At 39.7% G+C, this 72,089-nt stretch overlaps 3 protein-coding genes across 3 annotated transcripts; 1 reads left to right on the forward strand and 2 right to left on the reverse strand.

Moving 5' to 3' along the window:
* Positions 1–968: 968 nt before the first annotated feature.
* EMB975 (Tetratricopeptide repeat (TPR)-like superfamily protein) lies at positions 969–2,968 on the reverse strand. The gene has a single exon (XM_077364313.1). The coding sequence runs from the start codon at positions 2,599–2,601 to the stop codon at positions 1,072–1,074; it is 1,530 nt and encodes a 509-aa protein (XP_077220428.1). The 5' UTR covers positions 2,602–2,968; the 3' UTR covers positions 969–1,071.
* A 6,887-nt stretch (positions 2,969–9,855) lies between these two features.
* Positions 9,856–29,163, forward strand: LOC143854704 (uncharacterized). The gene is made up of 9 exons (XM_077364801.1): positions 9,856–10,397; positions 11,299–11,344; positions 11,434–11,512; positions 11,622–11,667; positions 11,809–11,907; positions 26,991–27,059; positions 27,157–27,517; positions 27,652–27,806; positions 27,942–29,163. The coding sequence occupies exons 1-9, from the start codon at positions 9,900–9,902 to the stop codon at positions 28,875–28,877; spliced, it is 2,289 nt and encodes a 762-aa protein (XP_077220916.1). The 5' UTR covers positions 9,856–9,899; the 3' UTR covers positions 28,878–29,163.
* Positions 29,164–38,412: 9,249 nt separating this feature from the next.
* Positions 38,413–40,601, reverse strand: LOC143855014 (glycosyltransferase family protein (DUF23)). Its single transcript, XM_077365173.1, has one exon. The coding sequence runs from the start codon at positions 40,515–40,517 to the stop codon at positions 38,733–38,735; it is 1,785 nt and encodes a 594-aa protein (XP_077221288.1). The 5' UTR covers positions 40,518–40,601; the 3' UTR covers positions 38,413–38,732.
* Positions 40,602–72,089: the final 31,488 nt, after the last annotated feature.

The raw sequence follows: 72,089 nt of genomic DNA on the forward strand, positions 1-72,089 counted from the left end.
GATCTCATGGTCCTAAAAGTTAAGTTTTCTCAACAATTAAGAACATAATAGCAAACATCAAATTATCACCTTCGAACTAATCATGTAAATGAGTTTAGTTGGAATGTCTAAGATTTTTTATAATTGAATTTGGCAATTAATCTCTAGAGAAAGATGCTAAGGTGCAGTAGATCTCATGGCAAACTCTGAACTGTAAATGTAATGTAGAACAATCCAGTGGAAGAGGTTACCTTTCCGCAGTCCGCCTCAGACTTTTGGCCTGAAGATATGGAGCTGGAACTAGATTTTGGAATCCTTTCAGTGGAGTTGAGCGACTGTGTGTGAAAGCTTTCGGCCATAGGTATTTTGGTTTTCTGTTTAAAAGGTCTCAATAGACATTTTTTTGGGGTTGAATTTGGTTATGACTGGATCGAAAATTGTGAAGATGGCAAAGGAGTAGGATGGAATTCTTTGGAAAATTGCTGATGGAAAAGAAGCGATTGATGGGATGACTTGGATAGTGATGGACTACTGTATTAAATTTGGATATTGTTTAGTTTATCTTGTCTGGACTAGTGCCGGCATGTCGGTCTAGTTCACCTTAATATTTTGTATTGCAGGATGGGACTACTGGTCCCAATTGCTATCTTAATATTAATAAAATATGTCAATTTTCAAAAAAAAAAAAAAACCAATTACTCCAAAAGCTTAAGCTGTTAGAGTTGGTGTAATTTAATCATTTATACTTCAGCACTCCCCCTCACGTGTGGCCCCTTTTCTTCTTTTTTTGGGTTGGACGTACACTTAGCACATGTGGACCCTCTTTTGGGTTGGCCGTACAAGTGGATTTTTAATATCAAGGAGTTGTTGGGTTTTGAACCCATGACCTGCCGTGAGGCAAAAGCTTTGATACCATGTAAAATAACCAATTACTCCAAAAGCTTAAGTTGACAGAGTTGGTGTTATTTAATCATTTAAACTTCAACAGGTAAGCATCACCAGATATTGCACTTTATTGAAATCAAACAAGAACATTGAATACAAGTCGGTGTACTGATATTTGGAATATAGCAAAACAACATATTAAAAAACTTAAGAGACTGACCCTACTTCTTCTATCTGTAACAGTAGAGACCCCATCTGTTTATCCAACTTAAATCCCGCCATTTCCACTTCCTTGCAGATCTCTTTAACCTTTGCTAACCTCCCCGAAACTGCATAAACCTTGATAAGATCACGGTAAATATCATAAGTGGGAGAGAACCCAGCTTCTTTAAGCTTTTTAAAATATCTAACAGCCCTTGAGAGATCACTCAAAGCAACACATAGTCTTATTACAACCCGATAAGCCGGAAGATCCAAAAGAAATTCAGCTTCCTCCATTTCCCAAACAACAGCCAATGCATCTCTATACTTTTTCTCATGGTACCTACTGTAAATCAAAGTTGTGTACATTACAATACTTGGGTTCTGTCCAGATTCCTTAAACCAGTTAAATAGACTCTCCACAGCTTCAAATTTCCCAAACCTTATACAGACTTTCATTATAGCAGTACAATCTTGCTGTTTCAAATTCAAATCCTCTCTCTCTCCAAGCTCATCCAACAATGCCAATACAAGCTTGTACTTGTCTGGGTTTTTATTGAGCTCCAATATCAACTTGGCATGGATGCTTGGATCTAGTGTTCTTTTGTTGTCCTTCGCGACCAAGAGAAGCTTTCGAGCAAGATTGAAACTTCTAGCCTTTATAAATCCCCTTGCCAGCGCTTCAATTACACTCCTACTGGCAGAGTTTGTAAATTTCTCCACATCAAATGGCTTTTTCAATCCTCTAGTCCTCGCTAAGATTTCGACTGTCGAACCAAGGATTCTATCATCTGGAAATAACTGTGGGTGCTTCTGAGCCCAACAAAAGGTTTGTAAAGCTCTTTCTGGGAGCTCCATGTGACCCAATTCTCTGATAGTTAACGATAACGACCCTTTTCGGATGAATCTAAGCCATTGATCAAGAACTTCAGACGCATCTTTCTCCGAAGGAAGGCTTCTGATCTCTCTAGCTAGACCGATAAGGAACTCTGGATTCTTGTACACTTGATCACATAGCGATGATCGTGGTGAGAGCCCGATTGGCAATGCTGATCTTATATGTTTTTTGGGTGTGGGAAGTCCCAAAGGTCGAGTTTTGTAAGGCAATGGCAGAGGCAGAGGCCTCTCTCGCGACAATTTCCCGGGTTTCTGAGGGATTCTTCCTTGGAAAAGAGAAGAAATTGTGTCTATCTCATCTTGGCTCCATGACAAGTCCTCCTTGTCATCCCCCACACCATCCTCATTATCTTCAGATAATCCAAATTTCTCGTTAGAATATGTTGTTGGCCTTTTCTGAGTGTTCTTTTTCTTCATAATTCTGTTGGGTCCGGGCTCTGGCGGAAGCTTTGCGCGACGTGGGTATCGCAGATTTTTGGGTATTTTTCTATGAGGATCGGTTTTCGGTCGTGTTTGGGCTGTAATCCTTATTGGGTTCAATGAATTCTTGCTGAATTTGGATCTTTGAGATGGTTTGAACTGCTGAATTCCCATTCCAAACATTGAACAAGTATGAGAGGATGTGATTATGTAGTTCATCTTTCCAATTGAATGCTAGGGAGGCATTTGAGAAGGAGACAAGAAATGGGTCATGTTTTAAATGCCTAATGAATGAAAGTCCTCATTGAGGAATTTAATCAAACAGTTGGTATGCAAGTGTTTCGGAAGATTATAAGCTTTCCCAGCTTGAACCAGAAATTTCACCCAACAAATGGCATGCGGTTTTCTCAGAAAATGCAGATGAGAATAAAAAAAGTTTAAGTTTTTCAAATTGAACTACAAATTTCTGCAAAGTATGCTGCAGAAAAGGAGAATCTCTATGATAATAGCTTACCTTAAAACTGGTTTTATAGTTTTTGTTTGTTGGCCCTTTTCTATCTATGAATTATTATTATTTTCCGTCTATGTCGTACTAATTAAAGGATAAATTATTTAGAGAGATGTTAAAGTGAAGGGCGACCTTACAAGAGACCAATGCGAGGCAAAGGTGATCTATTGGACTAGTTGCAAAGTCAAATTAGTCAACATGCCCTTATCTCATGAAAAATAATATCTCAAGGCAAATAACCAAAATCTCCTCCCATATGGTAAGAAGGGATTTGCTAGGGCCACGGCTGAAAGCATTTTGCGGACCAGCTCTTTCATGAGAGAACAACCACCTAGGCTCACTTTTCAACAGATTTTGTCTTATTGTCTGAGGTGGCTCCTCTCTCATGCAACAGCTGGTCTGCAAAATGCCTTCTGCGATGGTCCTTGGTAAATTCCTTGTAAGAAACTACCAAACTACCCTGACTCCTTGAAATAACCTTAATACCCCTAATCCCTATAAGCTATGAGTGAACGAAAGATGAGGGTATTTTTTATACTTTTTAAAGGATAGTGGTATTTTTATATTTTTATATGAAATAGGGTGTATCTTTTTCAGTTTGATATTTTACTAGTTACTACCCGTCTCTTACCGCCTGGGTAAACTAATTTATCATGGAAAATTTTTTTTTTATGGTTGCCAAACATGGCCTTAGTTGTAGTTTTACCCCCAGGATACGAACTCTAGAAGAAATTGAGTCATCCTCGATGGTGAGCATTTCCTTTTAGTTTCTATTCTATATCACCTCACTTGCGCTTGTTTGTGTTTTATGTTATGATTGACCGAATGTCTTTTTGCTATACGGATTCTGCGTGCATTCCCCATTCCTCTGGGGCCGTTTGGATACGCGGATTTTAGAATCCGGGATTTCTTTAAAATTGTAGCTACGCGACAAGAGAAGAAGCGGACCAGCCGTCATTTTGACTTCTCGCCCTTCTTTCTGTCAGCAAGAGAGTAGCAGATCCTTCCATATTTCCTTGTTTCTTTATGGGCAGTGATAAATAGACCCCATCTCTCTCTCTCTCTAAACACTGCCCCTGTATGGGGTCGATTTAAGATATACGGGGGTCGATTTATCACTGCCCTTCTTTACAAGGCATTAAGAGACGATGGAAGAAGTGAGTTCTCATCTTATTCCTAATCGTTTGAAATCTAACCCCCTCACATTGAATTTTGAGAATCTAACATAACTCTTTGACATTTTTCACTACACAAGACGGTTGTTTTTTGTGGGTTGTGCCGTTAAATAGGGTGAATGGGGAGATTTTGGGGGCGAATTTATCATCGTCCTTTCAAGTTGGTGAAGTCATCACAATCAAGAGATACACGTGAGGTATAGGAAAAAATTGTTGCAGAATGCACATTGACCAGCCCACACAACTTGGTTGGCATAGCTGGTGGGGACCCATGTGCGTGTTAGGGTTCTTCGCACCGGTCCCACTGACTGAGCCAATAAGGATGCCACATGTGAGGCTATCAGTCAGAAATATACACCATTTTCTACAAAAGTTGGGCCGATCTAACTATACTTTTAGGTACACCAACAAAACCTAGTTGTTCTTAGACCACCAAAGTTTGATAACCCACTCCAATCTATATTTGTCCTGCTTATATTCCCACAACAACGGTTCAAACAATAATGGAAAATTATTCCTATCTAATCGACAAAGATTTATTTTAGGGCAGTCATAAATCTACCCCTGATATCTTAAATCCCCATCTCTCTCTCTCTCTCTGCACTGCCCTATATGGGGGTTGATTTAGATTAGGAGGCCGGGATTTGGTAGGAAATTTTGCGGCTGACTTTTGCATCAGAGGGTTCGGATCATCCTATGTAGATTATTTACGGGGTATGATGACCTATTTACGTTATGTCCTACAAATGAATGGTTTGGATCAACCTATGAAGCGGGCCCATATCAGTTTTTGAAAAATACTGGAAAATATGTGTTTAATATAATACCCATAAAGGAATTTATCGTGACATAAAATGTTCCTATATATTCCAATCTTTTTGGTGACAATAAGTTAAGTGAATAAAAAAAGTAAGCTGGGTCAAATCCAACAAATTGGGTAACCGTTTGTAGCAACCAAAGATTGGTTTGGTTAGCTTAGTTGCTAGTCAGGGTAAGTTTGGTTAGCTTAGTTTCTATTAGGGGTGCAACTCAGGTCATTTTTTTGGAGTTGGGATCGAGCTTTTACCATAAAATCAGGTCGGGTTTGTGTGATGCCCCTTATTAAGTAAATACAAGCACACTTCCTATAGAGGAAAGCTTCATTAGGGCGCAACCTCATTGTAATACAGTGTGGCATTGCTTGAAATTTTATAATTTCTACCTCTGGTTGATCTAGACTGTTCATTTGATAGGCCTTATGTTGGATCCCTAATGACCCAAAAATCACGCCAACAGAACAATTCTAACATCTAATTAATGTATTTTTGGTTATCGAATGTGACTGATAAAAAACTACGAATAGACAACAATTAGATTCAACTCGACCGCCAAGCAAACACATTATTGGATAATAGGATTCTCCAATTGGCATGATTGAAAGTCTAATCTAGGGCCTATTAGATGGACTGTCTAGATCAACTAAAATTAAACACAATCTCGAGCCCAATAATCAGTTTTCGACTCAAAATCAATTCTCAAAATCCATTATGAACAGGGCCTTAGGGTTCTGCCAACAAAAGATAGTCTGCTGATTTTTTTATTTTTATCTGAGTTCCTTGTGGGGACCACTTGAGCCGCCTAATGATGTGCAGACAGAGGGATTCACAACTTTTTTAAAACTTGGGACAGCCACATCGAGTGTATTAGTGACTGCTCTTCACTAGAGTGGGTTGTCCCGAGTAAAAAAAATACGGGCAGAATCTATCCTCACCGGTCCACGGATCATGACGGCACTACCTGCTTAGTCGTTCTCAATTAGTGTTGGGTAGTAAACCAGCGAAAACAGGGGAGTCAAAAAATTCCCCGGAGAGTAGACTTGGCGGGGATGGGATGGCCATGGTCCCTCCCCGCCCCCACCCTATAATCCCCGCCTATACTTTAAATAAATTTTCCTTTGTATTTTTTTTATAAAGTGTTATATTTTAGTTTGGAACTATGGAATCTTATTTAATAATTGTTTGAGTAGATTACAAAATTAGAAATTATTATTACAACAGGGCAGGGAGGGGAATTTTTTCCCATATTGTGCGGGGTGGGGATGGAGAATGCAACATCTGACCCCGTCCTGCCCTGTAGCCACCCCTATTATCAATGTAAAGTAAAGAGCCGTTTGGAAACGCGGATTTTAGAATCCACATTTTTGGTTTGAAAACAGTGTAAAAGAGGGTTCATGATCAAGCTGTTGCTGCTGTCTTGGCAGCGTTTCTTCGATCTTAAATGAGAAAACCAAGTTTTAGAGATCTTTCCTACATCCTGAGATTTCCAAAACTTGGAAAAATGGGTGGATCTTCTACTCTCTTGCTACTGGAAATAAGGGCGAGAAGTAAAAAACGACGGCTGGTTCGCTTCTTCTCTTGTCTCTTAGCTACAATTTTGAAGAAATCCTGGATTCTAAAATCCGCCTATCCAAACGGCCCCTTAAGTGTGCACTTCCCATCTATTGGCTTTCAATAAATAAAAGAATCAAAGTACTAGTCATTTAGTAAGGGCAATTTAGTCATTTCAGATAGACTTACCAACTCGAAAACAAAAGGAGAACATGATAGACTCTCGCAACATCCCAGACTGCCCTCTTAGCAATGCCAAGCGTACCAAAACGGGAGTATTTTCGATCCGGTGGTTCGCTTGCCTTAACTTTTGCTTGAACGGGTTTTCAGTTCAGCAGGCTAATACCTAATTTTTGCCTAAGTCGCCCTTGCATATTTTCGGCTTAGCGGGTGAATGACCCTAACTTTTGCCTAGACTGCTCTTTTGAGTTTTCATCCTAGTGGGTCTTCAGACTCCATCTTTTTTGTCTTGAACCTCTGCCTATCCTCCAAGAAGGACGTGGCAATCAGCCCCATTGACTCCTAACATGGAGTACATCAGTCCCTCTGCAGTCATTGATACACTGCTGATGGGTGTCCCTAGTAATCAAAAGGCGTGGATATATCACTTCCCATTAAAAAAACAGGGATGTTAAAAGGTCAGCTCGACGCACATGCCACTCCACTCGTATCTGCCTGATCACGTGCGATCCACCCATAGACGCAACCTATTTATTGTGGCCCAACAAATGGACGGTTTGGATCATCCTATGGTCTGGGTGTACTTTTTGAAAATATATGGGTTCATAACGCCCCACATCATATAAAATCTAGGGGTGCAACTCGGATTGGGTTGAGGCCAACCCTAACCCAACCCGAGATAGCATTCCCTCAACCCTAACCCAATCTGCCTCTAAATTTCTCAACCCTAACCCAACCCATCTAGCCCGGAATCGGGTCGGGTTGTCGGGTTGGGTCGGATTTACTGAAATACAAGTGTGACAACCCAAGAGGGGGGTGAATTGGTCAATTAAAAAATTTGAGCTTAATTAAATGGAATATTAAAATTAATTTACTAATTAAGCACTTAATAATCTAACCCTTGTTCAAATATTAAAGATAATGAAATTTAGGGTTTAGATATTACTTTAAGCCTATTTGCCTTAACCCTTGTTTTAATAAAACATAAATACAATAAGGGGTAGAGTTTACCAATCACCACAAAGTGCAAGAGATGAAGGAGAAAAGAAGCAACCACAAAGAACACACGATTTATAGTAGTTCGGTTTATCACAAGACCTACTCCACTCTTCCAAGTTTACCTCTTTGGGATCTCCACTAAAATATGAGATTCTTCAACGGGCAAATCTCAAAGCCGTACACCAACTCCTTCAACTCCAAAGGGGACACACCCTCTTATAATGTCTTCTCCTTTCTTAATGGCCCGAAGAGGAGACACTCATAACGTCTTCACCTTTGTTACCGGGCTGAAGAGAAGACCTTCAAATACAAATGAAGAAAATAAAAGAAAAACTCTCTTGCCTCTTAGATAGGCGGATTACAAACTTTTATAGCTCACCAATACTCCAAGGAAAGATAAAATGTAAAGCCTATGGAGTTCCTCTTGATAAAATGTGCAAATGCAAGATCAAAGAGGTTTTGCTTTTGATAGAAGGTTTTAGCTCAAAGAAAATGAGATTTGATCTTTCTAAAATGTTCAAAAGCTTGTAGAGATAGGTTTTAATCATGTATATATAGTGTATTTGAAAATTGACCGTTTTGGGTAAAATTGTAAATAACTGGCTTGAAAAAGTTAAGCAGAAAACGCCCCAACGGCTAGTTTGCCTGACCGTCGCTGTCGACCGAGCCACTGCGGTCGCCCGCCCCTATCGGGTGCCCTTTTATATTTTTAAATTTCTTACCGTCGCGGTCGACTGACCCCATGGCGGTCGTCCGGCGAGGTCAATCTATTTGCTAAAAAAATCGGCTCAAAAACCTATCTCGGTCGACCAACCCACGACGGTCGCCCGCCCAAACCCATGACGGATTGTTCTGTCACAAACAGAACATATTCCGCGGTCGCCCGGATTAACCCGGTCGACCGGCCCGATAAATTTTGGAGATGTCCTGGAATTTCAGGTACCATCCCGCGGTCGCCTGGCATAGCCCGGTCGACCGGCCCTGTGTAGAATTCTATTTTTAACTTTAAAATTCAGGGGCTTTGGGCCATGGTCTTTGGGCTTTAGTCCTAGGTTTTCAAAACATATTTTTTGGGTGTGTTGATGGCTTTCAAAGATGTAAATGGTTAAGTATGAAAACCATTTAAAAACCTATTGAAAGTGCAATTTTACATAAAATCAAGATGACTCTAAATACATTCTAAAAAGGATACCGTTGAGTCTTCTTGGAATGTATTCGCTCATTTGCACTTCCTCAGACTTCTTTAACTCGAGGTGAACATCTTCAACTTGTCTTGCTCTTGTGACATCATCCAATCTTCACTGCATGTTGTGAGGTGCATGAGGTGTCCCATGGCATGTTCAACTTCAATCTCCTTTTTAACACTTGTTGGGAACAGGTGGAATCTTCATGATGAGCTTCTTGATTTGAACATCTTCAAATGAGGATGTCTTTACTGTAGGTGCAAGCTCTTGGTTCCTTTGCTCCTTGATCCACAAGTCATGTGTTGAGAAGAGTTGTGTAATGGCGATTATGACATGAAAATCCTGTAAACAACATAACACCTCAAAGCAACGCATCGGTCCATAAATGCTAATCAATTTAATTTGCCAACATCAAAACAAGAAGGTAAGGTGGATGATTGAACCCATGGGAACCCTTGGTCTTACATTTATCAAGGGCCAAACAGAAAATACAATGACCTAAAGAAAATCAAGATAAAAATTAGAGGACGGTCGTCGGGATTAGGTCGGGTCAGGTTCCCAAGGCCTCAACCTTAACCCAACTCGAAATTAAATCGGGTTGGCTTTTCCCAACTCTAACTCAACCCAACCTAAGGAAATGCCAACCCAACCCGAGCCAAAATTGGGTTGAACCCATCGGGTTAGGGTTGAGCCTGACCCAAGTTGCACCCCGAATAAAATCTCCTCTTATAATATTGCCAAGCTCACCAAAAATGGGAGTATACTTGTCATTTTTCAGTTATAAAGGGTATTTTTGTCATAAAACTCTGATAAATAGTAAGCACGTATACGTGGGATACTCAGAATAGCTGTCAGGAATCTCCTACGGGTATATATGTTTTCATGCCCGACCTGATGTAAAAAAAACGGAAGTTAATAAAAGCTCAGCGCCTCAGCTAGGTAAGACGACGTAATACACACGTGCCACTCCACTCCTACGTGCGAGATCACGTGCAATGCACCCCGCAAAAAGTCATAAACGAAAAAAAAAACAAATCCCGAAAAATTGTCCCTGTTTAGAGAGAGAGAGAGGAGAGAGAGAGAGAGAGAGAGAGAGAGAAGGGAAATGGGTAAGAAGGTAGCGGAGAAGAAGAAGAAGAAGAAAGGACGACCCTCTCTTTTAGATCTCCAAAAAAGAAACCTCCGTGAACAACAACAACAAGAAAAACACCAATCAAAACATCACCAAAAACGTAACTTTAACCCTAACCCTAACCCTAACTCTAGCCTGAATTCTCACCGTCGATTGACTCGCCGGAACCCTAACCCCGACGGGAACTCTGAGAGGAACGAAGGAGAAGAGGAGGACGACGATGATTCGAGTGGGAAGAGGAGGGAGAAAAAACTGAAGCTCGTCCTACGATTGCCTCCACGGCCGGAAAATTCGCCGCCGGGATCTTCTCCGGCACACCATCACCAGTTGAGAAGCTCTCGTGGAGGATCTGATTTCGGTTCGTACGGATCAGATTCGAATGGAGAGGACGAGGAGACTCCTCTCAAGAAGCGGAAGATTGATGGATCTGCCCTTAGCGATTCGGATTTCGCTTCCAAGGCTCTCGAAAAGGTGATCTTTTTTATCTCTCTGTCTCTCTCGATGCGTGTATTTATCTTTTTTTTGTTTTTGTTTTTTTTCTGGATTTGAAGATTTGTGGATTTTTTACAGATCGTGACTTTTTTGGTTGTAAGTGTGTTTGATTTTTGAATTTTCTTCTTCTTTCGTGGAATTTGCTGTTTCCATAAGGAGAATCTTTGCCTATTTGGTTATAAGTTTCCTTGGATTTACTTTTTACTTTATAGTTTCTCCTAAATTTCTAGAATTGGAAGTTCGTTGGTTTGAATTTGTCAGATTTTCTATTTTTTGTTGAAATTTAGGTCAAAGATATGTCAGATTTTCGATTTTTCGTTGAAATTTAGGTCAAAGGCATTGTTTTATCATACTTATTTATTTCCTTACATTTTTTTTTGTATTGTGGGTTGGCTTTTAATTTATCGATAGTTGTAAAGGTGCTTGATTTTTGAATTCTCTTTTTCTTTCGTGGAAATTGCAGTTTCCGGAATGAGAATCTTTGCCTATTTGGTTATAAGTTTCCTTGGATTTACTTTTTGGTTTGTAGTTTCGCCTAAATTTCTAGAATTGGAAGGTCGTGGAGTTTAATTTGTCAGATTTTAGATTTTTTGTTGAAATTTAGGTCAATTATATCTTTTTTTTAAAATCTTTATTACTTATTTATTTCATTATATTTGCCTTATCTGTTTTGTCTAATTTTTCTGCTTCCTGTTGATTCTTGCGAAAACTCGGGGCTAAGTGTACTTTTGTCTACATTGCTTTGAATTTAAGAGTTTTCATATTTGAATTCTTTATCTTAATTCAGTTATTACTCAACAAATATCTGTCATCCGTTGATCCTTTTTTTTAAAAATGATCTCTGCTCGCATCTGATTATTGAGAACTAAATTTTTCACAGGCAGAAAGACACAATTCCGCTAAGAAAGCAACGAATACGCCACCAGGTTTAGTTTCGATTGTTGTTCTTCTATAAAACACTTTATGGCACATTTATGTACATAGTTGTTTACTTATTTCTTTCGTTTGTTAACAGGGGTGCCATCGGATTCTGGTCCCTTGACTCCTTTACCAGATGAAAAGTTGCTTGTTTTTATCCTCGACCAGCTTCAAAAGTATGAGTTATAGATTCTCTGGCTGTTCCTTATTCTTTTGATTATTTTTCCTTGCTTGCTAGACTTCATTGTGCTTGTGGGTTTGATGTGATTTTTTTATGTACGATAGGAAAGACACTTATGGTGTGTTCTCGGAGCCAGTGGATCCAAAAGAGGTTTCTTTTTGAAGTTATTCGCTTATTTCTATCATTCATGGATTTATTTTTTAATTTGATATTAAACTTTTGAAATATGATTGCAACTGCCATGGTAAGTGTATTTTCCATCCTTAGCTGAATATTGCGTGTTTGTTGCAGCTTCCAGACTATCATGAAGTGATAGAGCATCCGATGGATTTCAGCACTCTGAGGAAGAAGCTATCAAGTGGAGCTTATGCGAACTTGGAGCAATTTGAGGTTAGTTATACACGTATACCATCCCAGTCATCTGGATCTTAAAATTACATTTTTGTACCTACTCATCTGGTAATATGTTTTTGGTTTGGTTATGGATTGATCACAAACTGTATGAAAATATCAGTAAATTGTCTGGCTGCAAAAATTATTTTCATGAGCATGGCTTTTATTAGTTTGTGGTGGAGTATCATCATGCAACTCCAATAAATTACAGGTTTTGAGGACATCACTTATTTTCTGCTCTAAAATGTTTCTTTAACCTTTATAAGATGAGTTTTCTCCATGGAGCATAGTTATAAAATCCGTTTTGTTTTATATAGAATGGACAAAGTGTTTGATTTCGTTTCATAAAATGGAACAAAACATAGAGGGAAAGATTCCAAAAATATGGTCTTTAATGATCCCATGCCCTCCGTTTCGTCCATTCCAGATGAAACATGCCAAAATTACTAGTTCCAGACAAATTCGTGAAAGTTATGCCAAATTCCAGGTTTCTATTATTTGTGGCATTTTTTGTGGTTTCCCTTTGTTTGGTGTATGCCAGAGGAATGAAGTTTCCAATTTAATGAAGAAGCAATGACTGATGCACCCACATTAGCTTTTCTCAACATTTGAGAAGATATTCGAAAAGGACAGTAGATATGCTTTGCATGTGGGGATTGGGGTAACCATATACATCAAGGACGCCCTATAGCTTTCTTTAGTGAAAAATTGCATGAAGCAAAAAAAAGATAATTCAACATATACTGGAATTCTATTCCATAATGCAAGCTTTGGTGCATTGGAGGTACTACCTTATACACTAGGAGTTTGCTGTTTATTTTGACCTTGAAACACTAAGACACATGACTAATTAACAAAAATTCAATAGTTGCGATGACAAGTGGAGCGCCTTTCTTCATGAGTACACTTCTTTCCACTAATGAACTTGGGAAGGGACAAACACAATGTAGGATTTATACACTGTTTCCAATGCATGCTTCACCTATGGGCCTGAGCTTTCTTGTTTTGATGGTTGAAAACTTGGAAGTTGGAACTTAGAACTTAATTATTTTTGTGCATGCAAGTTAGAAGCATATAGTTATTTATAGTTTTGGCCTAGTGCTTCATCTATGTGCTATTGGGTTATATTATGTTTAAGGGAAGCCAAGGGTGTAGCTGATTGTTTGGCAGAAGACGAAGATAGTATGGATGTTTTAGTGGAGGGGATATCTCTGCCCCTCATGTAATATTTATTTTTGTTTGTTTTTACCTCTTAAAAAATGCAAACATTTCTTCTACTCGCTTAGGCTAAAGAAACTTAAGTAGGTGATTTGTAACCGAGGGATTCATGAGCAAGATGGGGGAGGGGATGTGGCAAAGGATGCGGAGTTGGCCTCTAATATCATCACTTTTCAACATATGGAGACTCAGGGATGAATGGACTTGAAATTCCCAAAGTGGGAGTATAAAATACAAAGATGAAACACTCATGTCTTTGAAATTAGAGAGAGATTTACTTCCTTACCGGACATTGCTTCTCTGACATTATACAGTTCTACTGCATTCAGTTTTCATGAGAATATTTAATGTCCCTTGTGAGCCCTTGTCATCACTTGGTATCTCATTATTAAGTATGGAAGCCAAATTTTGATGGCATATAAGGGAGAATTTTAGTCATCAGATTTGCCAGTCTTTCTTGTTATGCTCATTTTATCATTTGCTATTCTGACTGGTTATAAAGTTTGATAGCTGAAGTTCTTATGCTGACAGTTGCTAAAGCAGTAGCCATTAGAGTGGGGGCATGTGAGGATATTTTTTGTATGAACTTCCAACTTTTGCAATGGCTTGGAGGGAGAGGGACTCACTGTTTTAAAGTGAGAAATTAAGTCTCCTCAGCTTCTCACCCATCTATTTTGACAAAATCAGTGGCTGTTTTGCTCAGTATGAGTATTACCAAGATATCCCATGTGGAAATTTCAGCCTTTTGGTGTGGAGTTGATTTGTTGACACAGGATTCCGTGCCGATGTTTCTGTGTCTATTTATTTGTCTTTGCTTTTTCTTAGAGAAAGAGAATAACTTTTAGTTCCTTGGCGTTTCTGGTCATCATTTGGGTTACTTATCCTGCCATTTCTTTCTTTCCAAAAATATTGAAGGATGAAGTGGCTGTGCCCTCGAAAACCCCGCCATTTCTTTCTTTCCAGACCGACCACCGTAGAGCTAAAAGGCAAATCCTCCACAGCACCTTCCCTTTCTTTTTCCTAGGGACAAAGTCCCAGCCGTCCAAAAGCATAGGTACTGATTGAGGAAAAACCCATTGGATACCAAATCGTGCTAAAACTAAACCCCATATCACCTTTACTACTTTACAATGTATGAACAAGTGATCAATAGATTTGCCATCCTCCAGACATAACGGACAATGATCAATCAAGCATAAACCCCTTCTTCTCAGAAACTCAATGGTTTGGATCCGCCATCTACTTACAGACCAAAAAAAAAAAGACACTCTAGGGGGGCAATGAAAGGACCAAACCTTAGCCACAAAAGAATCCTCAAGGTCCGGAACAAACTTAGCATATGCAGATTTCACGGAGAAGATTCCGGATGAATTCCAAATCCATATTCTTTTATCCTCACCGGATTTCTTAATATAACATTTCTCAAGTAGCTCAAACAAGGAAGATAAATCCTCTAGTTCTCTTTCAAAAAAATTCCTTCTAAACCGTGGACACCAAATCACTTTCTGATCCACTCTTTCAAAACAGTCGCACACGAAAACATTTTTATCTGCAGCCACTCTTAGTAAATCTGGAAATAGCGATCCCAAGGTCTCATTTGCGCACCATACATCAAGCTAGAACCTAATACGCCTACAAGAATACACTGTGAACTTACAGCCCTGATTAAAACATTTGAAAAACGAAGCACATCCCTCCAGATCGAAACTCCTCTTCTCTCAAAAGCATCGGCCAACTCCCATTTACCATCAAGCACCCCGTATTTACTCCAAATTACTCTAGCCCACAGAGCTTGATCCTCCTCACCAAATCGCCATAATCACTTACACAACAATGCAGAATTGAAACCCTTAATTTTTCTAATTCCCAAACCACCTTTTTTAATTGGAGCACAAGCCTTCTCCCATTTAACCAATGGAATACCCTTCTTTTCATTCGACCCCTTCAAAGGAATCTTCTTTGTATCTTCTCTATCCTCAACCCCACACTTACCGGGCATATAAATAACGATAGGAAATAAACTGGAATATTTGCCATAATTGCTTTAACTAGGGTCACTCGACCCCCTTTTGAGACTAATCTTCTTTTCCAAGTCTCCAACCTTCTCTCAATTCGAGCAATTCTCGGATCCCAAAGAGCTTTATTAGGCCTCTCCACTCCCAATGGAAGACAGAGATAAGAAGAAGGAGGCTTTTCAACCTTACAGCCCAAAATAGCAGCACAACTGCTAGCTTCAAAAGGGGGTAAATTGATTGCGAACATGCTTGATTTCGCAAAATTAGATCGCTGACCTGTAATCATCTCGTAGCATCGAAGGATTGCCTTGAGGCTCATCACTTTAACTTGATCCGGCTCACCGAAAAGTAAAGTATCATCCGCAAATTGAACGATTGTAAATTGTTTTGAGTCCAAAACTGAGATCTTGATTGAAGACAAGGATCAGATCAAAACCTGCATCATTTAGTTCTTCTCAAGCGAATATGAATGGAGGGCGAACCTTGACGGACTGAACTTCAAAAAGATTTTAGATGAGCAAAATGTGTCTGCTTGGAAAAAAGGTTCACGGAAGAGTTAGTTTAGAGTGCCTTATTCTCCATGAAGAAAGACAAAGCTCCTGGGCTGGATGGTTTCCCCGTGTCTTTATATTTTTGATACTGGGAGGTAATTAAAGAAGATGTTCATGCATTCATGCATGAATTTCACGAAAGAGGTAGGCTGAAAAGGAAAGCTAAAACAAACTTCATTACACTCATCCCCAAGAAAGGAGCCATTGAGCTCAAAGATTTTAGGCCAATAAGCCTTGTTCGCAACATCTACAAATTACTAGCTAAGGTATTAGCTAGAAGATTGAAAGATGTAATGGTAGGTATAATATCAAAATTCCAAGGGGCATTTGTTAGCGGCCAACAGATCCTAAATGGTATACTCTTTTCAAACGAGATTATCGGCGGTAGGAAAAGTAGAGTAAATGGAATTATTTGTAAAATTGATTTGGAAAAAGCTTATGATAATGTGAATTGGAAATTCCTTGACTACATTCAAGAGAAAATGGGCTTTGAGCTTATGGAGGTGGATAAAAACATGTATCTCATCAACATCTTTCTCCTTTTTATTAAATGGATCTCTATCTGATTACTTTGGAAGTTCATTAAAGCAGCTCTAACTCGAAGTCAAGAGGCTCTACTAGCTCTTTGGATCGCAAGCTACCCTCGAGTCTCTCTTCCATACTAAGACACGAAAGCTAATCCGTTTGATCTCGAACTAATCTATCAATAGAACTGTAACGACCCGGATTTGGGGCAAATTTGTAGACATGAATTTTTTTTTTCAAATTCCAAAATCCCAAAACCCGAATCGCTACGCCAAAAGGGAAACAAGCGGACTCAAAGAGAAACCCAATACAACTCACAAAGTAAAGGCACTTTGCCCGACAAGGCCACATGGATTTTCTATCCCTTTAGCTCCCTTGTTTGTGTTCATGTTATCATGTCATTATCTGTACCTACAAAATCTGGGAGAGGCATCGGGGTCAAAAAAAATGAACAAGATCCTGTAACAGATTCATAAAATAATTAGCAATTTAATGAGATTGTATTATAAGGTTTCATACAGGATACATAAAAGAATCGATGCAAAACAAGTATACAAAGATCTCAACAAGAGGTATGTAGACAATCAGTAAAGATATGGAAAACATGAGAAACAAAGTGGTCACTAAATCATGCCAACGAATATGGTAGTTGAAACAATATCGAATAGATGAAAGAAACATCGAATCATAAGACTAACAATTTCTTAATTACTTGCATCATATGTATACACAGTGTTATATATAATCCATTTTTTTCTAACCTCACATGCTTTTGCACGCGGTAAGTTTACTATATATATATACATAGAATATATATAGGCCATAGTGTTACTAAAGTAACACTGAAACACACTAGTGTATACATACGGCAACAATCTTAATTAATTTTCTTTTAAAATGCTCTCCTAGAAACAACATAAGGAACAGAAAGATGCATGAACACGATTATAATAGCAATTCATTAAAATGGTCTTATAAAATAAGTCAACTATCACTTGCATTGATTTTCTTGGTGAGTGTAAAGGATGGTGCGAAAGCTCTATAAATCAACCGGGTAAGAACCTGTAAATATTTCATGACATAAGGTGCGTCGATTAATTATCCTAATATTATTCATTCTTCTTTAGTTTTATTTGGTAAATGTGCTTGTTTAAAAGGGGAGTATTATTATAATGTGGCTTATGGGTCCTTCAAGTGAACAAATGGAGTGGAGTTATCAAAGTGGTCTGTGTTTGTCAAAGTGACGGTTTTAAAGTGTATCCTCAACTCTTTAACCCCTTTTAGCCGTTAGGTGCCGATTTTAATGAAAATCAGCCCTTTAAGGCTTATATAATACATACTTATACCATATATTTCATGCAAAACCATATAGGTACATTTTATAATAATTTTATCGAAGATGTTTATACAAAACAACCCATTTAAACACCCAGACTTGTTGATTTTCTTGGAAATCAGCACCATAAGACCTAGATACATTATTTATTTATCACATACGTTATATAACACTTGCACGAGTTATATAATTTATATTCGATAAAATCTTTACAAAACAACCCTTAAACACACTTTTTTTGTGCTGAATTTGTTGAAAAACATATCTTTTATGAAAAACATCTTACATAATTTATATGACAAGTACTTGATGAAATCTCGGAAAAACAATCACTGTTAAGTGCTGATTTTTAAGGAAAACAGTGACAAATCCTCTAGAAAATCACACTTATTGGTTTAGACATAAAAAAATAATTCCTACTATACTCTAGATTTCTCTAATTAGGGTTTTTCGTAAGTAGAATACAATACATAAATTTTTAAAAAGAAAATTTAAAATAAGTTTCTTGATTCAAAAGAAAGTAAAGAAATCAATAAAACATTGTTAAAAACCCAAATTAGGTTGAAACAAGATCAACAAAATCAAAAACTTAGAAAAACAAGAAATTACGAAAAACATAGTTTTCGGGCACTTACTCGAAGACGAAAAACCAATCGATGAAAAATTGTAGCTTTTCTTTTTCCTTGCTGCTTCTTTTCCTCTTTTCCTTTCCTTCAATTATTAAGTGATTAAAAATAACCCTAGATGGGTTTATTTATAAACTTAGCCTAGAGTTTTATTTCAAGAAGGATTCCAATTATTAGATTCCTAATTATAATCTAATACTAACTTAAGAGGGTAAAATTATTAATATTGGATTTCTTAACTTATTCTAATATATTATTAGTATTTAGGTTATATAAGGTTACTTTTAAATTTTAATTTTTTCAAATAAAACAACCTAAAAGTTGCCTAATAAGACAAAACTCGTAATTATGCCTAATCCTAACAGAAAAAGAGTCATAACTTGCTCAAATCGTGTCCGAATCGCTAAATATTGGGTCCGTTGGATAGGTATTCGAAATACTCATCTACCGGGACCAAAATCATGTCGAACGGAAAAGATTTGATGCCCCAAAGATAGGTTATACTAAAAGTGAAGAAAATACATTATGACCGTTGATTTTTAAGATCGTTTAATCTAATGCAGGATATGCAATATACACGAATCTTAAAGATTGGGGATTGATCCAATATCTAATTTAGATATCCTACGGTCCGAAAACTCAAAATTGAAGATCTAGCTGTTAATATTTGATCGAAAGATCTACGATCTAGATTTAATTAGGACTTGTATCTTTATAGGCCCTTGGTGGGACCGGTTCATTACAGGAACAAGCCATAAGGGCTCTGCAGATCACGAGAATGCAGAGACGGATGTGAGGCCTAGACCATAAGCTAAGGTCAATCGAGTGCGTCCGGAACAACGAGTTCAAAAGCCAGGTTTAGTAGACCGATCAACTAACGCTTCTATTGGATGTTGGGAAGCCCCGCTGGTTAAGTTAACGAACATATACAAAGATGATAGATATGTTTTCTTATCTTATATGAAGATATGGATATGGCTTAAGGGGTTTAAGGCAAGGTGACCCACTATCGCCGTATCTGTTCATTATGGTGGCGGAGGTATTAAGCCTTCTCATATCAAAGGCGGAGCAAAAGGGTTATATCAATGGCCTCCAACCTAGCAGGAACTCACAAAGTATCTCTCATCTATAATTCACCGATGATAGCTTGATTTTTATGGAAAAATGGAGCGGAATTCGTGATTAATCTAAGAAGGGTATTCAGGTGGTTTGCGATTACATTAGGCCTAAAGATAAACTTCTCAAAAAGAGCTCGATAGTCAGCATCAATTTGGAGTTGAAAATAGTGTTGAAACATGACTAAATTTTAGGTTGTAGGGAAGAAAAACTCCCAATAACCTACTTATGCTTACCATTGGGCTATGGTGTATTAAAAACAACTTTGTGGGACCCTGTAGTTGAGAGAATTGAGAGAAAGCTTGCCTCATGGAGGAAGAAATATCTCTCATTCGGTGGTAGAGTCGTCCTAATCAAGGCGGCATTAGCAAATATGCTGTTTTACTTTATGTTGCTCTATAAAGTACCGGCATAGATGGCGGAGCGAATAGAGACATTGCAAAGAAACTTTCTTTGGGAAGGTTATGAGTACAATAAGAGAATAAGAGTCTTATGAAATGGCAAAAAATGTATGTAAATTGAAGAAGCAATGTGGATTAGGAATTGGAAAATTCAGATTGCGAAACAAGGCCTTGTTGAGAAAGTGGCTGTGGAGATATATGGGCGGGGGTGAGAGGATTGGAAGAGTAGGAACCCTGTCGCAGGAAAAGGTTTGGGTGCATGGAAGTCTGTCTGTGTCCTTAGAGTCTAGTTTGAGTCTCTTGTTAGGTATAGAGTGGGGAAGGGGGATGAGACAAGGTTTTGGGTAGATCTATGGCTAGGTGAGTCCCGTTTGTGCCATGCATTTCCGAGCCTATACTCATTAGCAACCAATAGAGTCCAGAGTGTGTGACTATTTGGATTGGGGAGGGGAGATGGTAATGTGTCATGGGATATTAGGCTTAGAAGGAACCTCAAAGACGATGAGATTGCCAGCTTTTCATTCTTGCTTGGCCTTGTTAGTTGTTGCTGTTCCCCCCATGAGTCTGACCCTAGAGTGTGGATTCCGGATTCCCAGGGTGGCTTTTCTGTGAGATCTTTTTACTGCACGTTGAATGAGGAGAACGGGGAAGAATCTAAGTCAATTGACCCCCCCCCCCCCCCACCCCCACCACAAGAGAATCAACACCTGTAAACGTCTCAAGCAAAGAAAATTCCATTTAGCGAGTTGGTGCAGGTTCTGCACAAGGGAGGAGGAATCTTTAGATCATTTATTGCTGTATTGCTAAATTTCCTACGGACTTTGGCAGGCTATTATTAAGCCACTTGGTGTATCATGGTCGTTTCAGAGATCCATCAAGAAAGTCTTGCTTCAGTGGGTGGGGGGACCATTTGGCAGTGCGGGGTTGATTATGTGGAAATCAGCTCCATATGCACTGATTTGACACATACGAAAGGAAAGAAACAATAGAATCTTCAAAGAAAAGAAAGGGTGGGAAAAATTAGCTCTAGAAATCAAAATAGACATTAATAGCTTGGGGAAGAGAACACATGGATCCTAGCTATAGTCTAGGAGACATATTAAGGAATTTGCATACGGCTATGCCAAAAGAGAAGAAAAATGGAGAATGTTACACCAAAGTGGTCTCCTCCACTGTTGTTTGGCTCAAATTGAACTTTGATGGCAGCTCTATAAGGAAACCCAGGTCGAGCTGGTGTTGGAGGTTTGATTTGTGATTCTAGTGGAAGAATACTGATGTCCTTTTCGGGCCCTGCGGGTATCTTCGATGCAAATGATCCAGAAGCAAGAGCGTTACTTTGGGGACTAAGATGGTTCGTGACTCATAGGCTGGGCCCTTTAATCGTCGAAGGCGAGTCCACAAATGCATTGGCTTGGGCCACAAACAAAGTCAGGACAGTGGGACTGTGGGAGCTTGAAGATATGACTGCAGATATTAGAGATCTTGTGCACAAAATTGGACCCGAAATTCGGCATAAGAGGAGATCAGCCAATGAAAAAGCTGATCAATTGGTGAAGGTGTGGAGAAGGAGATCATAGAGGTAGTCCAAGGATCTCTAGAAGATGGTGGCTTGTAAATTGATCTGTTACCATAACCAAATTTGGTCTCTAGTCGCTGATTAATGTTACAATCAGCTTGTTGGGTTGCAGTTCCTGTACATGTAGATTTGTGTGCCAGTAAGGGTAATGGGATACTGGAATTCACGGATGACAGGTTTGGTAAGGGTGTTAATTGTAGCAGCTTGGGGACATCCTGTCCCCTTCGATGTATCGTTGTTTCAGGTGTTTCAATAAAATTGTCCCTTTTCAACAAAAAATTCACATTTAATTTGTGCCAAATAATCAGTTTTGGCCTCAAAAGTCAAACTAACAAGGCCTACGTTTTGGATAATACCCAAACAATACCTAACTTATTGAAACTATTATCTCTCCTCTTTTAAATGTCATTTCTTTCACCATTTCAAAAAAAAAAATGTCATTTCTTTCAATTTTGCCCTTAGACAAGGCAATTTATTTAAACACTATCTACTTTTGTAGGTTTTGAGGATGGCAAAACCCACTTGCCTACTGTAGGCATCGAATGTCCATGTGGTGATTGGATCTGTTAATTTATTGGGCCACCACTCAAGGTGATTGGATATGTTGATTTAATGGGCCACTAATAAACTGTTCGGGTAAAACCAGCCTCACGCCTGCGCTAACCACCCAATTTAAGGTGGTCTATACTTTTGAGATTTTCTAAAAGAAATTATTTGTTGATATTTTACCGGTGCTGGTCCTGCCATCAAGAGGATTTGGTGCAAACCTCGGAGGTTTGCGGGCTATTCCGGAGAACTTTTAGGAGGTTGATAGGTCAAACTTCAAATAAAGTAGCTCAACCAGTCCCAAAATTTAGTGTAAGCGACCAAGAAGTTAATCAAAATTGTATTATGGTGGTTATAGAATTTGTATTCACAACAGTCTGTGATAGGTAGAGGAACTAAATAGGAAGATGATGGTCGGAGGACTGGCAATGTTCCTTTTGCTGTTACCAAAATTTCAGATGGGGAAAAAGATGTAGAATCTGTAACCAAGATAAAAGGAAATTGGCCTTGCTGCTTAAGGGAGGAGTCACGTCTAAAGGGTGATTGAAATCAGATGTAGGTTTATCCATGGAAACTGGCTTTGCTCTCCTTATAGGTACACTAACTTCAAATGGAGGGATAACTGAAACTGGTGTCGCCGGCCTAAGACATCTTCCTCTTGGTTACTCCGTGCTTGCCCCTTACCTCGATGGGAGGGGGATCTTGATGAGAGCAATTGTTGGCCTGATACTGGTACAATCACCTCACAAGAGATTGGAGGTAACCCGACTTTAAACATCTCGGGTAGGGAAGTAGGAATCCGGATGGATTCTCTTAGAGCGTGTTTGATAGGGAAAAAGAAAGCCAATAAAGGATCTTTAGAGGACATCTGGATTTGGGCACAAAAGCTTTGGGACATTCCATCCTTACAGTGCCGCTGTACCTTGGCGGAGGATGAATTCTTGTTTATGTTCGAATCAGAACTGCAGGCCTCGCTGGTCCTCTCCAAAGGCCCGGAAGCTCTGGGGAATCATTTGGGCTCCCCTCTTACCATGGAATAAGGAAGGTATTTATGGTGAGGAACCTTTGTGCGTTAACTTTTATGGTATCCCATTACACGTTTGGGCTGTATCTACAGTGGAGGCCTTAGGGAATATTTTCCGTAAGGTCCTGGAAATAAAGATGGAAGGTAGTCAGTAGTCACCAACATTGTATGAGCTTTGTCTCGGCCAAACTTTTAGCCTCCCGATGGAATTTTTTTTTGTCATCCGTTAAAATTAAGGTTCTTGATCATGTCTATTCCATTGGGATCGAAATTCCGGAAAAAGTAGACGGCTATTTTCCGTCTAAATCCCCATTTGGCTCTGTGAGTTTGGACTTTCCGCTATTGCCGCCGACAAAAGTTTATCTGAATCCTTCCGGTGAACATTCGTCCCCTATTTTGAATTCAAATTTTGAATCGGTCCTGGGCGCGCTGCCCAAGGTCGGATCTGACATTGATTTTGGGACCTCTCTACCTGAAAGTGAGTCTTCCCAGCCTTTCCTTAGTAGGTTCCGGGTCAATTGACATTCCTGCCCCTAGGGGGAAAGTATCGTGGCTGGATCTTTCTACCAAGTTGAGCAAAAAAGGTGCCTATCAAGTTAAAGCAAGGAATATTGCCCCTTGCGAGATCACCCCTGGTATTAATCTCAAGGCGAAGGTGGCAAGATCAAAACCGTGTTCAACCTATTTGGCGAAGTCCGTGGGTGCTATAAGGGGGCTCAGTACCTATCGGCTTTCAAAGCCTATCAAATTAGCTTCCCATCTTCCTAGGGTTGGATTCGCTTTCAGATAATTCACTTTTAAGCCTTTGCCACTTGCTGATTTTGGCGGTTTTGTTCGGGGGGCCCACCTCTTAGTGTTTTCTAGGCGCTGTGAGGCCTTTAGGTGCATTCGTAGAGCACAAGCTTCCTTATAGTTATCTCTTTTTGGTAAATGGAAATAGGCTATAAATTTCCCCTATCACGCTATCCTAAGCGTCGTGTCTTCATGACCTGTGGACACCTCTCTTTTCCCTTACCAGTTGTCATTATTATACAAGGGGCGGGTTTTGTAACACCTGGGGTCTGGGCCTATAGGGCATTTGAGGTATAGAGATTGAAGAACAGTAAGACTAGTAAAAGAAAGTATTTGGAGTCACTAGATTTGTGGGTAGTTTTATCTTCAACCAACAGGTATGGATAATGAATCTTCTTCGTCCTCTGGAGGTAGGAATAGGAGGTATCTCATGGAGATTATGGTACTAGAAAACATTCTCACGACTCACGAGAATGAGGACGATGATCTTTGATGAAGAGAAGGCCTTTATCAGTGATCCGACCCACAAAGAGTTATCGGGGGATCTTCTCCGAAAGCAGTGGGATTTATTTAACCTAGAGGCTGCAGACTGACCTTTCACCATGTTTAGGCTCTGTGGGACGGATTCCGTCAAGGATACCCATTCGCGGAGTTGGAGAAGTGCTCGGCATAGTAGAGCTGGTTATAGATCTAACAGGGTGTCCTGAAGGGACTAACGAAGATGGAAGAAGGATTGTGGGGAAGTCTGCAAAGAAATTGTACATGTTAACGGAAAATTCGAAGGAAGGAAAAGATGCATGAGTGGTTATGCTTCTCTCTGGTTGGGTATGCCCAATCCAGTGCTCATTGATATTTTGTAATGCAGGGGGGTTACTCGTCCCTCTTGCTTCTCTAACTTCAATGAAATATGTCACTTTTCAAAAAAAATTGTATTATGGTGTTTACCTTAGTTTGCCTTTGAGATAAATCATCAATAGATGTAACTCACTTCAAGCATCATTAACAAAAATAATCCACACCAAAATGGCAATTATATAAATAAGAGCGGCAACAAATAATGGGTCCGGTTACAATATGAAAATAGAGAAAATGAGAACTGTAGGGCCGAAAATAACCACATGTCTAGTGAAGAAAGTCTCAAGGTTAAAATAGGTACAAAGATGGTAAGCCAAAAAGGTGGTATCGGTGAACCAAATCAGGGCTGGAAATGAAAATGGTTAGTTCTCACCTAGAAAGTAAGCACATCACCCCGAATCTCGTATGCCGGAGGTCCAAGAGGGTGGTGGAGAAGCTAGGAAGCTTAAACAGTCCAAGAAGCCACAATCGCTACGACTCATAAGGGCCAAAGAGGGGAAAATATGACATCGATAGGCTCGTGCTAACCCGCTCGTGCTAACCCCCTAACAACACGATGAAGAATAAGTGAAATAGGTGCAGAAAACAGAAGGAAAAGGGATAAAAGTGGAGGTTGGGACTGTAACCAGCAATGTTACAGTCAGTAGACAGAAAATAGATGACGGGGAAGTTAAGGGGAGGCAAAGAGGCAAGAGACAGACAGAAGTAGGGGACTGCTATGCCGAACAGTCCCTGAAACACTCTTATGGACTCTTGCATCAATATAAAAAGGAGATGATAGCGCAAGGGTTAGGGGGGGAGAAAGTGAGGAGAAAAAGGACTATTGTAGTCAAGATTGTGAAAACAGTCAAGGGACTGTCTTATAAGGAGAAAACAGTAATGATCGGAGGGGAAAGGAGGAGAAAGAAAGGAAGAAGGGAGAGAGGAGGAAACAATAGGTAGAAATAGAGGAAATAGGAAAAAAGGGAGGGGATAAGGCCACCTTGCTCAAAGGAAGGGACATTTTTCTCCATTTTGTGTCAAAGGGAGTGGAGAGACTCCATTTGTGGCCTGCTAATTCAGTGTTGTACGAAAATCACTTCAAAATTAGAGTCTCTCTCCGGGAAGTGATATCCCTCCCCCCCCCCCCCCCCCCCCCCCAACACACACACCACCCACTCACGCACAAAAAAAAAGAGAGGATAAAATCCCCCCCTTTAACGGTTCCTGTGAAAATGGTTCACTGCTTGAGGATAAATTCACCCTCTTTAAAGTTTTTCTTTGGCTTTAAAACTTGACGAATAACGTTAGAGGGGGGATTTTATTCGCCGCGGGGGGATATCATTTCCCTTTCTCTCCTCCTGAGGTCTCATTTTTATTAGAATGGTGGACCCTCCTTACTAGCCAATAGGATATAACATATCTTGAGTGGGTCTATCATATGGACAAATAGACTATAAGATAACTTAAGTCATTGGTGGATGGCTTAAATGCCCCCATTTAATGGACAAAAGAATAAACACACTTAAAGTTAATAAGGTAAGGTATCAGATGGGGTGTTGTGGTCCGTAGGTGATGTGGACAACCCCCACATTCACGATCCAAAAAATAGCAACAACTAAAATAGAAAGTGCATAAAATTGAAAACTAGCCTAAATAACGATGATGGAAACAAATCAAAATATAGTCTCTCTAAAAGTAGCCGGTGATCAAAGATGGATTACATCATGATCCCATTGTGGATGGGTCACTCTTAAAATGACTCTAATGACATGATTCTAATCGTCATAACATGGTTCACAAATAGTTCAAGACAAGAGAGAGAGAGAGAGAGAGAGAGAGAGAGAGAGAGAGAGAGAGAAGAACACACATTGTGAAGCCAAGGAATGGATAGTTAAGATTACCTAATCAATGTTACTTCTCATGAGGCGCTTACACAGTGGTTGAGAGTCTTGAGACTAATGGTTTATTCACATCATCGACACCATAATATGATGCAAGAAATCATTTCTCTTGCCAACAACTTATATTAAGCAACTATTACTTAGAAATATAATTGATCTGGGTAAATATTGCAAGCAGAAAATTGGAAGGGACTATAAGTTAGATTTTTGATAGAGAGGTGATTATGGTTATTTGAAAATTAAGGGGATTTTTGTTTCAGAAAGTATGGTAAATTGTGTATTTGGTTGTTTTCACTCCGTTCTTGTAGTGCTTCTGTTTTCCTGTATGTATTGTCAATATTGAAAAACTATGTTTAATTTTTTGATCCTGACAAATATCAGAACCAGTGGAACAAGGAGTAATTCTATATATGATTATTATTTATTAATGATCTGAGATACATAACCCGACTTTGAGTTTTTTCATATCTCTATATTAGTTCTGTGAGAAAAAAATTGTTCGTTTGTCTACCTTAGTTCTGTGAGAAAAACCTGTATGTACCATGGAGATATTTGCTGAGAACCTTACAGGCTTCTGTTTGCTTCATGACTTTGACACTTATTTATAAATATGCAGAAAGATGTCTTCTTGATATCTTCAAATGCAATGCGCTATAATGCACCAGATACTATCTACTTTCGACAGGTACCATTGGATTTTAGTCATTGCATTTTTAGTTTCCAGACTTTCTATTCACTAACTTATGGTCTTGAAAGTTTAAACACATGGTTACCTTTTCCAGGCACGGTCGATACATGAGTTGGCTAGAAAGAATTTTGATAATTTAAGGCAGGATAGTGAAGATAACGAACCCGAATTGAAATCTGCACGGAGAGGTAGGCCACCAGGCAAGAGCTCCATCAAACGACCGTTGGGAAGGCCTCCCCTCGAGCGTGCGAGTTCTGACTTTTCATCAGATGCCACCCTCGCTACACCTGGAGACAATCATCTCTGGTCTAACTCAACTCAAGATCACTTGAGAAAAGCACATGATAAGGTTGGGATTTCCGATATTTCCACAAGGAATTCCCATGGACCCCGCAATGGTGAGACTTTTGGCTGGTTGGCGGAGCATAAATCTGATATAAATGATGATTTTCCAGGTTTGTAATCTGATGCAATTTCCTTCATCCGATTGCTCTGTTCTCCTGTTATTGTTTTCCCTCGCTCGCTTCTCTATATTCAACTTACGTCTGCCAAATTGGATGTCTTTTCAAGCATTTCTCGTTGTTTTCAGGTTCTGTATTGAAGGGTCTGTCCAAATTTGGGAAGAAACAGTTTGTATTTGATGAAAATCGCCGCAGCACTTACAAGCAGCCCCATCCGTCTGTCTCTGGCCGTGAGCAGACAGTATTAACCGCCTTTGATGGACCGAATAAGCAACTGATATCTGTAAGCATTGAGTAAAAATTACATAACTTCTAGTATATATTGTAATGATTTTTAAGCTCATCGTAATGAGTAAAAAATTACATAACTTTAAGCTCATCTTAATGGTTTTTAGCTCACGAGTTTTATCCGAATCAGGTAGGACTTCATATGGAGCATTCATATGCAAGGAGCCTTGCACGATTCGCTGCAAAACTTGGACCAGTTGCTTGGAAAATTGCCTCGAAAAAGATTGAGAAAGCGTTACCTCCCGGAACGAAATTTGGGCCTGGTTGGGTGGGAGAAAATGAAATGCCACGACTACAACCACCGCTACTATCATCCTCTCCACCGCCGCTGCCACCTTTACCACCTTCACAATCCTCCTCTCAGCCTAGAATCTCTCCATCTACTACAATCCCTCGCGCATTAGAGTCAAAAGGTGATAAATTATCAGAGAAGCAAGAACCCTCAAACAACTCAACCTTGGAAAATTCTAGCAGAAATCCTCCTCCGCCCTTTACTGCCACGTCTTCAGTTGCTGACAGATCTTCTGATACTACGCATGGGTTTGAAACCATCAGGGGAACAAATTGCAATAGCGGGTTTAGTTTCCCAACTAAGCCTCACTTTCAGCTTAATCAGAACCCTTCAATTCACTCTACTCTCAATGGGTTCAACAATGGATTCGGGTTTAATCTGGCATCTCAAGTTGCGAAGCTGATCCAACCATCCATGGCAGCAGGGAACTTCAGTTCAGAGGCATCCACACCTTCTCGAATGATCGAAATGGGTCCTAGAAGAAACAACACTATTCATTCAATGACCACAAATGGTTTAGAACCTGAAGGCGCTAAGTTATTGGGCTGTTCAAATTCAATACATTCTGGCAGTTCATTTCCGGATTCCGGTCACGGGAGTCAGATGGGCTCTGGCCCAGGACTAAATTCTCAGCCATCTTGGCGGGGTTTGTCGCTGAATCCGAAGTCAGATTCAGTTCCGCCTGACCTGAATGTGAGATTCCAGTCGCCGGGGTCACCGGTTTCCGGTGGGTTGGTTGATTCTCAGCAGCCGGATTTAGCATTGCAACTCTGATGGGATGAGAGAACAAATCATTCTTTGTTAATTTGGTTGACTAAGATTGTTGGTGTATTGGAACATGCAGGGGAGGGAAGGAGCATCAGCAGCAGCTGATTTTTCTTTGAATAGGGAATTACACCCATTTATGTTGTATAAGAGTTAGGGAAGTTTGTACAGATTAATTTATCCAAATTTTCTGGTGGAGACCAACAAAATCCCATTTGTACCAATTAAAATCCACGATATGATTTTAGTAGAAGAAAGTTTTTGGCTCTGTTATCTAATAATTTAATTTGGGCTCTCTCTCTCTCTCTCTCTCTCTCTCTCTCTCTCTCTCTCTCTCTCTCTCTCTCTCTGTGTTTGAATATTTTTGACCTTTGAATGTGGAACGCTACTCTGTCTCTGTCTTGCTTTCAAGTTCTTTTTTTTTTGGTTGTCTAGCATAGAACAAAGATCGTATGTGTGGGCCGAGGATGTAAGATTAAGGCCTACGGGTGATTTGCTAGGGACTTTTGCGAATTAAATGATTTAAATGATTAAGGCCCGAGATGAATTAAATGATTTAAGACAAAATTCTGCTGAAAAGTGAGTCTGTCTGCCTGCTCTCTCATTCATATGATGATATTCCACCCCCCGTGCGTGCTCCCCTTATAACGTGCAACTTTATGTCAAATCACGTTATAAAGGGAGCGTGCAAGTAATGTACTGGGTGAAAATATCGTTTATCGGCAATATTATGCGGCTGCTCTCTCATGCAACAGCTACCCCACAAAATGCCTTCTGCTATGGTCCCTAGCAAATCCTTTTGATAATGTCGCTACTTTTCATTTTACATTAGACTAAAGGGCACTCTTGCAAAAGCCAGCTACAAGATGCCCCTATTGGTCCTCTTTTCAAAGAACGTGTATTTATGATTCCTGTTTGGTTGCCACATGCTGGGCATCCTCAAGGATAATCCCAACAAGAAAATGGAAGTGATATATCCTCCCCGTTTTATTACTTGGGACACAGCAGCAGTGTATCAATGACTGCAGAGGGGCTGATGTACTTCATGTCGGAAAGATTCAATGGGGCTGATTGCCACGTACGCTGCTGCTGGAAGTCCCAAGTACTCATAAGGGGCTGATATACTTCACGTCGGAACTGATTGCCACGTACGCTGCTGCTGGATGTCCCAAGTACTCATAAGGGGCGGATATATCATTTCCCAAAAAAATGAACTTAATGGTGTTTGATCATAGCAAACACGAGAGAGCAGACCAAGCAAATTGTTTGTTTGGGGACTAGAAGCTGATCGTCTAGCAAAATTAGAGGGCATCTAGTGCCTCATTTTATTTGGGAGTCTTTACCGACTGTAGTGCACTTGTAATCATTTCTATATTTCTTAATAAAATTGGTATGTTTTCAATATAAAAAAAAAAAAAAAATTCTTTGGCGACTGATATCCTCACTACAGTATTTTCATAATGGCAATCTCTCGCAACAATATAAAATAAGAGGAATGATAGCATGAAGGGTGCCCTTGCAAAAACCAGTTACAAGGGCACCCCCATTGTTTCTTTTCAACATAGAGCTTTTATGATGGCACAGAAAAAATATGAAAACGGCCTTGTCAAATATAAAACTAAGGCTTCTGTTTGGATGCAGATAGTTACCGTGTAGATTAGTGGTATAAGTAGTCAATAAGGAGGAGACAAACATTTGTAATGTTTGATCTGCCTAAGATTTACATGGTAGAATAGTGATAAGTGGTGTTTGGTTGCCAATCTCGTAAGAGTAATGGGAGGGGCTATCATTTTATATATATATATATATATATATATATATATATATATATATATATATATATATATATATATATATATATATATATAGAGAGAGAGAGAGAGAGAGAGAGAGAGAGAGAGAGAGCAAAATTCTACCATGAAGAATTCCACCATTTTGGAGAAATGAGGCATAGAAGGTGCAAGGAGAGAACATGGGTGCCACGAAAAAATTCTACTCGAAGAATTCCACCATTTTGGAGAAATGAGGCATGGAAGGTGTAAGGAGAGAACATGGGTGCCACGCACGTCACCGGACAAGCAATAATTACCTACGATTCTTGTCTGGTAGTCTCCATGTCTTGTGATGCTAAATTGTGATGCCCTATCTCTAGAAGACCATCTATCTACAAATATCGAGATGCACTTATACTAGTCCCATACATGCCTCAAGTTGTCGAAGGACACCCCGGCGACTAAACCGAAAATCAACCGCTTAACTCAATTCAGTCACACCATGGAACACCCTTATGTTCCTCTCTTTCCAAATGGGTCACAGGGTAGCCTCTCACCAAGAGCTCTACTAGAACTTGTAAGACTCATCATCTCAACAATCGGGGTGAGGAAAAATCCCTTGAAGCATGAACCTATCCACAATGGAAGCCCAAACCTGAGAAGTGACCACATAAAGAACTAGGAGGTGATCAATTTGACTCCACCTTACCCACACACATCAAGAAATGGTTAATGATGACCCTTTACCTGTGGATGAGGCGATCTATTGTCAGATCTTATCTAGGTAGGCATTCCAATAGAAAGAAATGAAACAGAGAGAGAAAGGGATACGGATGATGTGATCTATTGTTAGGATTTTATCTAATTAGGTATTCTAATAGAAAGAAATGAAATGGGGAGAGACAGGAATATGCCAAAGTCTGGAAGATAGTCACCTATAAATAAAGGGGTACCATCTCCACACCCTCTTATCCACTCATGACAGATGGATACATGACCACTCCAAGTCAAAGGATTGATCACACTAGCGCCACCTCAGGCAAGAGCGCCGTATGGTTTTAGTCAATACACCTCACATTGCTTTGAAACTTTTACTCTATTGTCCACCCTCACAATCAATTTGAAGCGTATCCTAACTCTCGAGAGAGGCCCAAAATTTCTTTACAAGCACCCACAAATCCAATCTGTTCATGCACAAGTAAACGGAAAAGTAAAAATAAACACAAACCACAAATTAAAATAAGCACGCCCTAGCTCCGATACTGTTTGTCGGGACTAGGGGTGGCAATGGTTCGGTTTGACCCCCAAACCGAACCGAACCGAACCGAAATTTGAATCGGTTTGGTTCCGTTAATTTTGCCACCCATTACTCATAATCATTGGAAATATTCAGTTTCGGTTCGGTTTCATCCCCAAACCGAAATTTGAATCGGTTTGGTTTAACCAAACCGAAACCGAATTTTCGGTTCGGTTTCGGCTCGGTTCCGGTTCGGTTCGGCCAATTTTGCCACCCCTAGTTGGGACCCAGGCAGAACTCACCAATAAAAGCAAGCAGGTAAGGAGAGGGTGCCCAAGTTCTCATTAAAAAAAAGGAGAGGATGCCGAAGTTCTTATAAGCACAACCGCATCCGTTCGCTTTTCCGACACGTGGGATCTTTGCTTTCGTGTGGAACCCAACACCATACTTCACCGCAATCACCTCCCTCTGAAGGTTCTCTTTCTAGCACTGAAATCACCACAACGACATAGCTAGGAAGGCCCTATTCATCTCTGTCATAATTATAATGATAATGTCTCACTTCTTCTTAGGATTATATAAAATTTTACTTTATTTTCAAAGAAATAAACAAAACCATATCTATTGGCCAATTAGTGCATGTACACACTAAACCATGCTTTTATTTTGATTAGACGGTCAGGACAATTCCATCCCATTGATTGGATGGGTAGGATCATTCAATCCCAGTGCTGAAACAGAGATTGTTCATATTAATATGGAATTTGCTAGGGTCCATCGCAAAAGGCATTCGCACATGGTCTGTCGCATGTCAGACCAGCCACATAGGCTCACTTTTCAGCAGATTTTGTCATCATTCACGAAGTGGCTGGTCTGACATGCAACAGACTATCTGCGAAATGCCCTTTGCTATATAGGCGCTAGCAAATCCCTATTAATATACACGAAGTTATGATGTATAGTTGATCTCATAGATCAGACCGTTGGGCATATTCGGATGAATTGAGAGATCTCATCTCCCCAAAAAGGGATCAAAACTCTATGTGCATCCAACAACAAGATGAGATGCAAGAATCATAAACATACAGCAAGGAAAAAAAACGGGGGGTTACATAATTCGGGTAATGAATCACTGTCAGAATATAAGATATTCATACAACATACTCAATACAATATCTACTAATTACAGAGCTAGTCGAGCCCACTAATAATGACTACCCGATCAGGTAATGAATGGACCCCACCATATCGGACAATATTCTTTGATTTGTTAATTACCTTGGTGAACCCTAATTGCATCTTCAATCAAAGATCGGACGGTGATAACAAGAGGTGATACTTTATCAAGATCTCCGGATGGCAAATCTAGTTGGGCCCACTTCTAATCACTATCTTGATCAGATAGGGAATGTACACCAACCATCATTTGATAATATTCTTTGATTTTTTTTAGGGGCGCTGATATCCCCCCCCGAGGGATGTAAACGGATCAAATTCGAATAGGATATGGCTATATCCGAATTCGATTATAGTATACACGATTCGAATTTGACGGATATTTAATATCTATTGCTGAATTCGTATCCGTCGGATATTATTCGAATTCAGATATTATCCATATCCGTTTATCCGGAAAATTTGAATATTTTATGGCAGCACTTTATCTTTCTTCTCCTTCTTACTCCTCGAATAAATTTTCCAAACCTTAAAACCAGACCTCTACCTTCTCTTCATAAAATAACTCTCAAATCCTAAAGTATATGAGATCCTCTTCTTCCTTTTAAAACAAAGACAGAGAGAAGCGATGGGGATGGATGATGGTGTTGGCAGTGGTCTTTGGGTTTTTTTTTATGTATATGATGGAATAGGTTTGGGCTATTTTGAACAGGGGAAGTGGGAGTGCTGATTTTGGAAGATGAAGAGAAATGGGGATGGAGATAAGGATTGGGTTAGAGATGGAGGTGACTGGCGGTGATGGAGGTGGTTGTGAGAAGATGGAGAAGGGCGGCAGTGGATTTTGGTAGGGTTGGAGGCACTAAGGAATGCCGAAGATGGTGTCTCAGCCTCCTCCTCCTCCTTTCTCCTCTCTCATCTCTCTTGCTTCTCCCTACATACCTTAGAAGTCCCATCTTTTAATTGCATTTTGGGTTTTTATATAACCCTAAGTTGAAAAATTGATCTGAGGTGTCCATTTACCATCAGTGACTATGGCCTTTTTACTCTAGAATTCTCTCGAAACTATGACATCTTCTTTCAATCACCATCATCTATTTGTCTCTTTTATCCTACAGCCCACATTTGTTGCTTCATAAAGAAGCTATGTCAAACTCCAAGAATGCTCTTAAAATGAGAGATTACTTCATTTCCTACCCAAAACACCTTTTCTTTTTCTTTTTTTCAAAAAAGAAAATTCAATTTCCTTTTAGAAACAAAAGATAGTGTGTCATTACTAAAAATAAATATTAATGATATTATTAATAACAAATAAAAAGGATTTACTTCTCGGATTCAGATATTAAACAGATATACCATTTACCAGATTCGCATCCGCTAAGAGCTGGATATCTCATAAACGGATTCGGATAATATCCACTTGAAACGGATCCGGATAATATTCACTTTAAACGGATTGAGATGTGAACGGTAATCGAATTTTCAAATATCCATTTACACCCCTACCACCCCCCGCTAACGCTAAACGTTAGGCTTTAACGACTAAGGGTGTGTTTGGCATACCGTTTGAAATAGCGTTTAAAACTCCGTTCTGCAAAACGGTGTTTTGGTTCAAAACGGTGTTTTGCCAAACGGCATTTTCATGTTTGGTTGGCCAGATCAAAACGGCGTTTTAAACGGCAAACGGAGGTATTGTGTGTTTGGTTGCAAATGCCCCAAAACAGAGTTTTAGTGGTAAAATGACCAAAAAGGGCATTGTTTGGTTGGCTTCAATGTAACTCAACTACTCTCTCATTAGGCCCAATATTAAAAGGTTATTAGGATCTCATTCAAACACTATTGAAATTTAACATCATTGCCAAAAAAAAATGGCTATACCTTTGGGGTTCTTCTCATTCTTCTTCTCAACGACCGGATTTGCCGGATTTGACGGACGAGTGGAGGCGTTGAGGTAGTGAGGCGTGAGAGGGTTTGCAACTTTGCAAAGTAGATGAAGAAAGTAAAAAACTAGGGTTTCTTTTAATTCTTTTGTCTTTAAAAAATCAAAATTAAGAGATCATATAATGATATCAGCAGCCCCTTGTTTTGAATTAAATATTAACAATTTAACAAATTTGTGTCCTCAAGAATGATATTAACACCCCCACTTTTTTTATATTTGATGTAATGCATAAAATCGCACGCATATACGTAAAAATGGGTTTTGGTGAGGGCAAACATGTAAAAATCCGTAGCCCAAAAACTCCGTTCAAAACGGCATTTTGCAAACGGACCTCCCCCCCTCCGTTTGCAAAATGCCGTTTTGAGGGTTCAAAACGGTGTTTCAAACGGCGTTTCAAACGGTGGCTGCGCACCAAAACACTCCCAAACGGCCGTTTGGCCCCAAAACGGTGTTTCAAACGCCAAACGATGTTTTAAACGGTACGCCAAACACGCACTAAGTCTAAACGGAGGTTATATTCCCTTTTTTTTTATGACGTAGTGTGTCCCCACCCCCTTCAATCATGTTAGTGCATGTTTCCCACCTTTAGACCCCCGTCTCTCTCTCTCTCTCTCTCTCTCTCTCTCTCTCTCTCTCTCTCCAACATGAACAGTTGATGGACCCCAAAATTCTCCTCCTTGGTGCCCAAATCCAACCCACTATGACAGTACCGTCCAAACCATAGGATGATCCAAGTAGTCCATTTGATAGGCCACATCGTAAATAGGTTGTGTCCCAAAAAACCATTTCCATATGATGATCCTACCCCTCAGATATAAAGAGAAATTGCTTATTATGGAAATCTCTATAGATTGGAGGGTTGTGATCATCCTATGCAAATGATTTTTGGGGCACAAGCCATTTATGTTATGGCCCATCAAATGAACGGCTCGGATAATCCTATGGTCTGGACGGTACACTTCATTTTCAAAATATATGGGTGGGGCCTAAATTGGGCCTTAATATTACTGTACGAACCACAGCATAGGATGATCCAAACCATGGACGGCTTGGATCATCCTATGTTGTGGACAGTACGCTTGAATTTGAAAAATATAGGTGGGGCCTACGACTGGGCCTTAATGTTACTGTACGACCAACTCTATAGGATTATCCAAACCATGGACGGCTTGGATCATCCTATGTTGTGGACGGACTTTAATGTTACTGTACAACCAACTCCATAGGATGATCCAAACCATTCATTTGATGGACCACAATGTAAATAGGTTGTGCTCCAAAAATCATTTCCGTAGGATGATCACAACCCTACAATCTATAGAGGTGGCATAAGATGTAGTTTCTATTTAGATCGGAAGGCTAGGAATAGGCTATGGAAATGATATTTTGGGATGCAACCTATTTACGTTTATGGCCCATCAAATGGACGGTTTGGATTATCCTATGGTGTGGTATGGGCGTGGCCTACATTGTTCAAAGATGGGCCCACCATTCCACCAACGGTTTCTGTTGGGACCACCAATTGTTCCTGTTGTGTAGACCAGGCAAACAGGCGGGCCGGGCCGGTTATGACCGGCCCGTACGTGTCCGGGTCAAAATGACCCGGAAAATTTTACGGGTCACTATGCTTGGACCCGGCGTACGCCAGATTTCTGACGTATTATTTTTAAGATTTTTTTTTTGTATAGGGATTCACTAGCCACCTTCCCCGAGGCTACTTTTCGGCTTGTCGCCCATCGTTTGCTGCAAAGATCGGCAGAAGTACGATTTGCGCAAAGGTTGCTAGCAATAAATAATAGCAATATATAATAATCATGCGGGCACTAAGTTTTAAATGAAAATTTAAGGGAAGCAAAGTAGAAAAATTACCAAAAAAATGTATTAAAATATGACAATTACCCAAAAAACTACAGAGAAAAATAAAAAATTATGACAATTACTGGAAAAAGGGCCAAAATAAAACTTTTGTATGTCTCCTAGGGCACCCTCGGGTCCGCCCGGCCGGCCCAGTTTTGACGGGCCAGGTAGACCCGCGGGTCCAGGTCACTTTTTGCCAGGTCTACGGTTGTGTGTGGAGAGTCGGGAGAGAGAGAGAGAGAGGTCAAACAGTGGGAAACGTGACATATACGTCAAAGCCTAACGTTTAACGTTGACGGCAGGCGCGGGGGGTGGAATATCAGCGCCCTGTTTTAATTAACAATATCTCTTCTGATGATGTTAGGTTAAGGAAGACTTCAAAGGGGAGAGGCTGTCAATATCAATTAGTGACAATTGATTCCTTCATATTGGGAACACATTCAAGTCATTGAAGACATGTTTGAAATGTTCAAATGAAACAAGAACATCTCACCTCCTCATATTATTATATCTTTAGCTTAATTTTTAAGAAATTGGTATTTGGTTAAAGATCGAATTTCATATCAACGGTTGAGATCTTTCGTAGATAATCTATCAAATAGTTAGGAATTGGTTGAAAATAGATCATCCAAGAACTAAAAAACAAGTGGTTTGTTATGTGGCTAGTGCACGTGTAATTCCTTGATTGGTGTTTGGATCTAAGGAAAAGACATTGTTGAAAATAAATGTTTCCATTAAAAAAATATTCTAGGGTCTACTAGCTTCGCAATTTTCCATGAAAACATGAAAATTTTTCACTTTGTAAAAGAAATCCATGGAAAATGAGTTTACCAAACACTGGAATACTCACTTTTTCCCTGAATCCAAACAGCGCCCAAGTAGTAGAGGTAGGACATAAATAAGTGCTTCCAGATACGACTCATTCCCTTATCTTCCCCATCTCTTTAACACTACATGGGGTGGCCAGGTGAAGAAAGGGGCCAAATATATTATTTCCTTCATACAAGAACTTTATGATTTGTAAGGACTTTCCTGATACATGTCTATTCCCATTGCCTTAATTTTGAACCAATTTAGAGGGCTTCGCTCGTTCTTTACTCTTTAGTGCCAAGATTTTTGCATTACAGCCCTTCTTCCATTGTGGGCCCTAAAAGTGAATGATGGGATCTTCCAAAAGGTGGGCCCCATGCTTGTACTTTCAAGTAGTTATTGTAGTTATAATGTGGGAATTACAAAGTTATATTTCCCAAACTACTATTAATAAAAAAAAGGCATCTAACATAGAAAAATGAAAAGAAGAAGCAGTGAAAACCCGGGAGGGTGTGGCTCTTTGGCGTAAAGTCATGGGTATGGGAGGGTGTGGCTCTTTGGCGTAAAGTCATGGGTATGCTCTCCGGTCACCGAGCGTTCGAATCCCCCTTGTTCAACCGATGCGCGTGGTTTACCGGGTGCCTGCGTGCATCCCTAGGGACTAGTCCCACCCCACGAAGTGGGGTGGGGATACCCTATGGCATCCAAAAAAAAAAAGAAAAGAAGAAGAAGCAGTGGAAGCACATAGGAACGTGAAAACTAAAAAAAATGCAAATTTCTCATTCCTGCATGTAGAATTGTAGATACAAAAAATTCTTCCAAGTGAAAAAAAAGGAAAAAAATTCAATTATTTTGTATGTGTTTGTATATGAGAATTGATCATCTATAAGCTATTGTTTGGCAGACAATTGACCATCAACATTTACACTCTCAAAATCCATTGAAGGGATGGGGGGTGATTGACTATACCCCAAACAATGACTGTATAACCCTTTTGACTCATTGTATAAGCATCTCCCTTTGTCTCATGGGCCTAACCCTCAGGTCCAGCTCATATTAGAACAGGCTTCGACTCATTCATCTTCCCACGCCATCCTCTCCCCAGTTGGCGACTCTAGCCCGAACCATCGCCGGCTGACCTCCCTCAACCCTGTATCATTCACCTCACAAAATTTCTTCCCCCATCCCTTCGGCTCGATCGGAATGTGTCCGAGCCCTGGGGCTCGATCCTTCGAGCCTAGGTTCACAGCCTGCGTCCAATCTATAACATACGCCGAAACCCGCCTCCGAAACTTAGTCTTAAACTCGGACCACGCTTGATACTTGTAATGGTTTACTACCACTTCGTTCTTGGAGAGCGTCTTTGTTCGGTACTCGGGCTTCAACTTAAAATGGTGGATCACATTGGTTAAAGAGGAGTCAATCCCGTCTAGTAGAACAATCGACTTGTGCCTTTCCTCGTTCCTCCTTCGACAAGTGTACCCTTGAGTGACCCCCTCCTTAGGGTGCGATTTTTGGTTAGAGGGCCCGAATTCTAAGCATCTGATCGATACTTGACCGATCGATCTAGATATCGACTGCTCAGATGAGAGCAAAGACAAGGATGATGATGATGATGATGATGATAGTAGTGACCCAGAGATCAACGGCTCAGATGACGGCAAAGACAAGAATGATGATGATGATGATGGGTGCTTGGGCAAGAGGGAAGTGAGCATATGTTTTGATGGGTGAGAGGCATTAACCCATGATGGTGAGAAAACAAACTCATCTATATCTATGTACATCATCCATGTACATGACTCTTTGAAATAAGTAGCACTATGCGAAAATCCAGCCTCTTGTGTCTTGGGCCAGGGCCACAAGACCCGGGTCAGATCAAACCCATCTTCTAGAAGCTTCTTAACAACCTCTGCCACGTCATCATCACTACCGTTATCATACAAAACGAATCTCTCCACCCCAATCCTCGAATGATAAATCACCCATTCCTTCAAAAACTTCCCAACATTATAAACCATCGTACAAGCGCACAATAGCGACTTCCTCTCATGACCTGCTAACCTGCGCATATGTTGTGCGTAGTACGCCACGGACGGGACCACACACGCGCTGTTCGCGCCACCGAATATTTCGAGCGTTATTTTGATATCTCCACCTCCTGTCAAAATTGGGTCCGGATTCCGGCACCGGAAAACCTCCTGAGACGATGAGATTACGGCGGTTTTCTCGCCGGAGCTGAAAACACACCGGAGCTCCGACGCCGGAAAATTCATAGCCTTTCGATTATTGACGCCTTTCGCAAATAAGATGACGTCATCTTCTGTCGAAATAGATTCGTAAACGAGAAAACTCCACCGGAATAATTCCGGCCAGTCCGTAGTATTTTCCGGCCAATTCGGCCGGATTCCGGCAGAGGGAATCAGGAGAGGCTTATAGAAGGGGAGAATCCGGCGTAGCTGATGTGGAAGGGAGCATCGGAAGGTCGTACGGTTACCGGACCAAGGAAGGATGCCGGAGAAAGTTGCCGGAGAAATTACACCGGTGGGAAAAAGACAAGAATACGCTTGGCCAGATTCGATATGGTCTGAATTGAGAAGAACGAGAAGGATTTCCCAATCGGGGAATAGAATCGAGTCAGGTGGGTCCGAAATTGGGGTCCGGTAGGGTCCGATTAGATGTTGTTCTTGAAGGGCGAGAGTTGGGTTTTGGAGATTTTGGTGGGTTCGGATGGGAGAAAGGACGGTGGGGATTTCACGATCGAGTGAGAAGTTTTGAAAGAGGTGATGGGAGAAGGTGGCAAAGAAAAGGAAGCAGGTGATGAGAGAAAATACGCCGTTTTTTATTTTCCGGCGCATTTTGTTTCCCTGGTTTTTTTTTCTGCAGAGAGAGAGAAGGAGAAGAAATGTTTGGTGGAGGAATGAAGAGAAAAGAGAGGGTTTCGAGCGTTGTTTTAAACAAAGATGTGGCCTCATTTTCTTGTCTCTTGAATTATTTATTCGTCCCCTTTTATTTCCTGGGTCACCCGTTCTAGTGTTAAAATTAGTCATAAATAGACTAAGTGGGGGTGGGTTGAAAAGAATAGGGGGGATGTATTACTTCGTTTTTTGTTTTTGGGAAGTGAGAAATTCTGAGATGACGATAGAGGAGTCCTCATTTTCTTGTCTCTTGAATTATTTATTCGCCCCCTTTTCTTTCCTGGGTCACCCCGTTATAGTGTTAAAATTGGTCATAAATAGACTAAGTGGGGTGGGTCGAGGAAGAATAGAGGAGGGAATATTACTTCGTTTTTGTTTTTGGGAAGTGAGAGAGAGAGAGAGAGATAATGAGATGACGATTAGAGGAGGCGTTTAGCGTTTTACATCTTCGCATGCCTTCTTTCAGGAGCTGAAATTACTGAAATAGCCCTGTGACTTTGGGGATTTGCCGACATGAATCCTGTATGTGGGCCGAACACGTAGGGGGTGATCCGGCCGTTGATATTCGAAGCTTTGTGTGGGCCCCACTCTGTAAGAACATCAGCGATCCAATGCAGTCATCGATTTGGGCCCCACCACATAAAGTGATCTGATCGAACGGCTACAAAAAGACAACGTTATAGAGTGGGAGTGTGGTGGTCCACAAGAGCAATGGGTCCCTTTCTGTGGCTCAAAAATTCAAAGACTTATCATCTAATTAGCAGCTAATTAGCATTTAATTTTGGGAAATGATTTCAACACTAATGTTTTAATAAGATGCACGAGCCATCTTGTTGCAAGCCCTTTAAATGCTAAACAACAAGATGGTTCGCGCATCTTAGTATAACACTGGAGTTGTTACGTGGTAAGATGGGCCTACTTAAGTAGAATAAATTATTTTATATTTTGTGGATTTATCTCTCTAGTTGTTGCTATGGATAAGAGTCTTAGAGATTATGTTAGAGAAAGAGGTAAGTGGGTATTCTATTTATAAATTACATGTAAGCACTCTTTTTGGGAATTAATGAAGAAATTACCTTAGAAATTGTGTCTTTGAGCACAAGGGGGAGCGATCCTTCCCTTGAAGTGGATCAAGAGGCTGATCTTCCCTCTAAGAAGATCAATTTCGTAACAAGCCGAATAGGGTTCGTTACAGAAGTGCTGAAATCATTTTAATTAATTTTTATCCAAATTTTTAGGTGGTGTTTCAGCTTCAGACACAAGAAAGAAAGATGGAATGAACAAAAACACCCCTGAAAGAGAAGTGTCATCGAAGCCGCCCATATGATGTCACAAGGATCGATACCCTTCATTTGGAGGGCCCCATTGGATGGATAATTTGATCGATCCTGACCATGTGATTGTGGTTCTAAAATTGGACGGTCAATAAAAAATTGAGGAGCTAAAAAAAAATGAAGGTTTGGATTTTCGAATAGGTGATCCCCCACCAGTACTTCAACATCACTTGCTTTGATAATGGCACTCCACTCTTTATTAAACAATTTTTTTGGCCTTTTGATAGCTTCTTCGAAATTGTATTATTATCAGTTAACTAATTAGAATAGAAACGTGTAAAACGAGCGAGTTGGAAATGTTTTAAAAATAATTTGTTGAATAATAGGGGCATCTTCGTAAAAGTGACGAGCCAAGAGACGTGTGGACTTGAACCAAGAAGTTAGGCTTTCTAACGAAGTCTGCTGAAGCCTCAAGGTAGGACTCCTAACCAAGTGGTTGACTCTTACTATTATAAATTACTCCTTCCATTGCACTCAAAAGCAAAGTTAATATTTGGGGTTTATTTTAAGGGAATTGCTAGCGTCCATCGCAAAGGGTTTTCGCCGCTGGTCTGTCGCACATCAGACTAGCCACTTTGTTAATGAAGAGTTGAAGACAACAGCTTTTGTCTCCATTCACGAGGTGCAACAGATCAGCCACGAAAAGCCTTCTGCGATGGAGCTTAGCAAATCCCTTATTTTAATAAATTGATTTTGTTCTAATGATACTTGCGAAAACCTCCCTAAAAAGCAACTGATCTTTTCAAATGACGAAAACACCCTCATTTGTACGGACATCGCCCATCGTATGCCTTCAAGGGTCCTTATCTTTAACTAATAACCAGTTTAGTTTTAGGTTATAGCGATCTTTTCAGGGGAGACATTTACCTTAGGAGATTTTATATGATGTGTGGCCAGATAAACCCGTATGTTTCAAAGGGTATGGCATGGCACACTCCATAGCCCACTCCATAGGATGATCCAAACAGTCCATTTGTTGGGCCAAAACGTAAATAGGTCAGTCTCCTAAAAATTATTTCCATAGGATGATCCTAACCCTCCTCCGATCTATACAAGGATTGTACATTATGGAACCTTCTATAGATTAGAAGGTTTGGTTCATCCCATGGAAATGATTTTTGGGGGACAACCTATTTACGTTGTGGCCCAACAAATGGACAGTTTGAATAATCCTATGGAGTGGGCCGTACCTTAAATTTTAAAAAATCCGGTTTTACACAACGACACATCATATAAAATCTCTTATTTTTGTTTACTAGTTAAATAAAGTAGTTAGGAGTTTTCTAACAATGATGGTTTTGTCTTGTAAAGTACGATACAGGCACGAAGGGCCCGGGGTGGCGGTTTTTTTGGAAGCTTGAACCATTTGCTATTTTTCTACTTTTCTTCGGGTTTAAGGGTTCACAACACCCCAAAACATAGTTGGGTCATGGGTGTTTGGTTATTGGGTTTACTTCCCCTGCCATTTTTATTATCACTACACTAGGTTCCGTTTGGATGCCGGGAGAAGGGCGGAAATGGAAGGAATGAAACTTCCTGATTGGGAAAATTTCCAGCTGCAATGCTCTTTTTTACCGAAAAAAGCGGGGTTTTGCTAGCGTCCATTGCAGAAGGCATTTCGGGGATGGTATGTTGCATGTGAGAGCAGCCACCTCGTAAATGAAGACAATATCTGATGAAAAGTGAGCCTGTGTGGCTTCTCCATTTTGCGGTGGATGCTAGCAAATCCCTAAAAAATAACCCATTATTACTTTTACATTTTCCACTTTGGCAACCAAAACTGACCCTAATATTCTAATCACAAAACTACAAGTTTGTAATAAGGGTTTTTATGTTCCAAGACAAAATATAGTGGAAAAAAGGGAGTGCGCGTATCAAACTACATGGAGCTTCCACGTGTCATTTTTGTAAATATAAGTATTTTTGGATTTTTCGTACGTTTTGTTCGTCAACGACAGGCAGAGCCGTCCATCGGCGGTGCTTCCACGTGTCATTTGGGAAAGGATTTGGGCTGTTTGTGAGACCAAGCTGCTCTAATCGTTGAAAATATGGGCCCACATAATTTCATAGTTCTAATTAATTCTTTGCACAACTAATGTTTGTAGTTTACACTATGTCATGAACATGAAGATTGGAAGCATTCATCTGATGTGGGCCATCATGGATGATCCAAGGATCAAAATCTTGCTAATCAAACGATCATAGCTGTCCAATTAGTAGCCTTTCAAATGAACCATTGAAATAAGAGTTATTTTTCACAGAAGAAGTCCTCTGCGATGCTTTATTTGCAGAAACAGTCTTCTAGTTTGACAATTTACACCCATATTAATTGCAGCTTACATCGCGTCACATGTCAGCAGTCATAAGCCGAGGCCTTTTTGGCCTACTAATTCTAGAAGAAGTAATTAAAAACCTGGAGAAAAATAATACCAAAGAAACACAACATGGGAAACTCTAATTTTAGCATCCGTACCTCGACCGAATCCTACCCAACCCGATTGTCAATTCAGGATTTTTCTCAACCCAACTGAACCCGGTTTGCGAAAAAGCTTAATCCAACCCAACCCAAATTCAGGTTGAACCCGATCCGCGTGAGAACATCCAAGTAACAACGATGGTTTCAAATTACATATAGTGTTAATGTCCTCACTACCATCTTTTATCATGGCACTATTGACCGTATTTTGATGATCGCACTCCTCACTTTATTAAAATGTATGGTATGGCCCGTACCATAGGATCATCCAAACCATCCATTAGATGGGCCACTGCCTAAATAGGTTGTGCCCCAAAAACTAATTTTCATAGGTTGATCCGAACCGTCCGATCTATAGAGGGTTATAGGTTGATCCAAACCGTCAATGTGATGGAACACAACCTCAATCGGTTGTGCCTACCCAACCCAATTTTCAATTCAGGTTGATTTTTCCCAACCTAACCCAAGCCGATTTGCGAAAAAGCTTAACCCATCTTTTATGATGGCAGTACTGACCGTATTTTGATGATCGCACTCCTCACTTTATTAAAATGTACGGTATGGTTCGTACCATAGGATCATCCAAACCGTCCATTAGATGGGCCACTGCCTAAATAGGTTGTGCCCCAAAAACTAATTTTCATAGGTTGATCCAAACTGTTTGATCTATAGAGGGTAATAGGTTGATCAAAACTGTCCATGTGATGGAACACAACATCAATCGGTTGTGCCTACCCAACCCGATTTTCAATTCGGGTTGCTTTTTCCCAACCCAACCGAAGTCGATTTGCGAAAAATCTTAACCCAACCCAGCCCAACCGAATCCGACCCGCGTGGGAACATCCACGTGACAACAATGGTTTCAAATTATGTATAGTGCTAAAGTCCTCACTACCATATTTTATAATGGCACTATTGACCCTATTTTGATGATCGCACTCCTCACTTTATTAAAATGTACGGTATCGTCCGTACCATAGGATCATCCAAACCGTCCATTAGATGGGCCACTGCCTAAATAGGTTGTGCCCCAAAAACTAATTTTCATAGGTTGATCAAAACCGTCCATGTGATGGAACACAACATCAATCGGTTGTGCCTACCCAACCCGATTTTCAATTCGGGTTGATTTTTCCCAACCCAACCCAAGTCGATTTGCGAAAAATCTTAACCCGACCCAGCCCAACCGAATCTGACCTGCGTGGGAACATCCACGTGACAACAATGGTTTCAAATTATGTATAGTGCTAAAGTCCTCACTACCATATTTTATAATGGCACTATTGACCATATTTTGATGATCGTACTCCTCACTTTATTAAAATGTACGGTATGGTCCGTACCATAGGATCATCCAAACCGTCCATTAAATGGGCCACTGCCGAAATAGGTTGTGCCCCAAAAATAATTTCCATAGGTTGATCCGTTCCCTCCGATCGATAGAGGGTTATAGGTTGATCCAAACCGTCCATGTGATGGAACACAACATCAATCGGTTGTGCCCGTAAAATCATTTCCACTGGTTGATCCTAGCCCTCCAATCGATATAGGCTGATCCTAACCCTCCAACCGATAGAGGTTTCCATAATTGTTGTTCCTTGTCAGGTGCCCAGAAGCCGTTAATATTTTGCAAGTGTCATGCATTAGTAATATACCGTAGTTTTTCTGTCATTGTCATATGTCTATCCTTATTCTTCGTAGTTTTTTGCCGTAATTGTCATAGATAGGTATCTTGTGTCGGTAATTTTCGTATGAAACTGACGATTTAACTTCTCATGATAGACAATAGAGAAACTCCATATTACGGAAACCTTATAAATTGGGGTTGCGATCATCCCATCGAAATGATTTTGGGGGCACAACCTATTTGCGTTGCGGCCCATCAAATGGACGGCCTGGATTATCCTATGGCGTTGATTGCAAACTTCATTTGAAAAATATGGGTGGGGCCTAAAATTTGGCCTTAATGTTAATGCACGACCCACACCATAGGATGATTGAAACCATTAATTTGATGGGCCACAATGTAAATAGGTTGTGGCCCAAAAATCATTTCCATGGGATGATCACAACTCTCCAATCTATAGAGGTTTCCGTAATAAGCAGTTTTTATTTTAGATCGGAGGGCTAGGATTATGAAATGGAGGGTTTGGATCATGGGGTGGTGCGTACAATTAATTTTGAAAAATACAGGTGGGGCCTACCTTGTTCAAAGATTTGAAGAAATTAATTTTTGGGCCAACGAATTGTGGGGGATAGACCAATTCAAAGTTTTGAAGAAATTAATATTCGGGCCCATGAAAAAAAATTTGAAAAATATGAGAGGGTTTGACCCGAACCGTACGGGTCCGGGTGACAAGGGCGAGGTAAAAATGACCTGGGAAAATTTACAGGTCACGAATCTTGGACCCGTACCCGGCCCAAGAACTGTACGGACTACATCATAGGTTGATCCAAACCGTCCATGTGATGGAACACAACATCAATACGTTGTGCCTGTAAAATCATTTCCATAGGCTGATCCTAGCCCTCCAATCTATAGAGGTTTGCATAATATGTTGTTCCTCTGAAGATTTTGAAAAAAATGGGAGGGTTTTACCCTACCCATAAGGGTCCAGGTGACACGGGGAAGGTCAAAATGACCCGGGGAAATTTACGGGTCACGAATCTTGGACCTGTACCTGGCCCAAGAACTGTACGGACCACATCATAGGTTGATCCAAACCGTCCATGTGATGGAACACAACTTCAATAGGCTATGCCCCAAAAATCATTTCTATAGGCTGATCCTAGCCCTCTAATCTATAGAGGTTTCCATAATATGTTGCTCCTCTTAAATCTGATCGTTAAGATCACCCGTTAGATTTATTTTATTTAAAAAGCATAAAGGAGGGGGGTAGGATTGAAATTATGTGGCTCTAATGGGTGCCTTTGTTAAAAAGCATAAAGAAGGGGTAGGATTGAAAATATGTGGGTTGAATGGGTGCCTTTGTTTAAAAAAGTCAAAAAAAGAATTTTCCAAAAATTCATAAAATCCTTCCCTTTTCTCTCCTGTTGCCACCTCAGCAGTGAATAGTGAAACCCCCATCTAGCAAAAAACACCGTGCGATGCACAGGCCGAGAAAGAATTGTACAGACCACATCATAAGGTGCCCAGAATTCGTCAATATTTTTACAGGTGTCCTACATTCGTAAGATCAAACTTTCCCTAATTTGACCCGCACATAGTGAATAAGGAAAAATAGTTCCCGATTTCCAACCCGACCAGGTTCAACCCGACCCAACCCGACCCAACCCGATCTGCAAATTCCTCAACCCGACCTAGCCTAATTTCCAATTCGGGTTGGGTTGTTTGATATGGTTGAAATTGTTGACAACCTCAACTGAAGCCGGGATGTTTTGGATTTTGAGAAGCAAAAGTGAGTAAGCAATAATCAGTTAAAAACTGACAATCGGTTCTCAAAATTCAAACCAAACAGGGACTAACAATTAACAAAGGGAAATGTTATCCGTACTACTATATTTTGACGATCACACTCCTCACTTTATTAAAGTACGGTATGGCTTGCATCATATGATTATCCAAACCATCCATTGTGGACATTGGAGACTATTTAATTGTTGAAAAAGAAAAACACATATACAGAACTTCTTGAGATAGAACCCAAATTCGGGTTTCAGGTCGGGTCGGGTTGCCCGACCGCCCAACACGACCCGACCCGACCCAATTTCCAATTCGAGATGATTTTTCCCAACCTGACCCAACCCAAATTCGGGTTGAACCTGACTTGCATGGGAACATCCAAGTAACAACGATGGTTTCAAATTATATAGTGCTAATGTCCACACTACCATATTTTATAATGCCACTAGGCATCGTATTGTGATGATCGCAGTCCTCACTTTATTAAAATGTACGGTATGGCCCGTACCATCGGATGATCCAAACCGTCGATTAGATGGGCCACTGCCTACATAGGTTGTGCCCCAAAAATAATTTTCATAGGTTGATCCGAACCCTCCGATCTATAACGGGTTATATGTTGATCCAAACCGTTCATGTAATGGAACACAACATTAATCGGTTGTGCCCGTAAAATCATTTCCATAGGTTGATCCTAGCCCTCCAATCGATATAGGCTGATCCTAGTCTTCCAATCGATAGAGGTTTCCATAATTGTTGTTCCTCTCCAGGTGCCCGAAATCCGTCAATATTCTGCAAGTGTCCTGCATGCGTAATATAAAGTAGTTCTTTCGTCATTGTCATATGTCCTTACCTCTCCTTAGTAGCTTTTTTCGTAATTGTCATAGACAGTAGCCTTTTTTGTAATTGTCATAGACAGGTACCCGGGTCGGTACTTTTCGTAATGCAGATTACTATTTTACCCTCAAATAATTACTCATAGAGATAGATGTTAGATATCAGTAAAGTGGTTAATGGTAAAAGAGCTGTAAAAAACGAAAAGTCAAAAAAAGGATTTTCTAAAAATTCAAAAAATCCACTCCTTTTCTCTCACGCGGCCACCTCAGCAGTGAATAGTGAAACCCCCATCTAGTTATATTAGATTAGATTAGATGTTTTGATTGGATGAGTCCCACCAACCCAACTCAAACTCATACATCGGGTGAGAATCTTTCTTATGTTCGGCAATGCGTTTTTGTCAAGAAAAAAATATTTTAGGCAAAACTTTTCCAATGCAAGAATTTTGGAAATTTTTTACTTAAAACATAATACACTCATTATGAGATTTTATATGGTGGGCAAACTTGCATTCATGTGTAACAAAAAGTAATACACTCTGGCCCATGTTATTGGATGATCTACACCATTCATTTGTTGGACCCAGCATAGAGAGACAGTCCCCATAAAATATTCTCCTTCGGATGATCTTGACCCTCCATTTTCTTGCGGTTTAAAATGGATGGCACGGTATAGATATTCTACAGGCTGAAAATTTATGTTATATGGAGAAGTTTTTCATGTGAGGTGTAAAATGGTAGGCACCACCCTATACATGCCCTATAAAAACATGATGTAAAATGGTGGGCCCTACCCGATGTATAGGTTTGAGTTGAGTTGATGGGACCCTCCCTATCAAAACATAGAGTATCATGGGTATTTTTCCTTTACTCCCATCAGTACCTCGACCCATCCTCATCTGAGGGACCCTGACTTGTAGATGGCATAACTTCAGCATCACTCGATTTAAAATTTCAAAGACTTAATATCATTCTTTTTTTCAGTAGTTACTTAATATCATTCTTGTCGAAATATTTGATAAGGACACTCAATTAATTATTAAACATTTTTTAGGGAAGTGATATCTTCCACACACACACACCCCTCCGGCGGCGGTTAAGTTTGTTAAGTTTTAAAGGCAAATAAAAACGTTAAAGGTGGTGAATTTGTCTTCAAGCAGTGATCGAGGAATAGACTTGAAAAAAAGGAAATTGGATTACGACAGGAGGATATATATTGGGAGCTGATATCCGCACGACCATGTTTTCATAATGAGAAGAACTTGCCATGTTTTACATTTTTTTAGAAATAACCTTCTAATGGTTATTACAATTCCCATTGCATTATCAAAATTTGGTTGTGCTGATATCAAAGGTGATGTATTTTTGTCATGTGGTAGTGGAAAGATTTTAGAATTTTAAAGAGAAATTATTGAATGGTAGGGGCATTTTAGTAAAAGTCATGATCCCATAGTCAAGCCTCACTTGATTCGAGAAGGGAGGGTTCCTAACCAAGCAATTGACTCTTGCTAATTAGTAATTACTCCTTCCATTGCACTCAAAGCTAATATCCCGGGAATCTTTTGTTAAATATTTTTTTTTTCCCGAGTGGAACTTACATAAACCTATCTGAAAATTGACATGGAAAGCAATTGATGTTTCGAAATGCCACTCTTATAAGTGGGTCTAATTACTCTAATATGGAAAATAATTTATTTGTGTGAATAAGGATCGAGAGGTGGTCATGGACCTTGGATGGTGCTATTGGAGAAAGGCGTTATTTATCTTTTATAGTTTAACACTCCCCCTCACGTGTGGCCCACTTGGCAAACACGTGGCACATGTGGTCCCACTTTGGGTGGACCATCGCATGTGGATTTTTTTGCTATCCGGGAGGCTTGAACTCGAGACCTTTGGCTCTGATACCATGTTAACTTACCAACTTCTCCAAAAGCTTAAGCTGTTGGAGAAAGGTGTTATTTATCTTTTATACTTTAACACACCTGACCATGACTGGCTAAGGCTAAACTTTGACGGTTCTACTTTCGGTAACCCCGATACAGCAGGTATTTGAGGTCCCCTCAGAGATTATTTTGGTGTAACTATATGGACTCTTGCTAGACCTATTGGAATCAAAGACTCTAATGAGGTAGAAGTGACGGCTGTTCCTAAGAGGGCATTAGATTTGGAGCTAGAGGAGACTTGGATGACCTTATTGTGGTGGGAGACTCCCTGTCGTCAAATTGTCAGATGCCAGGCACCCTCACAAATGGAGATTCTTAGAGATTTTAAACGAAGAAAACTCCCTTGTCAATTTGTCTACTTATTGTAATATGAAAAATAGCTTATTTGTGCGAGTACGGATCTAGAGTTGGTCCTGACCCTTAGATAATCCCCCTGGGCCTAGTTGATTGAAGCTAATCTTTGACAATTCTAGTTTCGGTAACCCTAGTATGACATGAATTGGAGGTCTTTTCGGAAATTAATCTGATTTAAGGCTTTTTTGGCCCTATTGGAATCAAAGACTCAAATGAGGGCGAAGTGATGGTTGTTCTTTCAAGGATTAGATTAGCGGCTTGAGGAGATTTGGATAATCTTATTGTGGAGGGTGAGTCCCTCAATGTTGTGCAAGGCACCCTCACCATAGAGATTATCAGAGATGATAGAAGATATCTTGAATCGTGTGACAAGGTGTCGGTTCGGTTCCAGCACATTCGGTGGCCGGCTAATGGGGAAGCGGATTGTCGTGCTCCTGCCAAGGTCAATTGCCAACCCATGAGATCTTTAACTTTTTGCCTCCTTGATTGTGGTTTTTCTTTTAGTTTCTTGACCTTCTTTATATTCTCTTTGCTCTCATGTGCTAGGTTCTTTTTCGCCCTTAACAAAACTCTACCATTTCAAAGCATTCTGAACCACTATTAGACCCTATGAAACACTCTGAACCTCTCATAAGCTCTCATGTCCAGATTACTTTACACCATCTGACCTACTATTAGACCCTCTGAATAACTATTAGACCTATTTGGAACCTTTGAACCACTATTAGACCCTCTGAACCACTATTGGACCCTATCAACCACTATTAGATCCCACTATTAGACCCTATGAACCACTACATACACCCACTACTTCATAGGGTCTAATAGTGGTTCATATGGTCTAATAATAGCGGTTCAGAGTGTATAAATAGTGGTTCAAAGGTTCTAAATAGGTCTAATAGTTTTTCAGATGGTCTAATAGTGGTTCAAACATTCTAAATAAGTGTAACAGTGGTTCAAAATCCTAAATAGTAGTTAAGACAGTCTAAATAGTTATAATTAGTGGTTCAAACGGCCTAATAGTGGTTCGGGTTGTAAAACCACTATTCGCCCCTTCTTTTTACTCGGTAAATCTCCCTATGGTCTAAAAGAGAATTCATAAATACACTAGAGGGGGCTATTCCAAGTAAAAAAGGCAGCAAATATTTCACTTTCCACTGTAAAGAGAGAAATGATATATTCACCCCTTGTTTTTACTTGGAACAACACCCTATAGTGTGAAGGAGAATTCATATAGTGTAAAAGAGAATTCATAAATACACTGGGGGGCTGTCGCAAGTAGAAAAGGGGAGCAAATATATCATTTCCATGTGGAAAATGTAAAACAAAAGTGAAATGATTGATGAAGATGACTTTAATAAGCCATAAGGGCACTTAAGTCCTCTTTGGCAAAAGTTGTTACTTTTCCCCTTTCTTTGGTATTTTCAAAACAGGCCCTCATGCACGATATTTCAGGAAGAAAGCCCATTTTTTGTGTCATTTTCGCAGAATTCTAACCTCAAAAAGGACAGGACTTACACTACAATTTCCTGTTTAAGGGATTTGCTCGGGACCATCGCAGAAGGCATTTTGCGGATGGTCTGCTGCATGAGAGAGCAGCCACACAGGCTCACTTTTCAACAGATTTTGTCTTTATTCATGATATGGCTGCTCTCTCATGTAACCGACAGTCCGTGAAATACCTTCCGTGTTTTGGGATTTGGTAGGGCCATCGCAGAAGGCATTTCACAGATGGTATGTTGCATGAGAGAGCAGCCACATCATGATACCAGCACCGCCATATTTTGATATTTCCACAAACCAGCTTGTCTTATCAGCTTCAAGGGCTCCCCTATTGGTTCATTTATGCAAAGTCAACACGGTTTCCACATTTTTAAGCGCATTCCACTTTTTTAGTTGGTTTTACGAGTCCGGAGAGATCCCATGTGTCTTTTGGGGACAGGATTTGTGGTCGTTGTAGGACCCACCCACTTGCTCTTATTGGTGAACAAGCCCACATCATTGCTACTCTCTACTCTTTGAGCATCCAATGTATGTATGTATTGTACACTATGGCATATCCAAGGATCAAAATCCTACAAATCAAACAATCCTAGCCGTCCAATCAGGAGCCTTCAAATGGACAGTTGAAACAAAATAACCAAACAAGTCACATTGAATAGGAGAAAGTTCATCCGAGCCCATATCTAAGGGTTTCACCGCCTGTCCTCGATGATCTTATTGAGGCTGTTCTTTACAGGGATAGCAACTCGGGGTTTCTTTTATCCTGGGATAGGCTTTTTCTCATTGGACGATTCTATCCTTACAATTTGTAAATTGTGAAGGCTTTTTTTATGCATGCATAAATTTTCTCACCATTCTGCCTCAAATTAGAGGGTTAGAATCGTCCAAAGTATATTTTGCTCCATAGCCAATCAATAGCAGGGTCTAGGAAATCAACGGCTTGGATCATTGAGCAAGTGGCGCGACATGATTAGCCATGTTATAGCTAAATATATTATGTAAGATCTTATACTTGAGCAATCATTGATCTTAGACCAATGGTTTAGATTGATGCATGAGATTAAGTGGAAAATTACTGAATTTACCCATTTACCAAAGTGATCAATAAGGGGTATAAGGATAATTAGTGCATCTTATGGATAATTAGTTAGCCCTAAATTAACTACATTAGGGTTAGTAGTTGATTAAATTGGTTAAGCTAATTCGAGTTCTATTATGAAACTCTAAGGGGTCCTTTTTATAAATATATGGTGTTGGTCCTCTAAGTATGCCTTCCTAAGTTCCTATCGACATATTGATCAACAACCTCCTTGAGAGTTTTTGCCAGATTATCTGTACGAAATTTAGATTTATAAAGTATTTAATAACTGTTGGGAACTTGGATTCATTAGGTTTTAAATGACTTGACGATTGTCATAGCCTCCCATCCCATATGTATTACTAGTAAAAATGCGCATTTTACAGCATAATGTACGTGCCACCAAGGTATTTTACATCATAATTTAGTATGAACACTCACTACTATTACCATATTTTGATAAGGGAAGTGATATATCCGCCCCTTTTGATCATCAGGAACACCCCCTGTCAGTGTTTGTGGCAATCAGGGGCATTGAATTCTTCTGACATAATCACATAAGTACAACAGCCCCTCTTTAGTCATTGATACACTGACAGGGGGTGCCCTGGTTATAAAAGGGGCGGATTTATCATTTCCCTTTGATAATTGCTCTTGCTCACCTTGTCTGTGTTTTTTTTACTTCATGAGCTGTCAACATAAGGCATAACCCTCTATTTAGGGGTGCCTGTTATACAAGAAAGAAAAACAGACAAGAGGGTTTAACTTGTTCTATATATTCTACATCTATAAAGTTAAGAAGAAGATGAACCTCCTACAGGAACGAAGTAAAGACACAGTACTGCTGCTAATAATTTTAACCACCCAATACCTACAGTTCTGGAAAAAAAAATAATCAATCGAGAATAAATAGGAACAGTTTGTAAAAAAGATTAATTAATCACATCTCCTGATGCACATATTCCATAGAACACTCTTTTTCACACAAATTTTCTAAACATCATAAAGGCAAGAGAAAGAGAAGAAGAGACGCAAGCAACTTTATTTGAAAACAATATCTAGGTAATTCCCAACCAAGGATTTAAATTTCGGTTTCAGCCACCACGGAAATTGAAATATTTCCAATTTCAGTGGAAATTTCGGTAGAAGACGTGTATCCTGGGCGGATGAACGCAATTAAGTCCACCTTATTCCTGCCGAGCATGAGGATAGTGGTGAAGAAGAGACTCCAGAACTTGAGGAATCAAATGAATCATAGCAGGAAGTTCACAAGAAAATTTGGCCAAAACGCTCACAAAGAGCCCCACATACCCCTTCCAAATTAGTTGATCACGTAATTCACAAGTATTGAGCGTTTTGGTCTCTTATGCTTCGTTTTAGTCGCTTGTATGTGTTGAGCCTTGGTTGGTTCTCCCTCTCTCGCATGTTCTGAGTTAGGATTGGTTTTGTGCTTTTATTGTATCATCTTTCTATATATCTAATAAATCGGTAGGGTCGGTAGGGGTCCCCACTAAACCCCAGCTTACCCATCAAATAAAAATTCAGTGGAAATCTTGTAAATTTTGGCGAAATTTCACCAAAATCTTCTAAAAAACAGATTCAATGTATCAACCAAAATGTTAGATTTCGGACGAAATTTAAAACTATGTTCCCTACCACGATTCTATTTGAAGCCCAAACCTATATAACTCCTTACAACATATACTCCTTATAAGAATAACAAGTTTAATGAATACTATTACATTCAGGAAGATGCAAGCAAACACATACCAATGAAAATTTATAGTAATGATCCCCACCATATTAGAGAGTGGAGACCAGTCAGAGTCAGTCCTAGCTTGCCTACCAAACTAATGATTAAAATTGTTAGTTCTTGATGCTTTGGTCAGCATGGTCAGCCGATATTCACCTTCCAAATATTGCATCGAAACAATAATTTAGAAGTAAGATGTTAGTAAGCAAATTTGTGATTTTCCAAAGTAAAAGTGTTCCAAGCTTCTTAATGGTGTCGCATTGCAATACATATTTGATAGGCCTGAGTGTAAGGGCTTGGGTACTTTCCCCTTAGTTGCTAGATTTTCAGGGTAAGTTTTACCCGGGTCCTAACAAGTGGTATCAAAGTCTGAGCGTGGCAACTCCTGTGTGCCTTCGAAGATGGAGAAAATCCCTCGGCAAAGATCTCGGGAACCCCTATATAGCCTCGAGGACGGAAGAAATCCTTCTAGATGGAGGACCACGTTGCTTCTCCATGGAGGGGGTTGGGGGTTCCATGTGCTTGGGCACCCTCCTCTTTGAGGCTAGCTTTTAAGGGTGAGTTCTACCTGGGTCCCAACACTCTCTGCAAAAGAAGCTATTACATCCTTAGAAAATAATCACTGCCCTTTCTACCTTTGATCTCAGCTGCCTTCATGGGATCTCAAAATACTTTCCTGTTTTTGTCAAGCACAGCACATAACCATAACGAGTTATAATATTTAAATCATCAAAACCAAAATCAAAACAATGAAAAAAATGAGAAACAACTACATATAAATTGACACTACAAAACAAAATTAAATCCCCATTTGTGAGGGATAAAGGATATCAAGGTGTATCAAAAGATCAAAGCAAAATAAAAAACCGAATCCTATAAAACCCGCAATAAAAGTGCTCCCTTGAGTTAACTGCAATCAAAACTCCTTGAATTTAACCCACTCAAGGTCATTTCCTTCTGCACAGTGCTCCATTGAGTTAAATGGTCCTTGAGAGTCACAAATCCTAGATAGAGAGGCAAATGACAAAGAGAGAAACAAAATATAGACAAAAAATATTGGCAAAAGCTGTATGAATTTGTCAGTTGCCACCAATGTTAACGAGATGGTTGACACTCCATGAGACAATAAAGACACTACCACAGACAGATGTATTGTACTAGTGATGCTATAAAAATGCCACACATCAGTATGACAAGATGAAATGTCCCTTTTAAGGATAGCTAATGGTGGCTATTGTCACTACACAACATATCTCAAGCTTTGAACACGCACCCACTTGCCAAGTCAAAATGCACTTGCTTGCTGGCTATCATTGTTGCTAACCTAGCATATTTAGAATATTACCATGAAATCATCAACACAATAAGAAAACTATCAACAAGGGAGGTCTTCAGAAGAAACAGAAATGAAATAGTATCAAATAAAGAAATAGGATCAAATAAAGGATACAACAAATATTTGTTATTATTACAATTTCATTCTTCTTCTTCTGCTCGATCAAAGTGCATTACTCCCCATGATCATTAATAAGCATGCTAAAACAACAGAAAGTAAGTCCACCATGAGGTTTGAAATACCTACTTGGACTATAACATCTTCAAACTCTTCAAGGGAAATGGAGATCGATGTAAAAGCTTGCCAAAAATGAGCACAGATATTAAACCATCAAAAGGTTCCCTACATCTTCTATGAGAAGAAGAAAATTGGTGGAAGGCCCATCCCACAAAGAAAACATGGGATCATCTACACGTTGCTTCACAACAGATAATCAATGGGGTACTTAATCTTTGCGAACTTTGCATTCTCCTCTTGTGAATTTTGGCTTAACTCTGGAGTTGCTGGCAATTAGGTACATAAAATCCCATTAAGTTCATAAGTTTTTGTTGATTTTTGGAAGGGAAAATGCATGAATTAATGCTGAAGGATTAACATAGTGAATGGAAGTCCAAGCTTAGACTAAATATTAAGAAGACCTGAGCATAGATCGAGCAAAAAGGAAAACGTAAATGATAAACATCAAGAGCAAGAGATTATAAATATTTGAGTTACCATATGTAGAAAATTGACTGACTAAGAAAAAAAGTTCAATTTTGTAAATGATAGAGCAAACGTAGACCCGGTTGAAGCAACATAGAGTCATAGACCAACTTAGTATGGCAGATTTGTGCTCAGGATATTGGAAAATCCAAATCTAAACACAAAATAAACAAGGTGGAATGGTTTCATAGTTTATGCAAGGTTTGTAGACTGTTAGAAAAAATATTCTGATTAGCTAAAAGTCTAAATTCAGTTGCAAACTGTAAGGTTGGCCAGTAAATCATGTGAATTGGTTCTCAAGAACACATGTGAAAATGATTCTCCAACTTGAAGTTACATAGAACACAATTGGATTCTCAAACTATTGATATGTCCAAGTAAATTATAACATCACGAAATTGTTAGAATTTTACTAACTAGTATACGCCGAGGGCTCTCACATGTACACCTATTTCAATTTCAAAGAGGAAATAGAAGCATAAGGTTCTGAAATTTTTGGATTATAATTATTGAGATTTCAAGAATATTGTGTGTGAAACCAAGCATAAATTCCTATTGTCAGAATGGAGATTTCAAGAATACTAAGAAAGTCCCTCGTGTTGTGATTCGCAAGTCCGAGCCAATTCATCACCTGGAGCTTGAAGCTATTCTTCAGGAGATTATTCTTGCAGACAAGTTGAACATCTCAAAATTGGATTGAATCTGACTCCCTCTCAGCTGTCCAAGTTATTAATATGGGTCAAAACTGTCCTTGGGCAAAGATCCCCACTGTTGAAGCTATTCATAATGCCCTTAGCAAATTCATTTCGTGGGAGATTTCTCATATTTGGAGAGAAGCCAATGGTGCGGCTGACTATCTTTCGAAAAAGGATTACCCCTCAAAAGGAATTTCTCTTCCCCCCTTTCTGCTTCCACATGATCTGAAGGCCATCGTCACTGCAGATTCTAATGGAACTCAATACCTTCAGCTGTAATCTTTTTACTGGTATCCAGCCTGCATTGGTTGGTTTTATGTGTTTTTGGGAGTGTGTTCCCACCTTGTTGGCTTTTGAGCCTCCCCCTTTTTTCTTCTTGCTTGGCCAGAGGCCCTCATTGTATTTTTCTCCTCTTGGCCATAGGCCCCTGTTTTGGCTGTTGTCCTGTTGGGAGCTTGTTCCCTTCTTGTTGGTTTTCGAGCCCCCATAGTTGCTCTTTTTATTTTCTCAATGAAATCTGGTAGGGGTCCTGCCTAACCCCAGCTTACCCATCAAAAAAAAAAAAAAAGGGAAGTTTTGTTGCCTTACCCAAGTTACAAGATCCACCTTGATATAGTACTTCCCATATGTTTTGCCTTGTCTTCGAGAAATCCGCTCATTTTGTTCCTTCCAAACAATTGGAACAATCTCCATGCATTCTGACAATAGGACTAAATGTTTTATCATAATTTAGTCTATATTTTTGCTTTGAAATTGTCCATTCTACCTTCTTGTTTTGAGATTGTTTGTAAATTAAGGCTAATATCATTGTTAAATAGTATATGATATGGGCCAACCATGCAGGGTTTTGGGACTAAAAATTTAATCCAAATCAAATCTCATATTATTTGCATTTTATAAGGGCTTCTGACAATTTGGCTGAGCGAGGAAAGGAAAAGCATCATATGCATGTAGGTTTGAAAGGGGTCCTTTACATACAATTTCTGAATGAATAACAACGAAATATAAGAAGATAAAGTTCTTAAACGTATATTAAATGACTAAGAAAATAATAAGTGATACATATGTTCTACAGAGATTTTGTATGATTTGTGGCCATATATGAACCCGTACGGTACGGCCCCGCCCACTCCATAGGATGATCCAAACCGTCAATTTGTTGGGCCACAGCATAAATAAGTTGTGCCCCAAAAATATTTCCATAGGATGATCCTAACCCTCCGATCTGTAAAGGGACTGCACATTATGGAAACTTCTATAGATCAGAGTCGTGAATATATCATAAAATGATGAGTCTGTCATAAATACACTAGAAGAGGCTGTCCAAGTAAAAAGAAAACAGGGGCGAATATATCACTTCCCAAAACATGGGGTAAAATGATGGGTCTCACCCGACACATGTATTTGGGTGGAGATGGTGAGCACCATCCCCCTCAAAACATGAGGGGAATTGATTTATTCACCCTTTTTTTTCACTTGATCAGCCCCCGACACATGTATTTGGGTGGAGATGGTGAGCACCATCCCCCTCAAAACATGAGGGGAATTGATTTATTCACCCTTTTTTTTTTTAATTGATCAGCCCCTCTAGTGTGTTTTTTAGTATTCTTTTACACTAGAGGGAGCTGTCCCAGGTAATAAAATGGGTGAGTATATCATTCCCAAGCATGAGTTGCAAAATGGTGGGCCTCACCATGCACAGCGTAGCTGTAACATAGTGGCCCAACCACAACTATAGGTCACTCTGGGGAAATCCAACCCGACTCACTCCGGAAATGCCTGGCTGTTCATGAGAGTGACCTATAGTTGGGGTTGGGCCCTATGTTAGACTTGTCTTCCTGATAAAACTTTTATCTTGAACTAGATTGTGAACCCTAGAACTACTTATTCAAAGATTACTATCTGAACAAACCCATTAATCAAAGGAAAACACTTCAAAAACAGGATGGAATCCCGATTGAAACTAAAGTGACCAACGATTTAGTCATATTTTCACTGTATTTTTGGCATTTCTCGAAATTGGAGTTCTCCTCTTCGTTCATCCAAAAAAAATTGGCATTTTTGACTAGTTCCATGCGACTTAACATTCGGCCCAACTAGCGACTATCAAAATCACATAATCACATGACAACATGCTATTTCTTGGACCACATAGTTGGACAAATATTCCTACAGAGGGGCAAATGTATAGTGCGTAGTTTGAATTTTTATTATGAGATTAAAAGGTAAGACCTTAGTGTTAGCTATACATTGAATCTCAGTGTATAAACCATATCTGCCATCTATTCTCACCGCCCAATTAAGGAGACACTCCTTGGAGAAGCTATAACCCAATAATCCCAGTAATACGGTGATCTTAACCATTGAATTACTTTTTTTTGAAAAGGGCAACAGAATATATATATATATATATATATATATATATATATATATATATATATATATATGTAAAAACAGAACCGAGGTGGTCCTGAAGGAACAAAGATAATACAAAGATTTAACCATTGAATTACTGGGGGAAAATATTTTCTATTAGTGCATGTTTGGCAACAAAGAAAAAGAATTCCATGGAATATTTGTTTACCCCATGTGAAACTCAGTAAATGAGGAGCATGGAAGGCTGGTGAAAGAGATTTGAAAGAGGGATGGGTGAGGAGAGCATGAGATGGGACTAGAAATTAGAGAAAAATAAATGCTTGTTTAGATCAGGATTCCATGAATTTTTTTCCCATGGTTTCCAAACATGCCCAAACATTTCCTAGCCACCCAAATGTAAACTATTGATGGAATCCAATGAATGTGATTTTTAAGCTGTGGCTTACTACATCCATCCCATAGTTTAGACGAATTGGATATTAGAGAATGCCAGTACACCACGTTTCGATGTATATACTTTATTGGTGCCAATTTTCTCTGTTTTACACATTTGTATGATTTGGACAGGCAACCAGGAGTAAGACTTTTCATTCAAGGACGACCAGAATTCAAAATCACAAGTTACAGAAATTGCCTTGAAGGACATTTCAGTGAAAGAGACTTCAAGAAGACACAAACAACCTTTTAATTCAAGGAGGAAGAGAGACTTTGTCTCACGCGCCTTGCCAGTCTAGGTCTACCCTTCATAGAATTCTATATCATGATTGAAAGCCAAATGGGTCCCACCTGTAAAACCTAGGATCATGAGATTAAATCATAAATATGCCATGATCATAAACACAACAGATCTAGTAATCCAAGGATCTATCCATGCAAATAACTAGAATATAAAGGAAGGTTAAGGATTTATCTCAATTAGTTATGGCAGTGATAGTCCATGTTGGATCTTCTATTGCCTTTCCAGTTTGCATGATCTCCGGTGGGGGAGATCTCCTTTGGTCAAGTTGGATGACAGCAGGGACCAAGCCCATAGTTATAGAGAAGGCCGCCTGGAGTTCCACCCACAATAGAACTCTATTTGACTCAATCTACCCAGACTTAACTATAGTTAAAATGGGCTACATATTAACCATTCATGTCTCAAGATGATGAGATGCACTGATTACCCTTATACCCTTTACTAATCACCGTAGTCAATGGGTAACTTCAGTCATTTCACTTTAATCTCATTCTTCAGTCTAGACCGTAAATCTTACATCAAAGATTGTCCACATAAGATCTTACACCACCTCCTTTCCTAAGTTTCTTGTGTGTGTTGAGGAATGTGTCTTCAAAACTCCATATAGTGGCCCCACCAAATTCTAAGGTTTAGGGTTTAGGGTGTAAATGCCACATGTTGGATCGTTCCTAGGGCAATGGCATTGAATGCGCCTCTAAATACTAGTGTGCCTTCCCATCGAGCAATCTTTGGAACCCACCTCATTGCAAGGGAGGCCCATGTATTTCATGTTAATGGGTCGCTTCGCTGACACCAATGGGGGCTAATCAGCCCGAGCATAGCAATCCCTAGATAAGTCATTGAGATCTGGGGAATCCTTAGACAATCATATGAACGACTTATCTAGGGATTGCTACCCTTGTGCCGAACAACCCCAAGCAATCAAGTGGACCCAAGTCCACGAGATGAGAGAGACCAAACCATTTTTTATGAACTTGTAGTCTCACACTTGAGGTCCCTGGTTTGAACTCGGGCTCTCATACCACCTGGCGTAGCCGGAAGCGCAAAGAACAAGTCGAGGTTGAATAATTTCAACCCCGATCAGAATAATCCTTCGAATCCACAAAGGGGCGTTCAACGAATCCGCGAAGAAAAAAATAACCAAAGAAAAAAAATCTCCTCTTCTTTAATTTCAAATAAAAGAAGTATCAACCGCGTAACACCCCTTACACGTAAGTCTTTTGTAATAATATAGCTATATTCTCCCAACATAAACAAAACACCTACCACTAACTCCTTCTCTCACTACGGTAAATTTTGACCATCGATTTGATTTGATCCAAAAGCTATTACTGACTCCGTTAAAAAATCATTTATCGTTAGCAACTATGCCTAGACTCAAATTCCCACTCGGATTCAACTACTAAAATAATTAAAATATCTGTTTGACTCATCTCCTTAAATTACTAAAGTGGAGGAGTCATCTTATCTTGCACTTATCCTTTGCAACAAAGAGACGTGTGCAACATGGAGATGTTGCCACGTCAGTTAGCCCCACGTAAATTTTGGCTCGGGCTCGGAAGCTCGCTCGAGCTCGGCTCGAATCCTTAATGAGCCGAGCCCGAGCTAGGCCAGGCTCGGCTCGGCTCGGCTCGTTAAGGATTATATATATATATATATATATATATATATATATATATATATATATAGAGAGAGAGAGAGAGAGAGAGAGAAGTGTCTCTAGTCGGCCGACTAGAAACATCAATATATATATATATATATATATATATATATATATATATATATATATATATATATGAGAGAACATTTCCTACACACTTGTGTAGGTAAGTTACCTACACACTACCTTAAAATACAGTGGGGGCCCACATTGTTTGGGTGATCCAAACCATTCATTTGAATGGTCCTCACATAGATAGGGTGTCCACAAAAAATCAGATCCATAGGATCATCCTAACCATTCAAACTATGGAGGCAAAAAATGGACTAATTTGTGAAGGTTTATACACGTCCATTTTACCTCCACATATCTAAGGGTTGGGATGATCCTATGGATCTGATTTTTTTGTGGACACCCTATCTATGTGAGGACCATTCAAATGAATTGTTTGGATCACTCAAACAATGTGGGCCCCAATGTATTTTAAGGTAGTGTGTAGGTAACTTACCTACACAAGTGTGTAGGAAATGTTCTCTCTCTCTCTCTCTCTCTCTATATATATATATATATACACACACACACACACACTAAAAGGGTTGTCCAGGGAGTGAAAGGGGGAGGCAAAATATGTCACTTCTTTTTTGAACCCCATTTGTTACTTGGACCACCCGCTGTAGTGTAAAAAGAGTAGTCAAATTACACTAGATAGGGCTGTCCATGGAAGATGAGGGGTGTGAAACTGTGAATATATCATTGCCCTTAATATAACCCGAGCTCGGTAAGGCTCGGGAGCCGCTCGCAAGCCCAGCCCAGCCGAGCTCAAGCCTAGTTCTAGCCCGAGCTGAGCTTTTGAGCTTAACGAGCCGAGCGGCTCGTTTACACCTCTAGGTGGGGGGCATGGATAGGATCTGACATACACCCGGATCTTAGTGTATTCGCTTGTCATTTAAGATTTAAGGCATTTGGTAGGTTACATAGTTTGTGGCCCGATTAAGCTTAAAAAGAGTTGGTCAAAGAATCCGAGTAAAGGCTTGTAAATAATTCATTTATATTGACTCTTTTGAATGCTAATGAGGTTGAGTACGAGTATTTGCATTGACTTCTTATGAATTTAAAATGATGAAAAATAAAATCCAGAAATATGAATTCAAGGGAAATTTTAAATTGAGAAATAAAAGTTGGAAATAGTCATGCAAGTAGTCTAATACTTCAGTTTTGAATCGTGGGAAGCCAATTTGGTCACAGGAACTTAATTTGACCAAAAGACACCTAGATTATTAAAGAGAGATGATATTTTCACCCCCTCTGCAGTACGCATTTGCCCCCCTTATAACATGAACTATTACAATGTGGCCCCATAGACTTGCTATCCATTGTTCACATTGGCATTTTTTACGGGATAAAATATTTTTCGCAATAAACTTAGTGAACAATGTATAAGATAATTTTACGATAAACTTATCCAAGCAGGATAGCCCATCCTCATAAAAACCACGCAGCCAAGGCAGAATTTGTTCTAATAATGTTTTATCCTAGAACAAACGTTGAGGCGAACAAAAGATAGCAAGTCTCTCCAAGGATAAAATAAACCCTGGCTTGCTATCTCCATAGTGAACAACTCCAATATGTTCATCAAAATCCCAAGTATCCTATTTAATTATTTTTGCCCTTAGAATGTGGGATACTACAGTCTTGTTTTCAACCTTTTCTATTTTGTAAGGCACAAACCGATCTGCTGTGATCATTTTGTTGTTTCATTTTTTGGGTTATGTACCAAAGAACAAAGGTCATATATGTCGGCCACAGAACTTAAGATCAAGGCCTACAGAAGATTTTCTAGGGAATTTCACGAAATGGCATTTTGCCCGCATTTTATGTAATCAGACATAAAGAAACACGGGAATGACTCAGGAGGAATGCTCAAATGAGGGGCGCCCTTGCAGTGACTTGGGAAATGATAAATGCGCCCCTTTTCATCACATGGGATACCCAACTGCAGTGTACGTGGCCATCAAATCCGTTGAATCCTTCTGACGTGAAGTACATCAGCCCCTCTGCAGTCATTGATACACTGTTGCTGGGTGCCCCTAGTGATGAAAAGGGGCTCATTTATCATTTCCCTTTGACTTTCATCCATCGTAAATGCACAACTGCGTTCCAGCCAGTGGGGCGCCCTTTCACCCCACTTCTCTAAGGGCGCCCTTCAGTTTAGAATACCTCATGACTCAATCTAAAAATTAAGGGAATGTTTGGCAATCATTAAAAAAAGCGTTCCATAGAATATCAGGGAGGGCCAGTTTGCGAGAGATACGCTGAGGAGACTTGGGAGGGTGTGATTGAGGTGAGAATGAAAAAGCCTTGGGGGGAAATCCCAATATGAAGCCAGGTATTTTTTTTTTCTTTGTTCTTAGGGATTTCTTTTTTTTTCTTTCTTTCTTTCTTTTTTTAGATAGGTAAACTGCGATTTCATTGTTCTTAGGGATTTCTCATGCTCTCTCCGGGCTCTTTCCACTTGTGCCTTCCCAGTTCTCTCTCCCACCCTTCATCTCAACTCCTCTTTCACAATTGGGCCTAGAGGTGAAACTTAGGTCAGGCCCAACCGAAACCCAACCGGTTTAACCTATTTTGGCACAGATTGAGTTGGCATCCCTATGGTTGGGTTGGGAAAAACAAACCCAATTTAATTCTTGGTCGGGCTAGGTCTGAGGCCTTGGGCAACTCAAACCGAACCGAACAGGAATTCATCGTCCTAATTTTATCATGATTTTATTGAGACCTTTATCCGACCCAATACCAAACACTAGGGTTGCAACTCCGGTCGGGCAGGTCGGGCTTTCCGGAACTCTACCCTACCCGAGAAATTATCTCGGGTCGGGCTAGGTTAGGTTTTTTCAACTATTGATAAACCCTGCCCTACCCGAGATAGTTTCTTGGGTCGGGCTGGGTCTGTTTTTTCAACATTGTCGCAGATTTAACACCTGTGCACTGGTCTATCGAATGGAATATTATCAAGAGGTGTGCTACTTGGGCAGATGTAGGCCAAAACCCGGTGGGAACAATCCTAACCATCTGATCAGTGCACAAGGAAACATTAAAATTAAAATGCCCACCCCATGAATCCAATCTTTGAAGGAAAAGAGAATGCAATGGGCAGGTTTGGCGAATCTCCATTCTCATATTTTTATCAATATTTCACCCTTGGTAATGAAAAAGGTGAGCTCAGTGTAATATAATGAGGCAAGCCCTCACCTTTAAATGATTTGTAATGTTCATTTTGTTCAGGCGGTGAACAAAAAGATAGACTTGAAGCATTGCTCTCCATTCTATCTAGTTTGGAATAGAAAGACAGTTGCCCCCAGTCCCTATTTAAGAAGTTTAAATATGGGTTTAAAGGCTAATGGGCTCCAGCCCATGTGGGCCCACAGCACCTAGTCCATTATCTATTTAGCTTATATATTAGAACTTATCTAACAATCTCCTCCTATGTTCTACATATAACATCACTGAATAGATAGATAGTGTGATGTTCAAACAAAATATTGAAGCATCCACAGCACCATATCATAAAGATTTGTAATCCATCTGAAAATATGAATACTTTTATGATTAACAAAGAGTTTTAGATACAATCTAAACTCAACCAAAAGGTAGTTGCACATATAAGTGAACCCCATTGATCTTAGATGAATTCATTCATGGGGTATGATTCTCATCGAGATCCAAAATAAAGTTCCACAAAAATGAACTCTATACATATTGACATGAAAGCATAGTCTTCGTGACTTTAGAAGATTTACTCATCAAGTAAGTCATCCTCATCAAAGTCCAAATCAAGACAAGCTCCTCCTTTTTCGCCAATTTCTGTGAATTACCAAAAATGGATTTCATGAAAATGAATCCAATCAAAAGTGTAAACAAGAAAGTATCTAGTTCTACCTAAAGAAGAACTTAGTACAATGCCATAATTCACGAAAGTATATAGTTCTACCTGAAGAAGAACTTAGAACAATACAAAATGGCTGAAAAGTATCAGTATCACTTTCACCATAAGCATCATTGTCAAGTTTCAATAAATAACAAGACCTAAACAGCTTCTTTTGCAAATAACTATTCATTATTGTCAAGTTTCAATAAAGAACAAGACCAAGCTAATTTCTTTTGCAAAGAACAATTTCATGTTTCACTTGAATGTTACAGTCATCTTATCCAAATTTGAGTTAAGTTGAATCATCTATGTATGGAATGTCCAACCCTTCCCAAAAGGGATAACCAAATTTGAGTTAAGTTGTATCATCTATGTATGGAATGTACAAACGTACTCAAACAAGGGCATGTCATCCATGTATGGAATGACATACAACAACTCTAAACAACAAAGAAAACATATCAAGTGCTTATCTGGGCCATAAGAGGAAGATTCAAATATTCAAATTAACATGGATAATAAAGATTAAGTCATTTCTATACAGACTTTAATCCCATCTCCCTTACAGTTTTGAATATTTGATCCTTTTTCAATCCTTTTGTGAGAGCATCAGCCATATTATCCTTCGATCTCACATCAATCAAAGTGATAGTCCCGTGTTCAATGAGATAATTCAACATGGCATGTTTCAGCCTAAGATGCTCCTCTTACTATTAAAGAGTGAGTTCTTCACAATCGTTATTGTAGCTTGATTATCACAGAACACACTTAAGGAATTAATCCTTAACTAAGTTAGTGGAAGGTCCATAATCAGATTCTTTATCCACTCTGCTTCATCTGCAGTTGAAGCAAGAGCATAAAGTTCCGATTCCATAGATGACAGTGCAATGCAAGTCCGTCTCTTCGACTTCCACGCAACACCAGCTCCACACAGGGTAAACACATAACCACTGGTAGACTTACTGTCTCTTAATTCTGAGCCCCATGATGCATCAGAATAACCTTCCAGGACTGGAGGATGGCCACCATAACAAAGAGCATAATCTTGAGTACCCTTAAGGTATCTCATCAGCCTCATAAGAGCATCCCAATGCTCATGGCCAAGATTACTAGTAAAACGACTCAGCATGCCAACTGTAAAGGCTATGTCTGGCCTAGTGCAACTCATTGCATACAAGAGACTACCAATCAGTCTAGAATAATCTAACTGATTCACACTGTCTCATTCATTAGAGATCAGTTTCTTGGTATAATCAAATGGTGTCTCAATCGGTTTGCACTCACTGCATCCCCATATAGAAAGTAGTTTTTCAATACAATGGGCCTGGCTAAGGGAAATCCCTTGCCTGTCAAAACTTACTTTCATACCAAGAATGCTGTCAATAACACCCAGGTCTTTCATGTCAAATTCTTTACCCAATGTTAGTTTCACGTCACTCACTACAGAGAGATCGGAACCAATAATCAACATGTCATCTACATACAAGCAAATAATTGCGACCTTATTCGACACAGAACGATAATAAAGGCATTTATCCGAGTAACTCGTCAGAAACCCAAGGCTCTTTACTACTTTGTCAAATTTTTGATGCCATAATTTAGGTGCTTGTTTAAGACCATATAAAGATTTGTTTAATTTACAAACTTTATTTTCAAAATCTTTCATGATAAACCCTTCAGGTTGATTCATGTAGATTTCTTCTGACAGTTCTTCATGGAGAAAAGCTGTCTTTACATCCATTTGATGCACAACAAAATGCTCAATGGATGCCAGGGCAAGAAGAATTCTTATCGTAGCCAAATGACAGACCGGTGAGTAGACATCAAAGTAGTCTATCCCACTCACTTGAGTATAACCTTTAGCTACTAAACGTGCTTTATATTGAGCTATTGATCCGTCAAGATTAAGTTTCTTCTTCAAAATCCACCTGCAACCCACAGTTTTAGCCCCTTTTGGCAAATCGACTAGCTGCCAAGTTAGATTTTGCAACAGAGAGCTCATTTCATCATCAATGGCTTCTGCCCACAACAAAGAGTCCCTAGATCGCATCGCTTCCTTATAGGATGATTGATCATTCTCTAAATGGTTGGTAACAAAATCCTCACCAAAAGTTTTAGGTACTCTTGCTCTTGTAGAAACTCTTACAGGAACTGATTCAGAAATCAGATTAGGACTAGTGTCAGAAGTAACTAGTTCAGACTCAACCAACAAGTCTGTATTGCCTGGTATGGTCAAACCCTGATCTCTGAGAAATTTATTCTCAAAGAAAACTGCATCTCGAGATTCTATAATCATATGGGTTGATAGATCCAAAAACCGATCAGCAGCACTATCTTCTGCACCTCCTAGATAAACACAAGTGTTTGTTCTAGTTCCCACTTTAGGTCTCCTAGGGTCTGATATCCTAACATAAGCAATACAGCCCCAAGTCTTAAGAGTGTCATATCTACAGGGATGCTTATGCCATAACTCATAAGGAGTGGAGGAGCATTTTGAGTTTGGCATTCTATTCAGGATGTGATTTGCAGTCAAGGCTGCTTCTCCCCAATAACAACTAGGCATGCCAGCTGTCAATAACATAGAGTTTAACATTTCTGTTAACGTCCTGTTCTTACGTTCAGCTATGCCATTAGGTTGAGGTGAGTAAGGAGCAGTAGTTTCAAGGATTACGCCCTGAGAGGCACAGTAGTCCTTGAACCCTGTCGTTGTGTATTCTCCTCTTCTATCACTCCTAAATCTCTTAATTTTCATGTTCAGTTGTAATTCAACTCGATTCTTGAAAACTTTAAACTTATCAAAAGCTTCATCCTTTGATTTTAACAAATAAATATGACAATATCTTGACATATCATCGATAAAGGTGATTAAATACTTCCGACCACCTCTAGTGGTGAAACTTTTAAAATCACAGTGATCAGAATGTATCAGCTCAAGAAGTTGTGTGTTCCTAGAAACCTGGCGAAAAGGTTTTCTAGTAATCTTAGTTTGAGCACAAACCTCACACCTGTCAAACTTAATTGACATATCTAATGGGATATTATAAGTTTTAGCAAGTTGGACTATTTTCCGATAGTTCACATGTCCCAATCGGTTGTGTAACAACTTAGGATCAACAAGTGGTGAACTAACCTGATTAATAGTCTCATTTGCTAAACTCAATCTATACATACCATTGATTAAGAAGGCACAACCAAAATAGTACGAGTTAACAGTTAAAGTTACTCTACCACTCAAAAATGAGGTGCACATACCAGCATTATCAAGCAAACTAATGGAAATCAAATTCTTTTGAATAGTATGAACTACTTTAACAGCTTTTAAAGTTAGTATTTTACCTGAAGAAAGAGCCAAGTTCGCAGTACCAGTGTGAGTGACCTCTACATCTGCTCCACTAGCCACTGTAACAGTCTCGTTTACTTTGGTAACATCATTGAGAAGTTTCTTGGAATTGCAAACATGACAAGTCGCACCTGTATCTAACCACCACTCTGAAGAAGTACTGGCCTTATCTTTGCCCATCATGGCAACAAAACTTTTAGGCTCAGCCTTATCTACCAACAGAGCAGTTTCCTTTTGTGGTGTGTCAGATTTAACTTTCTTAGGTAGCCTGCATTCTGCTGCAAAGTGACCCCATCTCCCACAGTTGTAGCACTTGCCCTTCACAGTCTTTTTGGCTTCCAACTTGGGGATATTACTCTTAGGTGACTTGGATTTCTTAGGAAATTTCTTGAGATATATGACAGTGTTAGCAGGTGACTGTTGCTGTCTAACCATCTCCAAGTTATTCCTAGCTTTATTCTCATCTGCGATTCGAATGAATCGTTTGAGATCATCCAGTCCCAATTGCACTTTCTTTCTATACATTTCTGTTTTGAAAGACTGTCACGCAGATGGTAACTTATATATGATTGCACCCACAAAAAATGGATCACACACTACTATTTTCTCATTGGTTAATTTAGATCTCAAATTCTCTAAATCAGCTACTTAAGGAGTGATTTCCATGTCCTCATGGAACTTGAAATCCATGAATTTGTCCACCAGATGAGTCTTGGACAATTCCTCCTCCTTTCTGAATTGAGCATCTAAATTATCCCAAATTTCTTTAGCAGTTTCAAATTTGCTATAAGTTTCTGCAAGACGATCTGACAGACAGTTCAACAAATAGTCTTTGCAGAAATCTTCATCTCGGATCCATTGAGATTCCTCAACACTTTCAATCGAATCACCTTCAGCAAAGGTACCCAAAACGGTGTAGAAAACATTCATGTATTTCAGACCGAATTGAGTCTTTCGCTTCCAGGAATTAAATTCAGATCCTCCAAACGATTGAAGTTTGACCATCTCAAAGGAAACTGCAGTCTTGTCCATTTTTAGGCTATTTACGAAAAATAAATTGGAAAGAGTGCACCTGAGTTGAAGAACCAAATTGCGAAAGCCAAATCGCGAGAATCAAACAGAACCGCGAAAAATAGCAAGAACCGGCAGTGAACCCGATGGCAAGAAGAACCGGCCACAAGAATTTGGTGCAAAGAGGGTTCAACCACTAAATATACCCACAAGAAAACTTGGTTCTAATGTGCAAATCCAACCCACACATGTTCTGTGGGAGTGAAACCCACACCCAAACTTTTTTTTTTTTTTTTTGAGGGGAAATATAACCCACGACAAAACGAATTTGAAGTGGAGGAAACCCACAGTCAAAATTGCCGAGATGTCTTCCACCTCCCACTCCAAGAGCAGTTAATTTCAACCCACACAGAGGAAAACTAAAAATAAACGAGAGTGAGAGGGTGGAAGAAAACCAAATTAAGATGGAATATCAAATCAGCCACCACTTCAATGCAAATAAACGAGAGATACAGCAGCATGCTTCAAGAACTGTTGAGGCGGTGGAAGAGAGAAGGTCGGTTGAAACAAAAAGATAGACTTGAAGCATTGCTCTCCATTCTATCTAGTTTGGAATAGAACGACAGCTGCACCAGTCCCTATTTAAGAAGTTTAAATATGGGTTTAAAGGCTAATGGGCTCCAGCCCATGTGGGCCCACAACACCTAGTCCATTATCTATTTAGCTTATATATTAGAACATATCTAACACATTTGACACTCTTGTTTTGGATCTCCTATGTACAACTCTTGTTAACTATAGATGTCTCCAAAAATTAGATCAAGCAACAGTTGACATTTGATGGGGTGTAAAAACTCCAGCCACTCACAGGCTGCCACCTGTCCCAGAGCAGGTGAACTCCAGCCACTCACAGGCTGCCACCTGTCCCGGAGTAGGTGAACTCCAGCCACTCACAGCCTGCCACCTGTCCTGGGGCAGGTGAACTCCAGCCACTCACAGCCTGCCACCTGTCCTGGGGTAGGTGAAC

Source organism: Tasmannia lanceolata, unplaced genomic scaffold (genome assembly GCF_043159265.1).
Source record: "Tasmannia lanceolata isolate RefF3 unplaced genomic scaffold, GAP_Taslan_0.1 ptg000020l, whole genome shotgun sequence".
NCBI classification, from domain to species: Eukaryota; Viridiplantae; Streptophyta; class Magnoliopsida; order Canellales; family Winteraceae; genus Tasmannia; species Tasmannia lanceolata.

Bases quoted from the DNA above. Each gene is read 5' to 3' on its own strand.
- EMB975 (XM_077364313.1), bottom strand. From the start codon at position 2,601: ATGAACTACATAATCACATCCTCTCATACTTGTTCAATGTTTGGAATG.
- LOC143854704 (XM_077364801.1), top strand. From the start codon at position 9,900: ATGGGTAAGAAGGTAGCGGAGAAGAAGAAGAAGAAGAAAGGACGACCC. The intron at 11,345-11,433 runs GTTTAGTTTCGA...GTTTGTTAACAG, and splicing joins AGCAACGAATACGCCACCAG to GGGTGCCATCGGATTCTGGT. The intron at 11,908-26,990 runs GTTAGTTATACA...ATAAATATGCAG, and splicing joins CGAACTTGGAGCAATTTGAG to AAAGATGTCTTCTTGATATC.
- LOC143855014 (XM_077365173.1), bottom strand. From the start codon at position 40,517: ATGCGCCGGAAAATAAAAAACGGCGTATTTTCTCTCATCACCTGCTTC.